Genomic DNA, 69,427 nt, shown 5'->3' with positions numbered 1-69,427 from the left:
CACGCCCCAAATACCCCCACGCACGCCCCAAATACCACCCCACGCACAGCCCCAAATACCCACCCCACGCACGCCCCAAATACCCACCCCACGCACGCCCCAAATACCCACCCCACGCCCCAATACCACCCCACGCACGCCCCAAATACCCACCCCACGCACGCCCCAAATACCCACCCCACGCACTGCCCCAAATACCCACCCCACGCACGCCCCAAATACCCACCCCACGCACGCCCCAAATACCCACCCCACCCCCCAAATACCCACCCCACGCACGCCCCAAATACCCACCCCACGCACGCCCCAAATACCCACCCCACGCCCCAAATACCCACCCCACGCACGCCCCAAATACCCACCCCACGCACGCCCCAAATACCCACCCCACGCCCCAAATACCCACCCCACGCACGCCCCAAATACCCACCCCCGCACGCACGCCCCCAAATACCCACCCCACGCACGCCCCAAATACCCACCCCACGCACGCCCCAAATAACCACCCCACGCCCCAAATACCCACCCCACGCACGCCCCAAATACCCACCCCACGCACGCCCCAAATACCCACCCCACGCACGCCCCAAATACCCACCCCACGCACGCCCCAAATACCCACCCCACGCACGCCCCAAATACCCACCCACGCACGCCCCAAATACCCACCCCACGCACGCCCCAAATACCCACCCCACGCACGCCCCAAATACCCACCCCACGCCCCCAAATACCCACCCCACGCACGCCCCAAATACCCACCCCACGCACCCCCAAATACCCACCCCACGCACGCCCCAAATACCCACCCCACGCACGCCCCAAATACCCACCCCACGCCCCAAATACCCACCCCACGCACGCCCCAAATACCCACTACCCCCACGCACGCCCCAAATACCCACCCCACGCACGCCCCAAATACCCACCCCACGCACCCCCAAATACCCACCCCACGCACGCCCCAAATACCCACCCCACGCACGCCCCAAATACCCACCCCACGCACGCCCCAAATACCCACCCCACGCACGCCCCAAATACCCACCCCACGCACGCCCCAAATACCCACCCCACGCACGCCCCAAATACCCACCCCACGCCCCCAAATACCCACCCCACGCACGCCCCAAATACCCACCCCACGCACGCCCCAAATACCCACCCCACGCACGCCCCAAATACCCACCCCACGCCGCCCCAAATACCCACCCCACGCACGCCCCCAAATACCCACCCCACGCACGCCCCAAATACCCACCCCACGCACGCCCCAAATACCCACCCCACGCACGCCCCAAATACCCACCCCACGCACGCCCCAAATACCCACCCCCACGCACGCCCCAAATACCCACCCCACGCACGCCCCAAATACCCACCCCACGCCCCAAATACCCACCCCACGCACAACACCGCCCCAAATACCCACCCAACGCACGCCCCAAATACCCACCCCACGCACGCCCCAAATACCCACCCCACGCACGCCCAAATACCCACCCCACGCACCCCAAATACCCACCCCACGCACGCCCCAAATACCCACCCCACGCACGCCCCAAATACCCACCCCACGCACGCCCCAAATACCCACCCCACGCACGCCCCAAATACCCACCCCACGCACGCCCCAAATACCCACCCCACGCACGCCCCAAATACCCACCCCACGCACGCCCCAAATACCCACCCCACGCCCCAAATACCCACCCCACGCACGCCCCAAATACCCACCCCACGCACGCCCCAAATACCCACCCCACGCACGCCCCAAATACCCACCCCACGCACGCCCCAAATACCCACCCACGCCCCAAATACCCACCCCACGCACGCCCCAAATACCCACCCCACGCACGCCCCAAATACCCACCCCACGCACGCCCCAAATACCCACCCCACGCACGCCCCAAATACCCACCCCACGCACCCCCAAATACCCCCCACGCACGCCCCAAATACCCACCCCACGCACGCCCCAAATACCCACCCCACTATGAGTACGCCCCAAATACCCACCCCACGCACGCCCCAAATACCCACCCCACGCACGCCCCAAATACCCACCCCACGCACGCCCCAAATACCCACCCCACGCCCCCCAAATACCCACCCCGCACGCCCCAAATACCCACCCCACGCACGCCCCAAATACCCACCCCACGCACCCCCCAAATACCCACCCCACGCACGCCCCAAATACCCACCCCACGCACGCCCCAAATACCCACCCACGCACGCCCCAAATACCCACCCCACGCACGCCCCAAATACCCACCCCACGCACGCCCCAAATACCCACCCCACGCACGCCCCAAATACCCACCCCACGCACGCCCCAAATACCCACCCCACGCCCCAAATACCCACCCCACGCACGCCCCAAATACCCACCCCACGCACGCCCCAAATACCCACCCCACGCACGCCCCAAATACCCACCCCACGCCCCAAATACCCACCCCACGCACGCCCCAAATACCCACCCCACGCACGCCCCAAATACCCACCCCACGCCCCAAATACCCACCCCACGCACGCCCCAAATACCCACCCCACGCACGCCCCAAATACCCACCCCACGCACGCCCCAAATACCCACCCCACGCACGCCCCAAATACCCACCCCACGCCCCAAATACCCACCCACGCACGCCCCAAATACCCACCCCACGCACGCCCCAAATACCCACCCCACGCACGCCCCAAATACCCACCCCACGCACGCCCCAAATACCCACCCCACGCCCCAAATACCCACCCCACGCACGCCCCAAATACCCACCCCACGCACGCCCCAAATACCCACCCCACGCACGCCCCAAATACCCACCCCACGCCCCAAATACCCACCCCACGCACGCCCCAAATACCCACCCCACGCACGCCCCAAATACCCACCCCACGCACGCCCCAAATACCCACCCCACGCACGCCCCAAATACCCACCCCACGCCCCAAATACCCACCCCACGCACGCCCCAAATACCCACCCCACGCACGCCCCAAATACCCACCCCACGCACGCCCCAAATACCCACCCCACGCACGCCCCAAATACCCACCCCACGCCCCAAATACCCACCCCACGCACGCCCCAAATACCCACCCCACGCACGCCCCAAATACCCACCCCACGCACGCCCCAAATACCCACCCCACGCACGCCCCAAATACCCACCCCACGCCCCCAAATACCCACCCCACGCACGCCCCAAATACCCACCCCACGCACGCCCCAAATACCCACCCCACGCACGCCCCAAATACCCACCCCACGCCCCAAATACCCACCCCACGCACGCCCCAAATACCCACCCCACGCACGCCCCAAATACCCACCCCACGCACGCCCCAAATACCCACCCCCACGCACGCCCCAAATACCCACCCCACGCCCCAAATACCCACCCCACGCACGCCCCAAATACCCACCCCACGCACGCCCCAAATACCCACCCCACGCACGCCCCAAATACCCACCCCACGCACGCCCCAAATACCCACCCCACGCCCCAAATACCCACCCCACGCACGCCCCAAATACCCACCCCACGCACGCCCCAAATACCCACCCCACGCACGCCCCAAATACCCACCCCACGCCCCAAATACCCACCCCACGCACGCCCCAAATACCCACCCCACGCACGCCCCAAATACCCACCCCACGCACGCCCCAAATACCCACCCCACGCCCCAAATACCCACCCCACGCACGCCCCAAATACCCACCCCACGCACGCCCCAAATACCCACCCCACGCACGCCCCAAATACCCACCCCACGCACGCCCCAAATACCCACCCCACGCACGCCCCAAATACCCACCCCACGCCCCAAATACCCACCCCACGCACGCCCAAATACCCACCCCACGCACGCCCCAAATACCCACCCCACGCACGCCCCAAATACCCACCCCACGCACGCCCCAAATACCCACCCCACGCACGCCCCAAATACCCACCCCGCACGCCCCAAATACCCACCCCACGCACGCCCCAAATACCCACCCCACGCACGCCCCAAATACCCACCCCACGCCCCAAATACCCACCCCACGCACGCCCCAAATACCCACCCCACGCACGCCCCAAATACCCACCCCACGCACGCCCCAAATACCCACCACGCCCCAAATACCCACCCCACGCACGCCCCAAATACCCACCCCACGCACGCCCCAAATACCCACCCCACGCACGCCCCAAATACCCACCCACGCACGCCCCAAATACCCACCCCACGCACGCCCCAAATACCCACCCCACGCACGCCCCAAATACCCACCCCACGCACGCCCCAAATACCCACCCCACGCCCCAAATACCCACCCCACGCACGCCCCAAATACCCACCCCACGCACGCCCCAAATACCCACCCCACGCACGCCCCAAATACCCACCCCCACGCCCCAAATACCCACCCCACGCACGCCCCAAATACCCACCCCACGCACGCCCCAAATACCCACCCCACGCACGCCCCAAATACCCACCCCACGCACGCCCCAAATACCCACCCCACGCACGCCCCAAATACCCACCCCACGCACGCCCCAAATACCCACCCCACGCCCCAAATACCCACCCCACGCACGCCCCAAATACCCACCCCACGCACGCCCCAAATACCCACCCCACGCACGCCCCAAATACCCACCCCACGCCCCAAATACCCACCCCACGCACGCCCCAAATACCCACCCCACGCACGCCCCAAATACCCACCCACGCACGCCCCAAATACCCACCCACGCACGCCCCAAATACCCACCCCACGGCACGCCCCAAATACCCACCCCACGCACGCCCCAAATACCCACCCCACGCACGCCCCAAATACCCACCCCACGCACGCCCAAATACCCACCCCACGCACGCCCCAAATACCCACCCCACGCACGCCCCAAATACCCACCCCACGCACGCCCCAAATACCCACCCCACGCCCCCAAATACCCACCCCACGCACGCCCCAAATACCCACCCCACGCACGCCCAAATACCCACCCCACGCACGCCCCAAATACCCACCCCACGCACGCCCCAAATACCCACCCCACGCCCCAAATACCCACCCCACGCACGCCCCAAATACCCACCCCACGCACGCCCCAAATACCCACCCCACGCACGCCCCAAATACCCACCCACGCACGCCCCAAATACCCACCCCACGCACGCCCCAAATACCCACCCCACGCACGCCCCAAATACCCACCCCACCGCACGCCCCAAATACCCACCCCACGCCCCAAATACCCACCCCACGCACGCCCCAAATACCCACCCCACGCACGCCCCAAATACCCACCCCACGCACGCCCCAAATACCCACCCCACGCACGCCCCAAATACCCACCCCACGCACCGCCCAAATACCCACCCCACGCACGCCCCAAATACCCACCCCACGCACGCCCCAAATACCCACCCCACGCCCCCAAATACCCACCCCACGCACGCCCCAAATACCCACCCCACGCACGCCCCAAATACCCACCCCACGCACGCCCCAAATACCCACCCCACGCCCCAAATACCCACCCCACGCACGCCCCAAATACCCACCCCACGCACGCCCCAAATACCCACCCCACGCACGCCCCAAATACCCACCCCACGCACGCCCCAAATACCCACCCCACGCCCCCAAATACCCACCCCACGCACGCCCCAAATACCCACCCCACGCACGCCCCAAATACCCACCCCACGCACGCCCCAAATACCCACCCCACGCACGCCCCAAATACCCACCCCACGCCCCAAATACCCACCCCACGCACGCCCCAAATACCCACCCCACGCACGCCCCAAATACCCACCCCACGCACGCCCCAAATACCCACCCCACGCCCCAAATACCCACCCCACGCACGCCCCAAATACCCACCCCACGCACGCCCCAAATACCCACCCCACGCACGCCCCAAATACCCACCCCACGCACGCCCCAAATACCCACCCCACGACGCCCCAAATACCCACCCCACGCACGCCCCAAATACCCACCCCACGCACGCCCCAAATACCCACCCCACGCACGCCCCAAATACCCACCCCACGCACGCCCCAAATACCCACCCCACGCCCCAAATACCCACCCCACGCACGCCCCAAATACCCACCCCACGCACGCCCCAAATACCCACCCCACGCACGCCCCAAATACCCACCCCACGCCCCAAATACCCACCCCACGCACGCCCCAAATACCCACCCCACGCACGCCCCAAATACCCACCCCACGCACGCCCCAAATACCCACCCCACGCACGCCCCAAATACCCACCCCCACGCCCCAAATACCCACCCCACGCACGCCCCAAATACCCACCCCACGCACGCCCCAAATACCCACCCCACGCACGCCCCAAATACCCACCCCACGCACGCCCCAAATACCCACCCCACGCACCCCAAATACCCACCCCACGCACGCCCCAAATACCCACCCCACGCACGCCCCAAATACCCACCCCACGCACGCCCCAAATACCCACCCCACGCACGCCCCAAATACCCACCCCACGCACGCCCCAAATACCCACCCCACGCCCCAAATACCCACCCCACGCACGCCCCAAATACCCACCCCACGCACGCCCCAAATACCCACCCCACGCACGCCCCAAATACCCACCCCACGCACGCCCCAAATACCCACCCCACGCACGCCCCAAATACCCACCCACGCACGCCCCAAATACCCACCCCACGCACGCCCCAAATACCACCCCCCACGCACGCCCCAAATACCCACCCCACGCCCCAAATACCCACCCCACGCACGCCCCAAATACCCACCCCACGCACGCCCCAAATACCCACCCCACGCACGCCCCAAATACCCACCCCACGCACGCCCCAAATACCCACCCCACGCCCCAAATACCCACCCCACGCACGCCCCAAATACCCACCCCACGCACGCCCCAAATACCCACCCCACGCACGCCCCAAATACCCACCCCACACAGCCCCAAATACCCACCCCACGCACGCCCCAAATACCCACCCCACGCACGCCCCAAATACCCACCCCACGCACGCCCCAAATACCCACCCCACGCACGCCCCAAATACCCACCCCACGCCCCAAATACCCACCCCACGCCCCAAATACCCACCCCACGCACGCCCCAAATACCCACCCCACGCACGCCCCAAATACCCACCCCACGCACGCCCCAAATACCCACCCCCACGCCCCAAATACCCACCCCACGCACGCCCCAAATACCCACCCCACGCACGCCCCAAATACCCACCCCACGCACGCCCCAAATACCCACCCCACGCACGCCCCAAATACCCACCCCACGCACGCCCAAATACCCACCCCACGCACGCCCCAAATACCCACCCCACGCCCCAAATACCCACCCCACGCACGCCCCAAATACCCACCCCACGCACGCCCCAAATACCCACCCCACGCACGCCCCAAATACCCACCCCACGCCCCAAATACCCACCCCACGCACGCCCCAAATACCCACCCCACGCACGCCCCAAATACCCACCCCACGCACGCCCCAAATACCCACCCCACGCACGCCCCAAAATACCCACCCCACGCACGCCCCAAATACCCACCCCACGCCCCAAATACCCACCCCACGCACGCCCCAAATACCCACCCCACGCACGCCCCAAATACCCACCCCACGCACGCCCCAAATACCCACCCCACGCCCCAAATACCCACCCCACGCACGCCCCAAATACCCACCCCACGCACGCCCCAAATACCCACCCCACGCACGCCCCAAATACCCACCCCACGCACGCCCCAAATACCCACCCCACGCACGCCCCAAATACCCACCCCACGCACGCCCCAAATACCCACCCCACGCCCCAAATACCCACCCCACGCACGCCCCAAATACCCACCCCACGCACGCCCCAAATACCCACCCCACGCACGCCCCAAATACCCACCCCACGCACGCCCCAAATACCCACCCCACACACGCCCCAAATACCCACCCCACGCCCCAAATACCCACCCCACGCACGCCCCAAATACCCACCCCACGCACGCCCCAAATACCCACCCCACGCACGCCCCAAATACCCACCCCACGCCCCAAATACCCACCCCACGCACGCCCCAAATACCCACCCCACGCACGCCCCAAATACCCACCCCACGCACGCCCCAAATACCCACCCCACGCCCCAAATACCCACCCCACGCACGCCCCAAATACCCACCCCACGCACGCCCCAAATACCCACCCCACGCACGCCCCAAATACCCACCCCACGCCCCAAATACCCACCCCACGCACGCCCCAAATACCCACCCCACGCACGCCCCAAATACCCACCCCACGCCCCAAATACCCACCCCACGCACGCCCCAAATACCCACCCCACGCACGCCCCAAATACCCACCCCAGCACGCCCCAAATACCCACCCCACGCACGCCCCAAATACCCACCCCACGCACGCCCCAAATACCCACCCCACGCACGCCCCAAATACCCACCCCACGCACGCCCCAAATACCCACCCCACGCACCCCCCAAATACCCACCCCACGCACGCCCCAAATACCCACCCCACGCACGCCCCAAATACCCACCCCACGCACGCCCCAAATACCCACCCCACGCCCCAAATACCCACCCCACGCACGCCCCAAATACCCACCCCACGCACGCCCCAAATACCCACCCCACGCACGCCCCAAATACCCACCCCACGCACGCCCCAAATACCCACCCACGCACGCCCCAAATACCCACCCCACGCACGCCCCAAATACCCACCCCACGCACGCCCCAAATACCCACCCCACGCACGCCCCAAATACCCACCCCACGCACGCCCCAAATACCCACCCCACCACGCCCCAAATACCCACCCCACGCACGCCCCAAATACCCACCCCACGCACGCCCCAAATACCCACCCCACGCACGCCCCAAATACCCACCCCACGCCCCAAATACCCACCCCACGCACGCCCCAAATACCCACCCCACGCACGCCCCAAATACCCACCCCACGCACGCCCCAAATACCCACCCCACGCACGCCCCAAATACCCACCCCACGCCCCAAATACCCACCCCACGCACGCCCCAAATACCCACCCCACGCACGCCCCAAATACCCACCCCACGCACGCCCCAAATACCCACCCCACGCACGCCCCAAATACCCACCCCACGCCCCAAATACCCACCCCACGCACGCCCCAAATACCCACCCCACGCACGCCCCAAATACCCACCCCACGCACGCCCCAAATACCCACCCCACGCACGCCCCAAATACCCACCCCACGCCCCAAATACCCACCTCACGCACGCCCCAAATACCCACCCCACGCACGCCCCAAATACCCACCCCACGCACGCCCCAAATACCCACCCCACGCCCCAAATACCCACCCCACGCACGCCCCAAATACCCACCCCACGCACGCCCCAAATACCCACCCCACGCACGCCCCAAATACCCACCCCACGCACGCCCCAAATACCCACCCCACGCACGCCCCAAATACCCACCCCACGCCCCAAATACCCACCCCACGCACGCCCCAAATACCCACCCCACGCACGCCCCAAATACCCACCCCACGCACGCCCCAAATACCCACCCCACGCACGCCCCAAATCCCCACCCCACGCACACCCCCACGCACGCCCCAAATACCCACCCCACGCACGCCCCAAATACCCACCCCACGCACGCCCCAAATACCCACCCCACGCACGCCCCAAATACCCACCCCACGCACGCCCCAAATACCCACCCCACGCACGCCCCAAATACCCACCCCACGCACGCACGCCCAAATACCCACCCCACGCACGCCCCAAATACCCACCCCACGCACGCCCCAAATACCCACCCCACGCACGCCCCAAATACCCACCCCACGCACGCCCCAAATACCCACCCCACGCACGCCCCAAATACCCACCCCACGCACGCCCCAAATACCCACCCCACGCACGCCCCAAATACCCACCCCACGCACGCCCCAAATACCCACCCCACGCACGCCCCAAATACCCACCCCACGCACGCCCCAAATACCCACCCCACGCACGCCCCAAATACCCACCCCACGCACGCCCCAAATACCCACCCCACGCACGCCCCAAATACCCACCCCACGCACGCCCCAAATACCCACCCCACGCACGCCCCAAATACCCACCCCACGCACGCCCCAAATACCCACCCCACGCACGCCCCAAATACCCACCCCACGCACGCCCCAAATACCCACCCCACGCACGCCCCAAATACCCACCCCACGCACGCCCCAAATACCCACCCCACGCACGCCCCAAATACCCACCCCACGCACGCCCCAAATACCCACCCCACGCACGCCCCAAATACCCACCCCACGCACGCCCCAAATACCCACCCCACGCACGCCCCAAATACCCACCCCACGCACGCCCCAAATACCCACCCCACGCACGCCCCAAATACCCACCCCACGCACGCCCCAAATACCCACCCCACGCACGCCCCAAATACCCACCCCACGCACGCCCCAAATACCCACCCCACGCACACCCCAAATACCCACCCCACGCACGCCCCAAATACCCACCCCACGCACGCCCCAAATACCCACCCCACGCACGCCCCAAATACCCACCCCACGCACGCCCCAAATACCCACCCCACGCACGCCCCAAATACCCACCCCACGCACGCCCCAAATACCCACCCCACGCACGCCCCAAATACCCACCCCACGCACGCCCCAAATACCCACCCCACGCACGCCCCAAATACCCACCCCACGCACGCCCCAAATACCCACCCCACGCACGCCCCAAATACCCACCCCACGCACGCCCCAAATACCCACCCCACGCACGCCCCAAATACCCACCCCACGCACGCCCCAAATACCCACCCCACGCACGCCCCAAATACCCACCCCACGCACGCCCCAAATACCCACCCCACGCACGCCCCAAATACCCACCCCACGCACGCCCCAAATACCCACCCCACGCACGCCCCAAATACCCACCCCACGCACGCCCCAAATACCCACCCCACGCACGCCCCAAATACCCACCCCACGCACGCCCCAAATACCCACCCCACGCACGCCCCAAATACCCACCCCACGCACGCCCCAAATACCCACCCCACGCACGCCCCAAATACCCACCCCACGCACGCCCCAAATACCCACCCCACGCACGCCCCAAATACCCACCCCACGCACGCCCCAAATACCCACCCCACGCACGCACGCCCCAAATACCCACCCCACGCACGCCCCAAATACCCACCCCACGCACGCCCCAAATACCCACCCCACGCACGCCCCAAATACCCACCCCACGCACGCCCCAAATACCCACCCCACGCACGCTCCAAATACCCACCCCACGCACGCCCCAAATACCCACCCCACGCACGCCCCAAATACCCACCCCACGCACGCCCCAAATACCCACCCCACGCACGCCCCAAATACCCACCCCACGCACGCCCCAAATACCCACCCCACGCACGCCCCAAATACCCACCCCACGCACGCCCCAAATACCCACCCCACGCACGCACGCCCCAAATACCCACCCCACGCACGCCCCAAATACCGCACGCCCCAAATACCCACCCCACGCACGCCCCAAATACCCACCCCACGCACGCCCCAAATACCCACCCCACGCACGCCCCAAATACCCACCCCACGCACGCCCCAAATACCCACCCCACGCACGCCCCAAATACCCACCCCACGCACGCCCCAAATACCCACCCCACGCACGCCCCAAATACCCACCCCACGCACGCCCCAAATACCCACCCCACGCACGCTCCAAATACCCACCCCACGCACGCCCCAAATACCCACCCCACGCACGCCCCAAATACCCACCCCACGCACGCCCCAAATACCCACCCCACGCACGCCCCAAATACCCACCCCACGCACGCCCCAAATACCCACCCCACGCACGCCCCAAATACCCACCCCACGCACGCCCCAAATACCCACCCCACGCACGCCCCAAATACCCACCCCACGCACGCCCCAAATACCCACCCCACGCACGCCCCAAATACCCACCCCACGCACGCCCCAAATACCCACCCACCGCACGCCCCAAATACCCACCCCACGCACGCCCCAAATACCCACCCCACGCACGCCCCAAATACCCACCCCACGCACGCCCCAAATACCCACCCCACGCACGCCCCAAATACCCACCCCACGCACGCCCCAAATACCCACCCCACGCACGCCCCAAATACCCACCCCACGCACGCCCCAAATACCCACCCCACGCACGCTCCAAATACCCACCCCACGCACGCCCCAAATACCCACCCCACGCACGCCCCAAATACCCACCCCATGCACGCCCCAAATACCCACCCCACGCACGCCCCAAATACCCACCCCACGCACGCTCCAAATACCCACCCCACGCACGCCCCAAATACCCTACCCACGCACGCCCCAAATACCCACCCCACGCACGCCCCAAATACCCACCCCACGCACGCCCCAAATACCCACCCCACGCACGCACGCCCCAAATACCCACCCCACGCACGCCCCAAATACCCACCCCTGCAAGCGAGCCTGCACGGGGCCCGTAAGGGGCCACTTAGGGCTGGCTTAAGGGCCCACCGTGGGCTGCCCACACAGGGCCCCAGGGGGCTTGCTCATTGGCAAAGTGTGGGCCCCTAAGTGCTGGCCCTGCATGGGCAGCCCTCACTTAGCCCTCACATGCCTACAGTTGCCCCGCATTGGCCCACTTGGGGCTATGAATAAGCAGCCCTCACTTAGCCCTCCGGAAGCCCTATTAAACTATAACCTCAAAATAACTATATTCTATTAATCTAAAATGTACTAAACTAAGATCTGTATTGTAAAGAAAAAATACAATAGTTGTTCATTGAATGGTTTATTTTCGGCTTTTGTTTACAACAAATCAAAACACACTTGTGTGGACTTACAAAAAGAAAAAAAAATCACAAATGTATACGTATTCAAAGTCAGCTCACACACAAAATCCAAACTCCAAATAGTCAAAGGGATTCAAATCAATGATTAAATATAATACAGAACAAATATACAACATTGGCAAATATAAAACCAGTGTAACCTTTCCTGTCTTAGTCTCCAGACTAAGGGGGAACTGAATCAAGTTCAATTCCACAGCCGAAATTAATACTTGCGTCGGTCTCCGCCTATTAACTTTGGGGTAGAACCCACTTGTATCTTTTATTACTATTTCCCTGTTGCACAATGGTGAATGAACGGTCTCTTTTCTTCAGGCACTGTTAGTTTATTATAACTCCAGCAACATCAAACACGTTTCAAGTTCACTTCACTTCCTCAACTTACTATACAATAGACAAATGCACACAACATACATACATACATAATACACAATACATACAACATACAATAACCCATCTCTCTCCCAGCATCCTTCTCTCACCCCAACCAAATTCTATTGTCACAGACTCCTCTTAAAGGAGACATTTTTTACAATTTTACAACACTACCCCCACTATGGATGGCAATGTATCACAGTTCCACTCCATCAGTGCAGTTACGATGTAGCATACTTCACCAACATCTCAGCAGATAACATGGCCCAAGGCAGACTTGGCTTTTTTTTTAGGTAAGGCTACATTGGTAGACTTAGCAAAGTGGGCATATTATGAATCAACTATAAAACAGATTACACCAGTGGTCACTGAACATATACTGGATAGGCATGCTGCACCTCTCTGTTCACCTGCTATTCATTTCAAGTAACATACAAATAATTCAATTCAATTCAATCTTTATTTCAGACTCAAGGTCCATATCACAGACAGCATGACACATACACAACGATAAAATCAAATAACTCTGTTCAGGTTCAGAATAGCAAAGTAACCATTTGTTTGTACATACTGTGCAATCCACAAGTCCTTTCCCCCCTACCTAAGGAGTTCTGGGTAGACTACCATCACTCCTGGTGAGATCAGGGCATCATTCTTGCCCCTTTTCAGCACATAACTCACCACTAACTATGTTTTTATTTTAAGTCTGTCACCCACTCCCCAACCTCCAGTCACCTGTCAACGGCGAGTCCCCTATACCACCGGCCAGCCTTGAGACTTGATTCTTGAGTAAATTCTGCAAAACTGACAGGAATTCCACAATGTTTCTTCTTGTACTCCTCACGACCTGCCCAGTCCTTTCTCATGGCTGAATTCATCTGGAAATATATAAAAATAAATATTTTATGTGTGTGTGTGTGTGTGTGTGTGTGTGTGTGTGTGTGTGTGTGTGTGTGTGTGTGTGTGTGTGTGCATACATATATACATACAGTGCCTTGAGATTCAAAAATTGATGAAATTAATTGTTTTACTCAAAATTCTCCACACTATACCCCATAATGACAAAATAAAAACATATGTTTTTGATTATTTTCCGACATTCACAGTTAACTGTGGGACCTGATAGAGACATGTGTGTGCCTTCCGTGTGTCAGATCAATTTTATTTACCATAGGCAGCTTAACTTTGAGTGTCATAGCAAAGGGTGTGAATACTTATGCACATGTGATTTTGTCTTTTTTTTTTTTAGAGGTGCAACCGCTCCTATAAGAGGGTTTAGGACCCATCCGTGGTGAAATTTGTTTTCAGTCGTGAAAATGTGTCTTTCGCTGTGACGCCATGCTGTGGAAAACGCGCCCATAGGCTGATAATCTTCACACCCAGTGTGAAGTGCTGTGATTGGCTAGCAAGATGCATGATGAAATGAATAACTCATAAATATCACCGCTCACTTCACACTGGATGTGATTATGTTTTATTCATTTGCCATAACATCTTAGACATCTATTTTATTTTGTCATTATGGGGTATAGTCTGGAGAATGTTGAGTAACATTTTTGAATAAGGCTGTAACATTGTATGTACACTGTATGTGCAAGCAGAGTGTGTGTGTGTGTGTGTGTGTATGTGTGTGTGTGTGTGTGTGTGTGTGTGTGTGTGTGTGTGTGTGTGTGTGTGTGTGTGTGTGTGTGTGTGTGTGTGTGTGTGTGTGTGTGTGTGTGTGTGTGTGCGTGCGTGCGTGTGTACACACACACACTCTAACATATTTATACTTTTACCTAAGTATTCATTGTCAAAGCTTACTCTTCCACTGGGGCCTCACTGCTAGCTGGCAGACTGTGATAGGGCTCCTTTTGTCCACCCGCTCTGTCACTTGAATTACGCAGCCACACCCTAATCTCCTTCTCAACATCGGAATCCTGAGGACTTGGATGAATGCGTTACTTTCTTACAGCCTCTGAAACATAAAAACAAATAGGCTTATATGAAACAATAATTTGTGTAGGAAGCAATTTCTTATTCGTTGCTGTCGGGCAGAAACCTTGTATCAACATCCTTTAATCTTTTTTTGTTCCGTTTTTGTAAATGAAAGCTCTACTTCGTCATACAACATGTAAACCCTCTGTTAATTTAACTAGTATAATCCAATGGACACAAATAGTCCATTTGGGTTACTTGCTAACTACAGATTTTACAATGGAAGCTGCCATTCTTAGGTTACCTGTTAAAGCGTGTTGTGTGGGAAGCTACTCCAAGTGATTCATTCAACATTATGGTAGTCCTGAAAAAATCTAACACTTTGTTTGCAGACATAAACATACATAAACCATGCTAAATCCAGATGTGACGTGTGTGGGCATTCCTGTCCATGATCTCCCTATGTATCTATTGGTGTTATCAAACATACCTGCTGCTGATAGAGAGCGTCTCACAGCAGGGGGTACGGCCACAGGTGAAGGACAGCTTGCAGGTGGAAGGTGGCTCACACTCCCTGTGGGCAAATGATGGTGTATGTCAGCGGGTGTCCAAACATATTTTTCAAAGAGGGACATATAAGAAAATATGAAAATACTTTAGGGTCGACTGCATCTCCTGTCATACTGTACCTTTGGACCATGATTAAATCACATACAAATGCATCACATTACAACTATTTAATTTAACTACAGTGCGACATCAATAGCCGTTTGTCAAATGTAAATCACTCATCTGTACTGTATGCATGCACTGCGTTGCTATTATATTTACAGTCCAATAAATTATCTTTCTTCAAATGGCTGTGTAGTCAAACGTAACCAGGTGTGAAAACGTCTTTACAATTTTGTTTAATAGAGCACCGAAGTCTGACGTCACTGCCAGTAGAGGGCCAGTAGAGGGCGCTGTTCCAGGGTTCGTGGCTTTATTTTTTATGTTGAAATCCCCATTTGGGAATCTTAGATCACGTCATATAAGAACTGTGTTCCAAACATAAACACACCACCCTGGCGTTTTTGTCAGGGGGTGGCTCTGCATCGTTTATGATATTCATTCATATTTGATACAGCCTGTTTCTGCCGAAAATGGAATTAAAGGTAGGGTAAGTGATTTTCTTTGGTTGAAATAAGTGTTAAATAGCTCTATATTCTGATAGTACTCATTGCTATAGAGTGTTTGTTCAGTTAAAGGAATCTCCTTGTCTCTCCAGCTCTTTATTAAACACAAAATACATTTTCGTCTCAGTTTTAGTTTCATTTCCATTTTTTTCCAATCAGGATAGAGAACTCAATCAGGATATAGATTAAACAAGTGAAATTTGAAGTGATGACAAGAAATGAGCAGAAAAAAATGGAACTGGAACACTATAAAAATGAAGCTTAAAAATGGGTACTTTCTCCTGATTGGCTGAGATTTTGAAACCTACCTAAAAATGTATTTTCTGTTTATTAAAGAGCTGGAGAGACGGGGAGACTCCTGTTACTGAACAAACACTCTATAGCAATGATTACTATCAGAATATAGTGATTTAACCTTTTAACAAAATACTTTTTGTTTTAACCAAAAAATATCACTTACCCTACCTTTAATTCTGCCTTAAAAGTCTTAAGAACTACTACTTCCGGGTCTGAAATCACTGTCCCCACAGCAGCCGCGTTCATGGGAAATGTAGTCTTTGGGTTGTTTGACTCGTTTCTAGTGTTTATATTGTGTGACTCTTTGGGTAAATGTGTACATTTACACCTTCAGTCAATGCTTCATATCCATATGAGTAAAAACACCAGGGTGGTGTGTTTATTTTTGGAACACAGTTCTTATATGAAGCGATCTAAGATTCCCCAATGAAGATATCAATACAAAAAGTAAAGCCATGAACCTGCGGAATCATGCGCCCTCTACTGGCAGTGACGTCAGGACTTCGGTGCTCTATAGCAGCGGTTCCCAAACTTATTTAGCTGTGCACCCCTTATTACATCCTGACCTAGATGACGCACCCCCCGGGGCGTCATCTAGGCAAACCAATTAGGTTGGTTTGCCTAGATGGCAGGTCACGCACCCCCTGGGGTGCGCGCACCACAGTTTGGGAACCCCTGCTCTATAGAAATGGCATTTCTTTCAGTTAGGAATTCTTACACATTCTGCTGAGAAATAGCCTATCTGCCCAAACTAATTTCAATACACCATCATGTCAATGTATGAATTAGGCTGCAAGCCTATGGAGTTATGGAGGGTATGGGGCTGGGCTGTGTATTTTTTTTTCAAGCGTTTGTTTTAAAAGAGCCGATCTACAAGCCCCTTTTCAAATAGCCAATGTATATGAGGTTAAAGTGCCTAGACCGAAGCTATACCAATCTTACCTGCTGACAGTTTGGACACCAGACAGACAGACAGACGGACGGGCGGACGACTCAAGGTGGTCAACAATGCAGTCTCTCACATACAGGCGGTGGTCAAATAAGACTCCCTGTGCACAAATGATGGATTTATTGAGCATTGAAGGATCTACAACAGTGGCTCTCAAATGTCAAGCATTATATCCATGCATTCAGACCATGTGCATTTTGTCAATATATCAACAACAAGCTAAGGCAGGGGTCTTCAACGTTTTTAAAATGTTTTATATACAAATATTGTATAATTATGTAGGCCTATAAAATTGTGATTCATGTGTATAAACATACCATGTTATTGTGCATTCAATACTAAGCAATTAAAATAATAGATAGATTAATATATTCATGCTTTTAATTCAAACATACATGTACAAGGTACAGTGAGTAGGGTGGCTATGTACCCAATGTGAATACTATCAACAATCTGTCAATTGCACAAATGTATACAAGCTATTCAAAATAGATAGAATCATAATTTATTTTAAACATAAATATGGAAAATATTAAAAAAAATATTTAAAGAAAAATTGACATTTTTGGGAAAAAAAAGGTCTAATTGTGTAATCAAGCAACAATTTCGCGGACCCCTGCAGTACCTCCGTGGACCCCCTTGGGGTCGCGGACCCCTGCAGTACCTCCGTGGACCCCCTAGGGGTCGCGGACCCCTGCAGTACCTCCGCGGACCCTCTAGGGGTCGCGGACCCCCTGTTGAAGACCTCTGTCTAAGTTTTCATTTTATTTGTGCTCTTTCTCACACACACAGAGAGTGTGTGTGTGTGTGTGTGTGTGTGTGTGTGTGTGTGTGTGTGTGTGTGTGTGTGTGTGTGTGTGTGTGTGTGTGTGTGTGTGTTAGACACATTAGCTAAACATTAGCCTATACTATTCTACTGAAATGATATCTGAATTTGCTAAATGTACTCAAATACAACCCCAACACAACATCACACTTAAACTATAACAAATTTGCTGTTAAACATAATTATTAATAATTAAAAACTCACCTTATAGGCAAGCAGTAGGCTAGTAGTAGCCTATATTATAAATTATATTGTATATCCCGCTATCATTTCTTGAAATTATTGTCATAAAATCCCTTTATCGAGACAAATGAAATCGCTAAACAACGTGTCGTGATCATAGAGTTGGGTGGTGACTCCAGACAACAGTTGTTATCAATAGCCTACAGTAACAGTAGTAGGCTAAAGTCTACATAAATAGTATTTCTGTGTGTCAACACTCACCTAAAATGTCTGCTTCTTCTTCTTCTTTCTTTTATCTTCTCTGAAGTCGGTTAATAATTATTTGAATGAAACCAAAGTAACGCAATTTGTCTAACTGTATTTAGAAGTGAGCGCAGCTCGAGTGGCTCGAGCGTTTCATTCTCCCCGCTCGAGTCACTGTTGCCAGATTCTGTGAGAGAAATAAGCAGCCAGGTATATGAAAATAAGCCTTAACCCTGCATTGGCTATTTGAAAATAGCCGATCTACAAGCTCACAGTGCGTCGCATTTGCAACACGTTGTGAGCTTGTAGGTCTGCTATTTTCAAAAAGAAAAAGTTAAATATATTTGTAATATTATTTGAAACAGATGGGGGTCTGCGGAAAATGCATTAATTTGGGCATCCTTGACATGCAGATGTTTGAGAACTGGTTTAAACAATAAATAAAAAATGGAAGCAAGCCCAAATAACTACAAGCAACTTCACAGAAAAACAAGCCCAAAGTCGCTTATAATAAGCAGATATGGCAACACGGTTCACAACCCAGAATGCATTGCGTGTAAAAAACAACAACAGATCTACAAGCTCACAACGCGTTGAATGGCGACCAGATGTAGATCTGTAGATCTGTTCATTTTTGTAACCATAGCACCGGTCTGTTTTGGCATTCAGGAAGTTGCCATATGAAGTAAATAAGTTATTGGATGCATGTTGTCATAATAACAATAATAATAATAATTATTATTATTATAATTAATATAAAAATAATAATAATAATAATAAGTGTAATAATAATAATTATTATTATTATTCAATATATTATTTATGTCACATCACAAGAAAAGGACAAGAAATGTAAAATTAAATTTAAAAATATATAATAATATATACTGTATATATACTGGGGGGGGGGGGGGGGCAATTGTAATGGAAGAAAATCTTCACAGTCTAATGTTGGCAGGTATGATGACTCCCCGGGATCCAAACTAGTTAAAATAGTAGATCTGAAAGCTCACCACGCGTCCCGGGCTTGTAGATCTGCTATTTTCGAGGCGTTTTTTTTTATTAATTGATGGAATTTCGTCGATTTTTTATGTATTAATGAAATTATTTTGATACATTTTTGATTTTAGTATTTTTATTGATGAAGATTTTAGATTTTTGAAATTGCTTGGAAGATTTTAGATTTTTGAAATAATAATATAATATATTTTTGTAGGAAACGGAAAAAAGGGATCTTTCCTCGTGACCCATAAAAATGGGTCCATGACCCACAAATGGGTCCCCACCCACTGTTTGGGAAACAGTGATCTAACCCAGTGGTTCTCAACCCTTTCAGGCTGCGACCCCCCAAAATAATCATATTTGAACTGGGGACCCCCCACCCTGATAACTAAGCACTTGGAATGTAGGAGTTGATGCATTACGTTTAGTTTAGACTTTATTGTGAAAATAGCAGATCTTCAAGCTTGTAGATCTGCTATTTTCAAAATGTTTGCCTCTTTCTGATATTATTTGACAATTTGGCCAATGTTTGACCATTTTCTATAGTATAACGTTTGTTGATTACTTTTGATGCAGTAATGTTCATTTTTTTAAGGTATTAAAAAGGTCTTAAAGGTCCTTAAATTGTCACTTCACTATCATCTGGGGACCACCCCAAATCATGTGGGGATCCCCCTGGGGGTCTCGACCCACATGGTGAGAATCACTGATCTAACCAAACTTGACCAGCTGCTAAGCTGGTCTGTCCAGTGTCCAGCCATCTGACCAGCTAAGTCCAGCTGCTAAGCTGGTCTTTGCTGGTCTGTCCAGTGTCCAGCCATCTGACCAGCTAAGTCCAGCTGCTAAGCTGGTCTTTGCTGGTCTGTCCAGTGTCCAGCCATCTGACCAGCTAAGTCTAGCTGGTAAGCTGGTCTTTGCTGGTCAGTCCACCCATTTGACCAGCAAAGACCAGCTACCAGCTTGGCTTTGCTGGTCAGTCCAGCCAGCCAGCTGGCTGACCAGCAAAGACCAGCAGAATCCAGCTTAGTGCCCAGCTAACCAATTACACTGACACACCAGCCTGACCAGCCTGGCCAGCTTGTCCAGCCTGGTATACCATCTAAACCAGCTTAAGACCAGCCAAGACCAGCTAATACCAGCTAAAACCAGCTAAAACCAGCAACCATCATAAGCTGGTTTGTGCTGTTTTTTTCAGCAGGGTTAGAAGACTAGGATGAGTGGCTGCATGTAGATTCAGACAGACAGGCGGAGTGATATGTGAGGCTCCAGGCTCTAGTCTACACAGTGCAATGTTGTAGAAAGTGGAGTGATATGCTGTGTTCTAGAAAAAAATCACACCCTGTGTGAAGTGAGTGGTGCCTTGCTTAGCTTGGCTAACATGTTCAATCAGCCAAGCTAACATGTCCAACGTTAGCTTGGCTGATGGCACTGATGTCACTTTGAAACATGTAAACTCTATTTCGTCATGCATCTCGCTAGCCAATCAAAGCACACCCTTTCAACATATTGTCACGTGTCACGTGATGCTTGACCAATGTTAGCTTGGTGGACACACGGACATACAGACATACATACATACATACGGACACACAGACAAAGCCAGATATAGGAGTGGTTGCCTTCGGCACCACTCAAAAAATAGTTCCAAGTTCAAGAAAAGAGCGGCAAATGATGTGGGAATGTAATATGGGCTGCCCACACTAAAAACGCATGGGGCCCAAAGGTACAAATCTGCTCTTGGCCCTGAACGGACAGACCCACACTGGCCCACTATGGGCTAGCCCCAGCTCAGCCCCAAGTGTGGGCTGCCCACAGCAAGCCCACGGTGAGACCACAGCTGTGGGCATCACCTGGGCAAACCCGCGATGGGCCTGTGCAGGCTTGGTGCGGGCTTGGCATAGCCCTCACTGCCCACACATAGCCTGCATGGGCCCCACAGGGGCTCGCTTGCAGGGCACCCCACGCACGCCCCAAATACCCACCCCACGCACGCCCCAAATACCCACCCCACGCACGCCCCAAATACCCACCCCACGCACGCACGCCCCAAATACCCACCCCACGCACGCCCCAAATACCCACCCCACGCACGCACGCCCCAAATACCCACCCCACGCACGCCCCAAATACCCACCCCACGCACGCCCCAAATACCCACCCCACGCACGCCCCAAATACCCACCCCACGCACGCCCCAAATACCCACCCCACGCACGCCCCAAATACCCACCCCACGCACGCTCCAAATACCCACCCCACGCACGCCCCAAATACCCACCCCACGCACGCCCCAAATACCCACCCCACGCACGCCCCAAATGCCCACTCCACGCACGCCCCAAATACCCACCCCACGCACGCCCCAAATACCCACCCCACGCACGCCCCAAATACCCACCCCACGCACGCCCCAAATACCCACCCCACGCACGCCCCAAATACCCACCCCACGCACGCACGCCCCAAATACCCACCCCACGCACGCCCCAAATACCCACCCCACGCACGCCCCAAATACCCACCCCACGCACGCCCCAAATACCCACCCCACGCACGCCCGAAATACCCACCCCACGCACGCCCGAAATACCCACCCCACGCACGCCCCAAATACCCACCCCACGCACGCCCCAAATACCCACCCCACGCACGCCCCAAATACCCACGCACGCCCCAAATACCCACCCCACGCACGCCCCAAATACCCACCCCACGCACGCCCCAAATACCCACCCCACGCACGCTCCAAATACCCACCCCACGCACGCTCCAAATACCCACCCCACGCACGCTCCAAATACCCACCCCACGCACGCTCCAAATACCCACCCCACGCACGCTCCAAATACCCACCCCACGCACGCTCCAAATACCCACCCCACGCACGCTCCAAATACCCACCCCACGCATGCTCCAAATACCCACCCCACGCACGCTCCAAATACCCACCCCACGTACGCTCCAAATACCCACCCCACGCACGCTCCAAATACCCACCCCACGCACGCTCCAAATACCCACCCCACGCACGCTCCAAATACCCACCCCACGCACGCTCCAAATACCCACCCCACGCACGCTCCAAATACCCACCCCACGCACGCTCCAAATACCCACGCACGCTCCAAATACCCACCCCACGCACGCTCCAAATACCCACCCCACGCACGCTCCAAATACCCACCCCACGCACGCTCCAAATACACACCCCACGCACGCTCCAAATACACACCCCACGCACGCTCCAAATACACACCCCACGCACGCTCCAAATACACACCCCACGCACGCTCCAAATACCCACCCCACGCACGCTCCAAATACCCACCCCACGCACGCTCCAAATACCCACCCCACGCACGCTCCAAATACCCACCCCACGCACGCTCCAAATACCCACCCCACGCACGCTCCAAATACCCACCCCACGCACGCTCCAAATACCCACCCCACGCACGCTCCAAATACCCACCCCACGCACGCTCCAAATACCTACCCCACGCACGCTCCAAATACCCACCCCACGCACGCTCCAAATACCCACCCCACGCACGCTCCAAATACCCACCCCACGCACGCTCCAAATACCCACCCCACGCACGCTCCAAATACCCACCCCACGCACGCTCCAAATACCCACCCCACGCACGCTCCAAATACCCACCCCACGCACGCTCCAAATACCCACCCCACGCACGCTCCAAATACCCACCCCACGCACGCTCCAAATACCCACCCCACGCACGCTCCAAATACCCACCCCACGCACGCTCCAAATACCCACCCCACGCACGCTCCAAATACCCACCCCACGCACGCTCCAAATACCCACCCCACGCACGCTCCAAATACCCACCCCACGCACGCTCCAAATACCCACCCCACGCACGCTCCAAATACCCAACCCACGCACGCTCCAAATACCCACCCCACGCACGCTCCAAATACCCACCCCACGCACGCTCCAAATACCCACCCCACGCACGCTCCAAATACCCACCCCACGCACGCTCCAAATACCCACCCCACGCACGCTCCAAATACCCACCCCACGCACGCTCCAAATACCCACCCCACGCACGCTCCAAATACCCACCCCACGCACGCTCCAAATACCCACCCCACGCACGCTCCAAATACCCACCCCACGCACGCTCCAAATACCCACCCCACGCTCGCTCCAAATACCCACCCCACCACGCACGCTCTAAATACCCACCCCACGCACGCTCCAAATACCCACCCCACGCACGCTCCAAATACCCACCCCACGCACGCTCCAAATACCCACCCCACGCACGCTCCAAATACCCACCCCACGCACGCTCCAAATACCCACCCCACGCACGCTCCAAATACCCACCCCACGCACGCTCCAAATACACACCCCACGCACGCTCCAAATACACACCCCACGCACGCTCCAAATACACACCCCACGCACGCTCCAAATACACACCCCACGCACGCTCCAATTACACACCCCACGCACGCTCCAAATACACACCCCACGCACGCTCCAAATACACACCCCACGCACGCTCCAAATACACACCCCACGCACGCTCCAAATACACACCCCACGCACGCTCCAAATACACACCCCACGCAAGCTCCAAATACACACCCCACGCACGCTCCAAATACACACCGCACGCACGCTCCAAATACACACCCCACGCACGCTCCAAATACACACCCCACGCACGCTCCAAATACACACCCCACGCACGCTCCAAATACACACCCCACGCACGCTCCAAATACACACCCCACGCACGCTCCAAATACACACCCCACGCACGCTCCAAATACACACCCCACGCACGCTCCAAATACACACCCCACGCACGCTCCAAATACACACCCCACGCACGCTCCAAATACACACCCCACGCACGCTCCAAATACACATCACACGCACGCTACAAAGACACACCACACTCACGCTACAAAGACACACCACACGCACGCTACAAAGACACACCACACGCACGCTACAAAGACACACCACACGCACGCTACAAAGACACACCAAACGCACGCTACAAAGACACACCACACGCACGCTACAAAGACACACCACACGCACGCTACAAAGACACACCACACGCACGCTACAAAGACACACCACACGCACGCTACAAAGACACACCACACGCACGCTACAAAGACACACCACACGCACGCTACAAAGACACACGACACGCACGCTACAAAGACACACCACACGCACGCTACAAAGACACACGACACGCACGCTACAAAGACACACCACACGCACGCTACAAAGACACACCACACGCACGCTACAAAGACACACGACACGCACGCTACAGAGACACACGACACGCACGCTACAAAGACACACCACACGCACGCTACAAAGACACACCACACGCACGCTACAAAGACACACCACACGCACGCTACAAAGACACACCACACGCACGCTACAAAGACACACCACACGCACGCTACAAAGACACACGACACGCACGCTACAAAGACACACCACACGCACGCTACAAAGACACACCACACGCACGCTACAAAGACACACGACACGCACGCTACAAAGACACACCACACGCACGCTACAAAGACACACGACACGCACGCTACAAAGACACACGACACGCACGCTACAAAGACACACGACAAGCACGCTACAAAGACACACCACACGCACGCTACAAAGACACACCACACGCACGCTACAAAGACACACCACACGCACGCTACAAAGACACACCACACGCACGCTACAAAGACACACCACACGCACGCTACAAAGACACACCACACGCACGCTACAAAGACACACCACACGCACGCTACAAAGACACACCACACGCACGCTACAAAGACACACCACACGCACGCTACAAAGACACACCACACGCACGCTACAAAGACACACCACACGCACGCTACAAAGACACACGACACGCACGCTACAAAGACACACCACACGCACGCTACAAAGACACACCACACGCACGCTACAAAGACACACGACACGCACGCTACAAAGACACACCACACGCATGCTACAAAGACACACGACACGCACGCTACAAAGACACACCACACGCACGCTACAAAGACACACCACACGCACGCTACAAAGACACACCACACGCACGCTACAAAGACACACGACACGCACGCTACAAAGACACACCACACGCACGCTACAAAGACACACCACACGCACGCTACAAAGACACACCACACGCACGCTACAAAGACACACGACACGCACGCTACAAAGACACACGCACGCTACAAAGACACACACGACACGCACGCTACAAAGACACACCACACGCACGCTACAAAGACACACGACACGCACGCTACAAAGACACACGACACGCACGCTACAAAGACACACACGACACGCACGCTACAAAGACACACCACACGCACGCTACAAAGACACACCACACGCACGCTACAAAGACACACCACACGCACGCTACAAAGACACACGACACGCACGCTACAAAGACACACGACACGCACGCTACAAAAACACACCACACGCACGCTACAAAGACACACCACACGCACGCTACAAAGACACACCACACGCACGCTACAAAGACACACCACACGCACGCTACAAAGACACACCACACGCACGCTACAAAGACACACCACACGCACGCTACAAAGACACACCACACGCACGCTACAAAGACACACCACACGCACGCTACAAAGACACACGACACGCACGCTACAAAGACACACCACACGCACGCTACAAAGACACACCACACGCACGCTACAAAGACACACCACACGCACGCTACAAAGACACACCACACGCACGCTACAAAGACACACCACACGCACGCTACAAAGACACACCACACGCACGCTACAAAGACACACCACACGCACGCTACAAAGACACACGACACGCACGCTACAAAGACACACCACACGCACGCTACAAAGACACACCACACGCACGCTACAAAGACACACGACACGCACGCTACAAAGACACACCCAGGGGCGTCAATTGGGTATGGCAGGCTATTGCAGCTGCCATACCCTGGCTCCAGGGGAGAAAAAAAAAGAAGTACTTTTTTGATAATAAATCGGGAAAATCAGGCAAAAATAAGAATTAAATAACATAACCCTAACCTAACCCGAATCCTAACCCTAAAACCGAAATAAAGTAACCAAAAACTGGAAAAAAACGAACCCAACCCGCCCAGAACCGCACAAAAAATTTGCGCGCGCGCCTCGCGAGGAGGTCACCCTCGGGGGTGACCTCACCCTCGGGGGTGACCTCATGGACGCGCGCTGCGCGCGCGTGCATGAGGTCGCGTGCATGCTGCCATACCCTAGCTTTTGCTGAACTGACGCCACTGGTACTTTTTTAGGTATTTTTACTTACTGGAGTATTTCCAATGTTCTATACGTTTACTTTTATAAGCTACTCCACTATATCTCAGAGGCAAATATTGTAGGCTACTGTACTTAGTTTTACTCCTCTACAATTATTTGAATACTTTAGTTACTTTGCAGATTTGTATTATTATTACAAAACATACGTTAACCTCTTCAGCCCTATACTGCGGCTATTTGAACATTGCCGATCTACAAGCTCACAATGCCGTTGTGAGCTTGTAGATAATGCTATTTTCGAAAGATTTCTAAGGGACATTTCTATGGGACATTTCTGCATAATGAGTACTTTTACTTTTGGTACTTTAAGTACATTGATGCCAATACTTTTATACCTTTATTCAAGTAAATTTTGAATATCGAATTTTTACTTGTAACAGAGTAAAACAATATTGTGTTGTATTGTGGTATTGTTACTTTATACTTAAGTAAAAAAAAAAGTTGGAGTACTTTTTCCACCACTGCTGTGCGTATAGAAGAATGCATGCATTCATTCAGTCAAATTAAAGTGACCCTGTATCAGCCAAAAGACACTGTATTGCCTATTAGGCTACTGTGTTAAATTCGTAGTCTTGTCTGATGTAGGAAAAACGAGCTAATCATGTCTGCTATTATAGCACAAGTTACAGCACAATAACTGTCACTTGAGGTCTAATCCAGGGGTCTTCAATAGGGGGTCTGGGACCCCTAGGGGGTCCTCAGAGTTACTACAGGGGTCCGCCAAATCTTTGTGTGATATGATATTTTTTTTTACCTTAACCACTTGAACCCTATTATCCCTATGCTGAGGAGAACTTTAGCCAAAAAATAGCAGATCTACAAGCTCACAATGCCTCACGCTGCGAGGCATTGTGAGCTTGTAGATCGGCTATTTTGGGCAAAGAGGTGTTTGGTGGAGAGGGAAAAAAGAGCAGACCAAATAAACAACAGTTTAATCTGAAACACAATTTGTACACCCCTAACCCCTACATAATTCAATGCAAATCTATACTATCCACCATTGTACCCCCCTAACCCTGCACCGTGATTGGCCACCATTGTGCACCCCTAACCCCTACACATTCAATGCAAGTCTATACTTTTCTTTAAGTGAGCTTCCATCACTGTGATGACCACTAGCTGTAATATGATTGGCTGACCTTATTGGCTGACTCTATTCAGGACTGTGATTGGCTAGTGAAACACATGACACATGTGCATAGCCCTATAAATAGGACTATTCACTTAAAAAAAAAACACAGTTATGTTTTTTTTTTTAAGTGAATCACCCATTGTGGACCAACCATTGTACACCTCTATTCACACCCTTAACCCAGTACTGTGATTAGCTAACAAGACGCATGATGAAATTAATAACTATAGATATCACCACACACTTCAGAAATATTACTTTTCTTTAAGTGAACTTCCATCACTGTGATGACCACTGTGACCACACCACCCACTTCACACTGGGTGTGATTTTATATTATTTTTTTTACAATATAGAGGGGGTCCCTGCTTCATCTCTCTCTCATCTAGGGGGTCCTTGGCCTGAAAACGTTGAAGACCCCTGGTCTAGTCTACAAGCCGAATTTTCGCTTGCTAAAAAAAAGGAATAAACTACCAACGCGTCACAGCGCCACAGCAAAATGATCTGATAACTGTGCCTATAGAAATAATTGACTCAAGGATGTCATGCGTCAAAGGGTATGAGTGTGTTGTGCTGATTGGGCAAAGAAACGGGTTGATTAGACCGTAATTAGCAATGTGTCAAGTGTTGTTATTAAAGTGTGACCTTGGTTGAAGCCTGGCTCGCTGAAGAGCTTGTTGGAAAGCCGAGGTCTTTTTTTTGGCGCTGGTCATAGCAGGTGCTGTGGCTTTTAGTTTGTGCAGACACACACACAGTGTTAAGTTTTTCATTTCAAGGACCAGGCTATAATAAGACTAGACTGTAAGCGCTGGTATCCTGCACTGAACACATCACAGTGGCGGAAAAAGTACTCAAATGTTTTGCTTAGGTAAAAGTATCAATACTGCTACTGATCAATAGGCTATATAGAAATACTCTGTTACAATGAAAAGTCCAGAATTCAAAATGTAGGCCTACTTGAGTAAAAGTGCAAAAATTGGTATCACAATGTACTTAAAGTACCAAAAGTTGAAAGTAGGCTACTCATCATTATGCACCTAGTAAATGTACTTAGTTACTTTCCACCACTGCCTATAGAGCGTGCCAAAATTCCTGAAAGGGGCGTCAACAAGTGTCTTTTGGTAGCGGCGGACATCTTTGAGGGGTAAAAACCAGGTTGACTTAACATTGCCCAATGCCACGCCCAATGCCAACGCTCCCCGTGGTGACGCCGCGTTGGTACGCTCTATAGAGCGTGCCAAAAATATATATGGCTGATAGCGCGAGAGGGAGTGAGTGGCCCTCATCATGGCAAGAGTTCAGGTGGTTAAGAAATGAGGCATGGCCAGTGTTGATTTTGACAGCAAATTTTGATTTAGTTTCAGTCATAGTCTTTTGAATACAATTCCATGTAGTTTTAGTCATATTTTAGTCATCTGAAATGTTTTAGTTTTTGTCTAATTTTAGTCGACTAAATATCATAAGATATAGTCGACTAAATGTACAGTTGATTTAGTCGACTAAAATGTATTTTGGCGGTGCCTTGATGGCGTCGTAATGGCTGATTTTAAACTTGGTTGCATGCTGAAAATAGCCAATCTACAAGCTCACAACGCGTCGCAGCGTGACGCGTTGTGAGCTTGTAGATTGACTATATATTTGACAATATATTTAGTCTTAGTTTTAGTCATCGTAGCTTAGTTTTTATTTAGTTTTTATTTCGTTTTCGCATCCAGCATGGATGGCGTTAGTTTACGTAGGACATGGGAGTCATAGCCTACTGTACACACCCCAGCTGTAATCAGCTGTCTGTCAGACTGCCCATTGAATAAGTGTTTCTAATCAGCCATTGAATAAGTGTTTCTAATCAGCCATGCTTTTACGTAACAATCACAGCTCAGCTCGTGCTCTCAACAGGGCCGTCCCTTTAAACATATGGCTTCCCCATTCACTTGATCACTGCTTGAGCTGACGTCATAGACGGGCCTCCAAGTGCAATGTTAATCAATGTGTTTCCCTAAGTACACTGACAACGGGTGAAACGGGTACAGTATTGCATAATAACTGACATAACTACCCGTGTATTGCGAGAACCAAACCTGGCACGTGTACCCCAAAGGAGCCAAAGAAGTGCGTTGCCTGGTGGGGAATCGGCCGGATCAGCGGTTTCCCATAAATACATAAATCCATAAATACGCATGTATGAAGATCTCTGATGTCATAAATCATTGGTTCTCAAAGTGGGGTCCGGTGACCCCCAGGGGTCCTTGAGGGAGTTCCAGGGGGTCCACAACTAAATGATGGGTAGTTATAGCCTGGTTCCAGACGAATCTGCCATAGTGCCATTGCAAAAAAAAAAATGCCCTTGGCAGATTACGTCTGGCCCCTCTCAATAGAGATTGGATTTCTCTCCCTCCGAAGTTGTGAGGGACCAATCAGGGCCCAGTATGCAAATGTGGGGCGGGTTTATCACCGGAGGCATTTTTTTATTTGCCCCTTGGAGACATTAGTCTGCCCCTTGGACTACACTAGTGATATTCTGGCCATGCCATAGTTAGGGACCAAATGATGGGCCGTTATGGGTCTGTAACTCTGAGAGTGTACAAATGGAACCAAATGGACTCTAACGGGTCCATTTGGTTCCATTTGTACACTCTTAGGGCAAAAGGTCCAAATAAACATGACAGAGTATGCGGCCAGACACGGCCCGAGGAGCGGACCGTGACATCTATGATCCTATAGTTTACTGAGACATGATTTCACTGTCTCTCTGTATTCTATGATCCTATAGTTTACTGAGACTCTACACTGTCTCTCTGTATTCTATGATCCTATAGTTTACTGAGACACTACACTGTCTCTCTAGTAGGTAAAGGTCCTCTGGCCCAATTCTGCCTATTGATTTGCCCACATTTTAGCATTTCCTTTAGTGTTAATGTTCCATAAATGTTCCTGTTATGTCACTAGCCATCTCCCTCAATGCCTCATGCGAAAATGAAACAGAAAATGGGACATTTGTCTCAGAATAATGTATAGTTAAGACCTTATGTAAATTTTACATTCTCTTTTTTGCATTTGTGGAAATTCACTATAGCATCCAATATGCCAGAATAAACATCCAACCCACAATATTTCAAGTGGGGAACAACAACATTTGTTTACTACACATCTTGAAGATTGTAAAAATGCAAATGTTAGAAAAAATATATCAATAGGGTGCATGGGGGAGGAGTTGTTGTGATCTTGTTTAGGCGAATTTTAACATTTCTTTGTGTTGATTTGGGTTTTTATGCACTAAACATGATGGAACTATGGCATCTACATATCAATCTATTTGTCATGAAAAGACGAAAATAAAATGGGGTGAATCGTTTCTGCCGGATGTATTATGTATAGTTCAGGAGGTGATTTGAAGATTTTGATTTGAAGTTTTTATTTTTCACAGCCGAAAATCCAGGATGGACACAACATATGATAAAAAAAAAAAAAACATATGGACAATAACTGTCTCTGGGAACATCAAAATTCATTAACTAGACACCTTAAGGATTCTAAAAAGGTAGGTTAGAAATATATATCTTTCGGGGGCATGTGACCCCCCCCCCCCCCCCCCCCCCCCCTTCCTACCAGACTAGTGGTTCTATAACATTTTCATGTCAAGGACACCCAAATTAATGTGTATTTTGCCGGGTTCTGGACCCCTATCTGAAGAAGATGCTTTGTCAGGGGGACCCCATAGTTGTGTTCAACAGGTTTTTCCCAAAAATTCTTCAAAATGCTTATTTGGACCTTTGGAGCGTGTAGAGAGCACATTAACACAGTGAGCTATATAGGGGGGCGGGCTCTAGGCGTGGTGAGCAGTGATTAATTGGGTATAAATAGAGCTCAGGTGTGAGACAGACTCCAGGTGTCCGTTTGGTTCAGTTCAGATGGAACTCCAGCCCTTCACACTGGCAAGCAGGTAACTAAAGATTATTATTAACCACCAACTTTTAACAGCTTTGTTTAAAATAATTCAGTTTGGAGAACTAGTCGTTAATTAGTGACATTGAAATGGACGAAGTGAGGAATTGTATTTCATAACAGAGTGAAGGAAAACTCTTTCAATCTACACTCTGTTCCAATGGTTTATAGTGTCATCTAAACCAATGGTTCTTAAACGTTTACATTTCAACTCTGCGTCAACTCAACATACTGCGTCCACAGTATGAAAAAATGCTTACGGTTCCAGTAAACCCCCAAAAAACTAGAACAGGAGGTAGAGCATTTAAGTTTCAAGCACCTCAGCTGTGGAACCTTCTCCCAGTCTCAGTCCGTAAAGCAGACACACTCTGTATATTTAAAACTAGACTAAAAACCTTTCTCTATGATAAAGCCTATAGCCGAAGTGTATAGACTCAGTCCCCCTATAGTCATCCTCTCTCCCCCACCTTCCCCTTTCTCCTCTCTCCCCTCGTCCTCTCTCTTCCCGTCCTCCCTTTGGTTGTGTGGGTTTGTGTCCCATTGGTACAATCGTAATTAACCCTGTACGGATTCACGCTCTAGTAAGGCCTGCCACTAATTCTACAACCGGGGACTCGTTCCCCGGAGTTTCTTCTACCACCCACGTCGCAGGTCCATGGACTATTACTATGGACCCCCAGCTGCGGCTCAAGACTGTGACTGCGGACCGGGCCTGGGCCTCTCCATGGAGTCTATGGACTGTTACTACGGACCCCCAGCTGCGGCTCAAGACTGTGACTGCGGACCGGACCGGGCCTCTCTCCATGGAGCACGACCTGGACACGACCGTGGACTTCTACTACACTACACTATACCGCATATTATATTATCTTAAACATTTTTATATTATTCCATTATATACTGCATACACACTATTGCTGTACTATATTATACTATCATATGCTAGTATCTTACACTATTATATTTGCTATTATTGTTATTGTTACTGCTTGCACTGTATCTCTTTCTGTCTCTCCTCTGTCTCTCCCTTTCTCTCTCTCTTCTTTCCCCCAACACGGTCGAGGCAGAAGGCCCCCGCCCTAGAGCCTAGGGTCTGCCTGACGTTTCTTCCTGTTGAATTAAGAGGGAGTTTTTCGTTGCCACTGTCGCAAAATTGCTTGCTCAGGGTGGGATGTTGGGTCTCTTCTCTACATGTAAAGTGTCTTGAGACAACTTGTTGTGATTTGACACTTTAATAAAATTGAATTGAATTGAATTGAACTCTGACAGTGTACAACTGGAACCAAATGGACCTGTTGGGGTCCATTTGATTCCTTTTAGACCAGTGAACCAATGCAAGGGTCCATTTGGTTACAATGTGTACACTATCAGAGTTAGACCAGTAAGGGTCCATTTGGTTACAATTTGGTGATACTTTTACTTAGTAACATTTTAGCTATTTTTCCACCTCTGGTAATTAGAAGTGTGGATGGGGCTGGCAAAGCTACATCCACAAGGGTGCAAACATGTTTTCCTAAATGTGACCATGGTCATGTAGGCCTACACAACTGAACACTTTTTTTTGCCTCTGTCTTTTCAGGATATAAAGTCGAAGAAGAAAATTCACCAGAAGAAGACATAAGGTAGGAACTATGCTGCTTGTTCAGTGAAGAGCTGCTTCTTTGCAGTGAAGATTGGTGTTCAAGGTAAGAACTCTTATGCTGCTGCTGCAGTGAAGAGCTGCCTCTATGCAGTGAAGATTGGTGTTCAAGGTAAGAACCATGTTTTTATTCCTTTTGCTGCTGCTAGGGGTTTTGCGTCGCGTTTCATTTGCGCCGCGTCGTTCGCGTAAAAAAAAAAAACACAAAACAAAGGCACAGGCATGGAGCTCCTGGTTTTACTGGGATGGGGTTCGATTCCCTGTTGTGCCCTACTCATTGTGTTGGCGTTTATATTTGAACTCTGACATTGAATTGTTACATGTATTATACAGGATGATTATACAGGCATCATCCTATCTCAGTATGTATCACTATATAGAGCTTCAACCTTTTAACTAATATTTAAAGATTACTTCAATCTGAATATGAATGTATATGAAGACACTGTATCCAGATGTACACTTATTCACTTAGAAATGTTCAGGTCAGGATACCAATTGTATCCAATCAGGATGGAGAACTAAGACAGGATATAGATTAAACAATTGGAAGTGGTGAGACAAAGAAATGAGCAGACAGAATTGGAACTGGAACGCTATAAAAATTAAGCTGATTAAATGGGTACTTTCTCCTGATTGGCTGAATTTGTCACCTACCTGATATTGTATTTTCTGTTTAATAAAGAGCTGGAGAGACATGGAGACTCCTGTAACTGAACAAAGCTCTATAGTAATGATTACTATCAGAATATGGTGCTTTAACCTTTTAACAAAAAACCTTTTGTTTTAACCCTACCGTACGTTAAAGCTCTATATTCTGATTTTCTGATCTTATCATTGTTATGGTCATTTATACCCATATGAGTCATAGGGCTACTGGAAACTTTAGAGGTGTTGTAGCATGTTGTTCCCACCAGAGGGCGCAATACACTTTTCTCTATATATTCAGCAACTGCTTCCTGTTCTGTAATTTTCACTTCCTTCCAGATGGTTTTGTTTTGGTTGCTGAGAACAAGCTGTGAAGAAGTACTGGGTGAAAAAGGTGATATACCTGGATACATGGGCAAGGCATACACCCACCTAACATAAATGATTGGTGGGAGTTTTTCAATGAATGCGGGAGAGGACTGTTTACCTTAAAATGCCTTTAAGATACCTGGACGTCTCTCTTTTCTCTGCTAGGGAATGTTCCTTACACATGCAAATTAGAGGTTTGTTCAAACAATGGGAGGTGTGGGGTTCAGAGAGGGGGGGGGCTCAGAGAGAGAGAGATAAGAACACAGACTATTGCACAATTACTGATTAAAAACAATGAGTGAGATGTCTGTCTGTGAGAGATGTACACACACACACACACACACACACACACACACACACACACACACACACACACACAGATCAGGTCTTGGGTCTAAATCTCAACTACTGTGCACAGTGGTTTAACTACTGATACTTTCACTTTGATCTGGCTTAACTGTACAGTTGTGGCACTGTAGACACATATGCTATTTTTTCAATTGATTGTACAGTATTGATAACAACAGTGGTCTCTCACAATCGGTCAGCACATATTTTTATAACAGAGTACTTTTACTTTGCAGTATTGATACTTTTACTTAAGCAAAACAGTTGAGTACTTGTTCCACCACTGTTGATGTTTTTTAACATGACTGCCCTGTTTAAAATGATTGAACACAATAACCAGTGTTTATTCAATAATATTCAATCATATAATCAGATAATACTACTACTGAATAATTCCAAAGATTAATTGCTCCCCAGTTGTTTTGTTTTTTTAGCTTTGTTGTTTTTATTATTCTTATTCTGTTGCTATTATATTTATTCCTTGCATTGTTAATTCTAATTTAGAGTTGATGTATTTCTTATTTAAAACAATATATATAATGTTATTATTATCAATATTCATTATTATTATTATTATTATTATTGCTGTTATATATTTCGCTAACTTCTTCTCTTTAACTTTTAAATTAGTGAAATGACGTTTGCATTGAAAACAAATGTATCTATTTTTGGTTCGTGCGCATGTGCGTGCTTGTAATAGTGTGTGTGTGTGTGTGTGCGTGTGCGTGTGTGTGTGTGTGTGTGTGTGTGTGTGTGTGTGTGTGTGTGTGTGTGTGTGTGTGTGTGTGTGTGTGTTCGTGTGTGTGGGGAAGGGGGGCGGGGCTTGTGTCGTGTTCGTGTCGTGTTTGTGTGTGCACGTCATAGAGTTGTTTGGGTGCGTGCGCATGTGCGTGCGTGTAACAGCGTGTGTGTGTGGGTGTGGGCGGGGGGGGGCTGTGCTTGCGTACACGTGAGAGGGCATTCCCGGGGATGCCCTCTTGCATGTACGCATGTCTGCTTGTCAGACCAATCACAGCCCTTGTTGGTTTGTCCCGCCCCTTAAATCCACCGTTCCCGCAGAGCTCGGCTCACTTCTCAAGGTTTCCAGCGGATGCTAGGTCGCTCGATACTAGGTCTCTCCGGTCGATGATAGATTACTATGGAAACTGTTCTACTTGATTTCGGTTCATATATCACTGATCTACTTTCATTTCGTCGTCTTTTGTCTGAGGTGAGTAATATTACTTATTTTCCCGCCTTTATTACTTTATTTGTATTTTTTTCCGCCTTTTTTGGACTACATGAACGTTCAGATTTCAAACACAGTTTTTACCCCATGGCCACGGATGTTATAATTATGTACGGGCCCTCAGAAGTAGCCGTATCTTCCGTATTGTTCAATAAAAACGCATCTTAATCCGATCGGTGGCCATTTGCTCATAGCTGGCACAGTCTATCAGAGTGCAGTACACCTACCAACCGATGGGTAATGCATTTGAAAGCATGGCGGACATGCTGAGAAAATGGCCACCGATCGGATTAAAATGCTTTTTATTGAACAATACTGAAGATACGGTTACTTCTGAGGGCTCGAACAGAATTGTCACATCCGTGGCCATGAGGTAAGAACTTTATATTTGAAATTTGAACGTTTATGTACATGTACGGGCCTTAAATGAATTAAGTGCAAACGCCAGGTTACGTTTGTTTCAGGCCCCAGGACTCTGTTGGTTTGTTTTCATAAACTTATGTCACAATCGACCTGTCCATAACAATTCATTATACAACGCAGAATGCAGCTTTTAATCAACATTGCATTTGTTATATCTTGTCTGTTAAAATTGAGCTTGTAGATCTGCTAAAACTAACTTTAAGCAGCCTCTGAAACTGGGTTAAAAACAACCTAGGCTAACCAGTGCTAACGGCTATAAAAGTATGCCTACAACTTCTGCATGGCAGTGACGTTTTAAATGATTACATTATCAACAGTATTGCTATCATGTTTATTTATTTACCAGGGACACAGTGCACATTAATCAACATGTTGGTTTTCACATCCGTGTAATGAACCAGAGTTAGCCAGAAGCTAGCTTTCATCTGTAGTCCCTGAGCAGGCTGTTAAAAGTGGTGATATAACTCATTGGTTCTCAAAGTGGGGTCCGGGGACCCCCAGGGGTACTTGAGGGGGTTCCAGGGGGTCCCCAGCTAAATGATGGATAGGAACCAAATGGACCCTTATGGGTCTGTAACTCTGAGAGTGTCCAAATGGAACCAAATGGACCCGTCCATTTGGTTCCATTTGGGGACACTCAGAGTTAAATTAACATTGATTTTACAATATAAATTGGGGTCCCAGAGATATAAATGCCATTAAATGGGGGTCAATAGCCTAATGGATGTCAAACTGGGGGTCCTTTGAAGTTAAAATGGTTGAGAATCACTGCTAGAGAGCCGTAAAAACCTTCTCTTATTGGGGTCCCTGGCTTATCTTTTCAAATGGGGGTCCGTGGGGTAATAAGCGTCTATTTGGGGGTCCTTGACATGAAAAAGTTTGAGAACCACTGGAGTAACACGAGTTTAACGCTAGAAGGAGATGCTGCTGTAATTTGACTGTTTTACTAGCAGTAAATAGACATTCATTTGACGCACTGTTTGGTTCAACAAGTGTTTATCTGCACCGAGCATTGTACTGGGTTGACTAATGTTAGAGGACGCCTTGGCTTTGCGGTTGTTTTCATTAACCTGGTTGCTTGTTTCTCTGAACCTGGCAACTGCCATGTCCGCTTATTGTAAGCGGATGGTCGCGCTTCTTTTGGGGCTTGTTTTGGGGTTGAAAAGGACCGTAGTGACAGTAGACGGTACACGGTCGGTCGTACCGTGTCGGTCGCGCATGCGCGCCACTCTCAATTGTATATTAGGATCATCATATTTATGATTATGTGCCCACATTTGTCTCTAAATTGTGGAGAAACTGTCGATGCGGAACCAAACTGTCAAGCAATTGTTTCCGCCCAGACACGTTTCACTGTCGCACACGTCGAAAATAGCAGATCTACAAGCTCACAACGCGTCGCGCTGCGACGCGTTGTGAGCTTGTAGATCGGCTATTTTCAAATAGACTATGTATAAAATAAGGCTAAAGTGGTTAAGGTATGTTTTATAATGTAATAATTTATATCTTAAAAGTAACTAGTAACTAAAGTTTTCAAATAATTGTAGTGGAGTAAAAGTACAATATTTGCCTCTGAGATGTAGTGGAGTAGAAGTAAAAGTATTGGAAATTGGAAATACTCAAGTAAAGTAGAAATACCTCAAAATTGTAGGCAAATAGGTTTTATAAAATGTTCATGAATATGAATTAATATTCACATTTATATCCATGAATACCTTTGGTTAACTAGAACACTGACCTGACTTACTTGCAAATCTATGCCCACATCAAGACTTTATTTTAGTCTAAATATTTGTCCCTTCCTGCTCCAACTTAGAAGGACAGAATTGTGGAAAGTGGGCAGGGATCACGATGTAATCTATTGGTTGCTTCATGCCAGTGTTAGACTTGATTTAAGAAGTAGTGCTTTTCCAGTCAGAAGACAGATTGAAAGAAGTTATTGGGAAACGGTGGGTTAGAGTACCTCTTTCTCAAGTGGTCTTTGAAGCCTAAAGACTGGTGGGGATCACTTTGAACCTCGCCTCCCTATTTTGGGCATGTTGTTATAGACCAAAAACAAACCTGATCTACAAGCTTGTTTGAGTACCTTGAAAAGCTGTATATCAATTCTACATTTACACTGATCAAATTAGTTTAACAAACTTTGCAGGTTTGTCCGACTTAATACATGATTAGATTTTATGCTGAAACGCCATGCTTGGCTTGCATTATACGTCCTACATTTGAAGCAAATGGTGTCTCAAATGAAGGAATAGTAACCCCCCTTCCTCTCCAACCAGACATACAAGGAGCACCTAGAGGGCCAGAAGCACAAGAAGAAGGAAGCGGCTCTCAAGGTGTCTCAGAGCAGCAGTAGCAGCAGCAGCAGCAGTGGAGGAACCAGCAGCTCTGCCCGCGGCGTCCAGAACCAGCTCCGCTGTGAGCTGTGTGACGTCTCCTGCACCGGAGCCGACGCTTACGCCGCTCATATCCGTGTGGCCAAGCATCAGAAGGTAATGTATTTATTTTATGCTACCATGTATTACCATCATGTGTCACTTGCTCGCATAGATCAGTTCTTTTTGACCAGCGACACCATTTTACCTATGGATTAGGCTTAACCACGTAAGCACTAATTTGTACTTTGGGATACAAGCTCACAGCTTGTCTTATGAAGTTTTATACATTGACTATTTTTCAAAATTTGAGAACTTTGATAAACATATTTTTTAAGTCTTTAAACCTTTGCCTATAATGGCATGCCCAAAATGGGTAAACCAGGATTAATGTGGTTAACTACATTAATCTGACTACAATCTTTCAACCTGTCGCACTGTGAGATTGTAGATATTTGTAAAGGGGTAAAAAAGGAGGGGGCCCATTATAGACCCCTGGCTGACACCGATAAACACATTATTTAGGAACATAATGGATTGTAAACGGTCTCAAAAGATATTAACCCTCATTCAATATACACACGCCCACATACAGGCAGGCTTACTGGACGTTGTGTACTTGTCTCTATACTGTGTATATTTGGCACAGATGTATGCATATATGACCGGTACGCAAGTTCTATGCTTGGTTCAGGTGTTTGGAAGGACAAAAAAAACAGAACATATTTGCATATCTGGTTTAATAAAGACATAAGCCAATCCTTTTACAGCTTCATAAGTCATAAGGGGAACTTTAGCTTTGACGTGTTTTGGCAATTAAAGCAAAGATGTCAACAGGTGTGTTCCCAAATATGAGATTTATGATATGAGAGCATTGGCCGTACTGACGCACGCTGGAATGATTACCAACGTTTGTCTGTGACTGTGTTGTGGTATTAAATCATGCTGCAGTGTTTTTAGATCTTACCACAATACTGATATTCAGCATGATGTACAATACATTTTTTTCAAATGAAAAGAAAAGGGGAAATCCTTCTTGAAGGTAAAGCCTTTATTGAATAGCTATAATTTCATTTTAGAAAAAAAACATGTGTCCACCTACAGAACTCGGCCTTTATGAATTGAATACGCAGGACCACAATGGAAACAAGCCCTCAGGGATTTTTGTGTTATCCTTTTAGCATTATTGTGTAGGCCTTACTGTGCCTCTGTACTTTTTGCAAACTGCTGATAAAGAATTCAATCAATCAAAGCCACACAGCAATTTGCATGATGCTCAAGCAATGGCTGAACATGGCTTGCTATCATGCTGCCTAGGATGGCGAATAAACAGTGATGGGGGGGCGCTCGGCAACAGTCTGTCGTCTGCCAACTCCACCGCCCCCGTCAAGAAGGCCTCCGCCCCCAAGATCAACTCTGTTGGTCAGTAGGTCCCCTTTGAATGTTGACGTCTCCTGGCGGTGTTTGACAATGACTTCATTCTTCACCTTGTTGCCATTATGCTCTGTACTGTGTTTTTGCTGTATTCCTGTTTGATTAGTATAGCTCTGCATTTAACCAGTTCAACCACATGAATCCTAGCGTCCCTATTCGGGGCTTGTCGTAATAGGCAAACATTCAGTGAAAACAAAAATCGTCTCACTACACGTCACAAGGCATTGTGTGAGCTTGTAGATCGGCAGAGATTGATGAGTGATAGAAAAGGACGGGGCCAATTACAGACCCCTTGCACACCCATCTAAGTATATAGGGTTTAAGTCATTGAACCCCTATGTACTTATCACACAATGAATAAAGAAAACGACTTCCATTTTCACTTTAAAAATTATGAAACTTTTTTTTTTTGACAATTTGCACCTATGACGTGCCCAAAATAGGGACACCAGGTTGAAAGTGGTTCAAACACTCATCACTAATAAAGAGTGAAGCTGGTTTCACAGAGCGTGCTTTGCACGCAAAGTCTCTGCCAACTTGTGTAGTGATGGACGTCGACCAGGCGTGCGTTTCCAAACCTAACATTTCTTGAAGTTCTGTGCCTTGTAGAATAACAAGTGTATAACCTAGTTTAACCATGCAGTCAAATGACCATTAGTTCACTCCTGGCCCTTGCAAATGGAAACGGTCATTGTTTTCCTTTTTTTTTTTAATTAAATTATTGTGATTTATTGCATTTGTATGCTGTCCATTAGTCAAAGCATCTGTGGACTAGTGACTCCTCAGTAAAATGTAAAATGGAATGTCACAGTTTTAAGTAAACCAATACTAAGAATCTTTGAATGGGATTGTGTGTTAATAGTGATGTTTTGTTTGTTTTTGCATGATAAAAATTTTGATTTGCAAATTCTTATCAGTTAATCAATTCATTTTTTGTGTGTATTTACGATTAGAGGTTGGGTGTTCACTAATGTCTATGGTAAGTTTACGGTAACTTTTGATTGAAAAATAAGGCCCTGCTACAAATAATAACTTCTCTAGCTGTGGTCTTTTGGAGCAGTAAGGATGAAGTCATTAGTAGACACAATTTCGGGTTTTATCGTATTTGTTGGCTGTTCACTTCATCCAATGCCATCTGCAAACTCACAACACCTTGCATCGCCTATTTTCGCCACTAAATAGGCAATTTATGAAATATTGGAAGAGTGTTTGTGCCCAATAGCAATGGTCTGAGACTAAAGATCTACATGCTAACACGTCGCATCACGACACATTGTTAGCTTGTAGATCAGTTATTTTTGTGAGTATAAATTATATTGTTAAATTGTCCTTTTTTTTTAGTAAGGCAAAAAAGTGTGCACAACTGCAGCAGCCCAAATAGGGAGACAGCTGTTTTTTGTTTAACAAACCCCACTGGCCATGAACCAGAGGGGAAGGCCAGTGCTGTGGATGTGGGGATGTAATCGTTCTATATTGCACTCCATCAAACACAAGTATAAAAGAGTTAAAATGAAGACTGGCTCTGAGTCTGCCGTACAATTGTATTTTTACGGCGTTGCTCGGCCATACCCTACCTGTCTATGAGAGGGTCTGTGTGTCACAAACCACAGTACCGATCAGTGCTAAACTTGCATGCACGCTACACAGAATTAACTCCACATTGGAGCCATGCTGTTGGATCCTATAAGAGTTCAAGTTAAAAAACACTGCTATAGAGGGAATTGAACATTTTGTGTTACCCATCTCCTTAGGTCCGCAACGATGAAGGCAAAGTCATCCGCTGCCTTCCAATGCAAGCTGTGTGAATGCAGTTTCAACGATCCCAACGCGAAGGAGATGCATCTGAAGGGAAGGAGGCATCGACTGCAGTACAAGGTTGATACATTTTCATAGGTGCAGGCACAAGTGTTATTATGCCTAATGTATTATCTTTGGCTGATGTCGCTTGCTGATAAGAACTGATCTTCAAGTCATGTTTTAGCTGGGACAACGTTATTTTTAGCATGACAGGTTTTTAGACCGAAGCGAGTAATCTACACGACCCAGGACACTAGACTGAACTATTTTGAATGGTTAAACAATAAGTCATAAGTTGATCATGCCGTCATCTGTCCTGACATTTCCTCTTCACCTGGTCTTTTAGAAAAAGGTGAACCCTGACCTTCAGGTGGAGGTGAAGCCTAGCATCCGTGCCCGTAAGATTCAGGAGGAGAAGATGAGGAAGCAGATGCAGAAAGAAGAGTTCTGGAGGAGGAGAGAGGAAGAGGAGCGCTGGAGAATGGAAATGAGGTACGATGAGGTCTTTGATGACCAGCTGATGTTTTTTTGTTTTTTTAACTTGCGTCTCCATTCTGGGGAAAACATCTGCCGAAAATAGTGCAGATGTATTTTCCACGGAGATTTGATGTAGAGGGGAAAACGGGAGGGAACCAAGTATAGACCGCTGGGTGATCCCAGTCGACTAAGTATATAGGGTTTAAGTGGTTCATCAGTGGACATTCTCCATGTCTAATCTGCTGAACTCCCAGGTCACTGTTTTTTTTTTCTTCCCCAAACTGCTGAAACTTTCCAGGCGTTATGAAGAGGACATGTACTGGAGACGCATGGAAGAAGAGCACCACTGGGCTGACAGACGCCGTATGCCCGACGGAGGCTATCCTCAGGGGCCCCCTGGGCCGCCCGGTCTCTTGGGGGTCCGGCCTGTCATGCCCATCCCTCAGCCTCAGGGACCTGTGGATTTTTGGGCGGTGTAGCCGTCCCTATATGTGAGGTTGGGACATTGACATTTGCTGAACTGTGATTGGCCACCCATTGTACCCCCCAAACCCTGCACTGTGATTGGCTACCCATTGAACACCCCTTCCACCCACAATGGGTGGCCCCTGTACACCCCCGCTGACTCTATTCAGCACTGTGATTGGCTAGCGAGACACATGATGAAATTAATAACCTATAAATAGGACTATGCACTTTAAAAAAAAACTTTTTTTTTTTAAGTGAGCTTCCATCACTGTGATGACCACTGTGATGACCACACCGCCCACTTCACACTGGGTGTGTTTTTTGGGGCGGTGTAGCCGCCCCCTATAAGTGAGTTTTGGATACCGACCAAAAAATGTGTGTACCCCCTAACCCTTCCATTGTTAATGCAAATCGATACTTTTTTCATATCAGCCAATCACATTACAGCTAGTGTCATCACCACTAACTGTAATGTGATTGGCTGACTTTGCAAATTCAGGACTGTGATTGGCTAGCGAAACACATGACACATGTGCAGCCCTATGAATAGCAGTATGGACTTTAAAAAAAGTAATTATCCTTTTTTTAAAGTGAGTCATGTTGTGATGACCACACACCGCCCACTTCACACTGGGTGTGATTTTTACTATTTGAATGCAGTTTTGCGTTGAGTTAATCAAGTAACTTGTTGCAGAACTATGTCTTTGTCATTAAAAAGTAATTGGTTACAGAATTGCCTACTGAGAATAGTAACTCTTTGGAATACTCTTACATGAACTAAATTGAAACCTCATTGCGATTCCTTTCTTGTCCTGTGAATGAATAGTTTTCTTTCCACCATTTCTCTTTTAGCCGCCTCGTCGCCCCGACTCTTCAGACGATCGCTACGTAATGACCAAGCATGCAGCCATTTATCCCTCAGAGAATGAACTCCAAGCTATCCAGAAGATTGTGTCCATCACAGAACGTGCCCTCAAGCTGGTGTCGGACATCATCACTGACCAGGACAAAGACAAGGGCAAGGAAGAGGACAAGGAGAAGGAGAAGAAAGAAGTCGCTAAAGACAGGTGAGGCATCTGAGAGAGCTCAACATCTCTTTGTCTCCTCGTGTTTCTGTGTTTAAACTTCAAACGTAAAATATACTTAAAGTACTAGAATGTTTGAAAAATAGCAGATAGTAGATCTGCTATTTTCAAGTAGCATATTTATAAAGTAGGGCTAAAATGGCTTTCAAATAATTGTAGTGGAGTAAAAGTACAATATTTGCCTCTGAGATGTAGTGGAGTAAAAGTAATTACAATAGTATATTTGAAATACTCAAGTAAAGTACAAATACCTCAAAATTGTACTTAAGTACAGTACTTAAGTAAATGTACTTTGTTACTTTACACCACTGCTAGATAGCCTGCCTGTAGATAGTGCTTTTGTAATAGTTTCTAATGTAACACTCCTCATGCTGCATGAGTTGTGTACCCTATATCGTCTTAGTAACATTATTATGTTTTCTCCATCAAAGCATGCATGCTGTACGTGTGAAACATCTTGACCGGCAGAAATACATCTGCTTTGAGGGACCACTGTCTTTTACATCATTTCTGGAGTGTGGTGAGTGAAACAGAAGAAACCAGACCTTGGTGTGTTGGAGATTTGTTCACCCCAAGACCCAAATCCTGAAGGTGAGTTCTGTTGCTTATCAACATGGAGCCTTATAGCCTCATCCATACAGTCCTGGCTAACCTAAAATGTCACACAGGTAAATTTTTGTACTTTGAAATGATCTTTGTTTCTATACGCCCAATGTAAGTAAAAGAGAGAAAGTGTCTGAGGAAGAACTTTGTTGGTGTGTGGATCCTTCCGTATCTAATGTGAGCTTTTTACATTACACTTGCCACACACATTCCTCTCTTGCTAATCACACTTATGTCAACATTATTGCGAGATTCAGTGAGCCCCTCTGCAAGCAATTCCATTCCAATTTCCTTAAATATACTTGGCCACCAAATGTAGTGGCCTGTAGGGCCAGACTGAGGAACTTGAAGGGGTCCTTGGGGGGGTTCCAGGGGGTCCCCAGCTTGATTGATTGCTAGGAACCAAATCGACCCTTAATGGGTCTTTAACTCAGAGTCTATAGCGGGAACCAAATGGACCCGTAGTGGTCCATTTGGTTCCATTTACACACTCAGACTGATGCCTTGCCATGTAGATTGGGCTCCCAGAGATGAGAATCGTATGAAATGGGGGTCCGCGACCTCATGCAAAACAAACTGGGGGTCCTCAAAATGATAAAGGTTGATAATCACTGCTCAAAAATCTATGTACACGTGTTTCTTAATGTTTTGTATCTGTCTCTCTTTCTCACCCATCCACCCCTGTCTCTCTGTCCAATGGTTCCTTGCTGTCTCTCTCATTCTTTCTCTCTCTCTGACTCCTCTCTCTACGCCACTCTCTCTATCAACCCTATCTCCCTGTGTGTATCTTTCTCTCCCACCTCTACCGGGTTCCTCTCATCACGCTGTCCCTCCAGGTACAGACGGCGCGGCCTCTAGCTACCATGTCAAACAGTTGGAGGAGCAGAACGGCAGGCTGAAGGAGGCCTTGGTCAGGTCAGTCAAAATGTGTACATCTGTTTAAAAACAACAGCAGTTGACCCAAATGGTTTCCAATCAGGAATGACTTGACAACAGCATGATAGTCATAATAACCATTATCCACAAAAGCAAGTGGTTTAAAAATAAACCACTTGACTTAAATGATATGTAGGTGTCCTCTGCTGCCTCGGACACACGCACATTGTACTTTTACAATAACAAGACATAGTCTGGTTATGGCTTTGCCTCCCTGTCAAATTGTAAGCAGAGTTGTACCGATACTTGTATCGGAAAAGCTGCCGATACTGCCTAAAATGCTGGCATCTGTATTGGCGAGGATGACATTCCGATACCACATAAATGACATGATATTTCATTCATATTTTGATTTCTTCAATTGATGTTGCACGACTGTTTTATACTTTTACTTGTACTATTTACCTGAGAGTGTACAAATTATATACTCTTGGAACCCCCTCAAGGAACTCAGATGGTCCCTGAACCCCACTTTGAGAACCACTGTCCTAGATTTGTTTAAATGAGATGCGCAAGTTATGGGGATCGGTAAGGGAAAAAATGGTATCGGTTACATCTCTAATTGTAAGTTGTTAACCCCCCTGTTATGTTCACAGGACGCGTGACCTGTCCTCGTCAGAGAAGCAGGAGCACGTGAAGCTGCAGAAGCAGACGGAGAAGAAGAACGTGGAGCTGGACACTGTGAGGAGCCAGAAGGAGAAACTCCAAAAGGACATGACACTAGCCGAGGCAACTATCGATGAGCTGAAAGAACAGGTACGGACAGTTAGAGCGAATCACTATCATTTTGAAGAGGGGGTACTGTCTTCCCCTGTATAGGATATGAACCACATGCTTAAAATGAAGATCATTTCATCTTTTTCTTTAAAAAGATGACTGCTAATGCTCTTTATCATTAAGACCTGAGGCCGATTCTGCAAATGCCTTCTAAACCAGTAGTTTTTCCAAGATCTTTCAAAAATGTAAAAAAATGGCAGATAAAATCTAAAATGACACAGATCCTTTCCCGTTTTTAAGGGGTAACATGTTCTAGTTTACTATTTCACCATATCTAAACTACTTTAACAATACATTTTACACACTTTAATTATACAATGAACAATCAAACAGCTAAGTATGCAATACACATGAACTTAATTTTATTTAACCACTTAAGCCCTAAAATTCTCACTTACATGCCCAAAATTGGGACGGGACGTTGAATGAAAGTGGTTAAATATTGTATTTGCTGATGCTGATATTGTCAAAAAAATAGAATGTTTAAAAGAACAAAAGCACAGCAAAAGAAACACAATACAAAGTGATGAAAAAATGTAAGAGGCAATCCATTTGGGTTAAACAGGTTTCCTTTGCAGATATGAATGTCATTCTGTCAAATTTGCAGATATTAGTGAATGGGATTGGGTGAAGTGACATTTAAATGGATATGGATAATTGTACGTGACTTTCAAACCATGTGCCTCTTGTAATGATTGTGTGTGTGTGTCACAGGTGGATGCTGCGCTGGGGTCAGAGGAGATGGTGGAGACCCTGACAGAGAGGAACCTGGACCTGGAGGAGAAAGTCCGGGAGCTGAGAGAGACTGACCTGGTCAGTGCACCTGTGTTCTTCACCCCGACTTGCATGCAATCAGTGTTTCATAGCCCATTAAGACCTGAGGCCCATTTTACAAACACCCTCTCAGTGGTTCTCAAACCTTTTCATGTCAAGGAATTGTACACAAATTGTTGTACAAGCTTGCAGCGTGGCACGAAGTGACACGTTGTGAGCTTGTAGATCTGCTATTTTCAAAAGATTTGTACCGGTATACATTTTGAAAACCTAAAATGGGACATTCTGCATAAGGAATACTTTTACTTTTGGTATTTTAAAGGAATAGTTTACCCCGAAAATAACTTTCCGTCGCATTCCTAAGCCAATAATTTGATGACCGGCAGCGGTTCCGTATGGAGACACACAGGAGATTCTTTGTATCTCCATACAGAACCGCTGCCGGTGAGTAATCGATAGAAAACGTAATTTTGGGCGTGACCCCTTACTATCCTTAAGTACATTTTGATGCCACTACTTTTGTAGTTTTACCCAAGTAAATTTTGAATACCAGACCTTAGCTTGTAACAGTTTTCCTACATTGTAGTATTGATAATTTTACTTAAGTAAAAAGATTTGAGTACTCCTTCCACCACTGCATTTGGCTTTGTTCTATGCCTTACAATGTATATACTACCACACATGACGGTCGGTCCCCTCTTCTGTCCTCCCAACAGGAGGCCATTAATGACATGAACGACGAGCTCCAGGAGAACGGCAGGGAGACTGAGATGGAGCTGAGAGAGCAGCTGGACATGAGCGGGGGTGAAAGGTCTGCGAGGCCCACAAGAGAGTTGATGCTGCCCAGGAGACCATGGCCGATTACCAGCAGACCATCAACAAGTACAGAGAGCTCACTGCCAGCCTGCAGGTGCATAGATCACTACACACATACACGTTGTACTACTATACTTACTTACCGCAACATTTTAGGATGGATTTTCGTTTTAAATGCATTTTTTCCCCCATGAGTTTTTTTGCCGTTTGTAACCCTCACACACACACACACACACACACACACACACACACACACACACACACACACACACACACACACACACACACACACAGGAATGAGAAGTGCGCTGCTATGATTATCAGTAGGTCGTCAGTAAATGCACATTGCTCACTGCTGTCTGTGTGTGCTTTTCCCTGTGCACCAGGAGACCAACAGAGAGCTGAGCAGGTCCTGCTGCATCCTCCTGCAGAGATGTTTGATTTCAAGATAAAGTTTGCAGAGACCAAAGCTTATGCCAAGGTACGGCTGAGACGAATGTCAGAATGATAGGAATCTGATTGGGAGTTGATGGGGATTTTAATCAATCCAATGACAATAAAATGTCTAAAGTGACACTTTGGTACCACTACCACAAAACTCAAGCCAAGCCATACTGGAAAGAAATGGATTGGAAAAGGTTGTATCCAGTTTAACTGAGCACTAGGCTTACGTGATCATAATTCTTGTTAATGGCATCAATGGACATTTAGTTTAAAAGTTTTACATTAATAAAAGTTTAAGAAGAGTAATGAATATCATATCATAAAATTAGGATAATCATTTCTGGATCCTAACATTATTACGATATTTATCAATTCCGATTCCTTCATTTTCATGGGTACCTGGCAGTTTGGATATGGTTCCTAATTTCTATACCCAACCGTGACTGTGTGTCTTCCAGGCCATCGAGATGGAACTGAGGAAGATGGAGGTGGGCCAGGCTAACCGCCAGGTGTCCCTCCTCACCGCCTTCATGCCTGAGTCCTTCCTCCGCCATGGAGGAGACCACGACTGTATCCTGGTGCTGCTGCTCATTCCAAGGCTCATCTGCAAGGTGTGTGTGATCTGCAAAAAAACGAAAAAAATAGTCTGACCAATGCCACATGGGTTCGATCCTGATTTTGGAGAGTCCTAGACCACTAATGTTTGACCGATCTTTTGTAAAAAAAAAATTATTTTAATGTATTTAACAACATAAGCCCTGTTCATACATTTTCAGAAGTAGCCTATCTACAAGCTCACAATGTGTCGTGAGCTTGTAGATCGACTATTTTTGTTATTGTTTTGAAAACGTTTGTTAATGTTCACTTAAAATGACATGCCCAAATAGGGACACTCTGTTGAAAGTGGTAAAACATTGGGACACATCGGCAGCCAACCGATGTATCGCTCAGGCTCTGCTTACCACCTGTTCCCAACATGTCCGTGTGTCATTTCCCCTGCAGGCGGAGTTGACCCCCTGCAGGGAACCGCGATGAGGGGATCCCGTGGAGAGCAGCTCAGCTTCGCCTCAGGACTGGTCTACTCCCTGGGCCTGCTGCAGGCCACTCTGCACAAATATGAACCGTGAGTGACTATCGCACATGAGAGACTAAATTGGGAATGTTGTCATTGGAGAATACCCACCATGCTAAAACTTTATAACAAGATTCTAAATAAATTAAAAGATTCTGGTAATGCTCCATGTTGCTATTCAGAACTGAACACCTTTATTCCCAATGTATTGAATATCTTCAATAAAAATTCAGTCCAATGAGAGACAACTTTTCTCGCTCGTATTTCGTTTATAAGTTTTGTCCTCTGTTAACTACTTAAGCCCTACATACTTACCGTCATACCGTATGACGAATAGTGAAACTAGCAATTCTACAAGCTCACAACAATCTGCTATTTTTGCTGCAAGGGAAAGTGCAACATTGTATCATATTGGTTCTGAATCTGAACAAAGCAAACGCACTACTGGTTTGAAAACACACTTAATGCATTACTTTTGAGCGTCCTGTGTATCACAAAAACCTTAACGTTATCGGTCTCTCCACTCTCGCCACTTCTAACATTATCTGTCCTTCCATTGTCATGTCCTCCTCTCATCCAGGGCTATGAGTGGCTGCAGTGTGGAGGTGTTTAAGAGGATGGGCACGCTGTACTCTGAAATGAGCGTCCACAAGCGCTCTCTGGACTACTTCATCGACCTGCTGCACAAAGACCAGCTGGATGAGACCATTCAAGTGGAGCCACTCACCAAGGCCATCAAATACTACCAGGTAACAACAATACAGGACCTCTAGGCTGCCATCTAGCATTTAAAACATGCACACATTTGTGTGTGTGTGTGTGTGTGTGTGTGTGTGTCTCTCTCAATGTGTACATTGGGAATAAAGGTGTTCAGTTCTGAATAGCAACATGGAGCATTACCAGAATCCGCTCTGCTCCGCTCCGCTCTGAGACGCTCTGCTCTGAGACGCTCTGAGACGCTCTGCTCTGCTCTGAGACGCTCTGCTCTGAGACGCTCTGAGACGCTCTGCTCTGCTCTGAGACGCTCTGCTCCGCTCTGAGACGCTCTGCTCTGAGACGCTCTGAGACGCTCTGCTCTGCTCTGAGACGCTCTGCTCTGAGACGCTCTGAGACGCTCTGCTCCGCTCTGAGACGCTCTTCTCCGCTCTGAGACGCTCTGCTCTGCTCTGAGACGCTCTGCTCCGCTTCGCTCTGAGACGCTCCGCTCCGCTCTGAGACTGCTTTGCTCTGAGACTGCTCTGCTCTGAGACGCTCTGCTCCGCTCCGCTCTGAGACGCTCCGCTCTGCTCCGCTCCGCTCTGAGACGCTCCGCTCTGAGACGCTCTGAGACGCTCCGCTCTGAGACGCTCCGCTCTGAGACGCTCCGCTCTGAGACGCTCTGCTCTGAGACTGCTCTGCTCTGAGACGCTCTGCTCTGAGACGCTCTGCTCTGAGACTGCTCTGCTCTGAGACGCTCTGCTCCGCTCCGCTCTGAGACGCTCTGCTCTGCTCCGCTCCGCTCCGCTCCGAGACGCTCTGCTCCGAGACGCTCTGCTCTGAGACGCTCCGCTCTGAGACGCTCTGAGACGCTCTGCTCCGCTCCGAGACGCTCTGCTCCGCTCCGCTCTGCTCTGCTCTGAGACGCTCCGCTCCGCTCTGAGATGATCCGCTCTGCTCTGCTCCGCTCTGCTCCGCTCTGCTCTGAGACGCTCTACTCCGCTCCGCTCTGAGACGCTCTGCTCCGCTCTGCTCTGAGACGCTCCGCTCTGAGACGCTCCGCTCTGAGACGCTCCGCTCTGAGACTGCTCTGCTCCGCTCTGCTCCGCTCTGAGACTGCTCTGAGACGCTCTGCTCTGAGACGCTCTGCTCTGAGACTGCTCTGCTCTGAGACGCTCTGCTCCGCTCCGCTCTGAGACGCTCTGCTCCGCTCCGCTCTGAGATGCTCCGCTCTGAGACGCTCTGCTCTGCTCCGCTCTGAGACGCTCTGCTCTGAGACGCTCTGAGATGCTGAGATGCTGAGACGCTCCGCTCTGAGACGCTCCGCTCTGAGACGCTCTGCTCTGAGACTGCTCTGCGTTTCCCACCACTGCTTATATACTTCCGTTTTAGTTGACACCCTCGGTGGCCTTGACATTGCCCTTGTTCACTGTGTTTACATCAAAACAGTGACCTTGATTTCAAAACAATCTGGATCAGTTGGATGTAATGGCAGCCAGACTGCATGGCCATGCCAGGCCCATGCTTGCCACTGATAGTAATGTGTGCTGATGCAGCACAGACTATGCAGCAAACTGGAAAGACATGGGAAGAACACAACATTAGTGCTGGTAGGGGAATGGGGCAGTTAACAGAGGTTTTTAAGCCTTTCAAACCGGGGAAAGAATCTGTGTCATTTTAATAGGTTTCTTTGGGCTATTCAAAAATAGCAGATATACAAGCTCATAGCGCGGCACCGAGTGCCGCGCTATGAGCTTGTGGATCTGCTATTTTAGAAAAATCGTGAACATTTTGAGCAAATCCTTGAATACATATTTTTCAAAGCAAACATTTGTAACTCAAATCTTTGCTTCTGGGGGGATTCTACAAATGTCTTCTAATCAGTGGTTTTCAAACTTTTTCATGTCAAGGACCCCCGAAATTATATGAATTTTGGCCGCGGACCCCCATCTCAAAACGTTTTGTTCCAGAGAGGTTGTAACAGAGTTAAAAATGTTGGCTATGGAAAAATAGATATTCAAAGATTTGCACACATTTTCACAATCTTTCAAAAAAAATTTGCAGATCTACAAGCTCATAGCGCGGCACTCGGTGCCGCGCTATGAGCTTGTAGATCTGCTATTTTTTAATTGCCAAAGACATCTTAAAATGACACAGATGCGTTCTCGGTCTGAAAGGGTTAAGAATAATCTGTAACAAATTATTGCACTTTACAGTGGGGACTTTGTTCAACATAGCCAAAAAGCACAAAATAGAGGCATGGCAGTGAATCTGTTCCTGGCTACCTCTCATTCGTTAATTCACACTCGGAGTGTGAGTGATCCTGCTTTTAAATAATCGATGCGGCCCTATCGTTGACAATTCAAGTCAGGCCAGGGATTTTCACAGGCACTCATGAGGGCCGTGATCGCCGTGCCCCCTCAGCTTGGCCTCTATGCCTCCTCCAAAAAAAAAAACGATATGCCCTGCGGCCACGGTGGCCTTGAGTGGCCCGCCTACACTCCACAAAACTGCTTTCATAGTTTCCTCCTCCTCTGCCTCTTTGCCGTCAAGTGAAGTATTGCCAAGATAGCCAGTGGTGTACCAGTTCATACCGGAGTGGCAGAATAATGTGCAGCATGGCATAACCAGAAACATTCATTAATATGGCCCAAGGAACCCCTGACTCCCCATCTCTAAACCAGTCCCAGTGTCTCTTAACACATTCACTGCCAGGTATCCTACTATAATTCTAGTAACCTCTGTGCGTCTGTAGTGGTGAGTGAGTGAGTGAGTAGGTGAAGCTACCCGGTTCTCCTCACTGGCTGGACCAATTGCTCTGATTTTGCACACAGCCATTGACCATTACCATCTGAACTTAACTGTGAAGCCCGTTTTTCAATTTCATCAAATCTCAGCTTCTTATTAGCGTTTATGTGTAAAACACTGTCGCCATGGTTACGGGGCTGCCCAGCTATGGGACGAACTGCCTCCCGGGTTGCCAGATCATGTGCGCATATCCCCCCACGGATGCGTCGACCGGGTATGGTCTAGTATTCATTAATTAATTCATCCGCTGGTGCCAGCGTTTTTTTTACCTTATATTGACGATCTTTGGAGAGCCGCGGAGGCCACCATATGCACGCGGATGTAAACAAAGGGTGTCTGGGGGGTGGGGGAGGGTCTCGTCTATCCACCGGAACAAAAATGTGTTTTACCGCGATCGGCCATTTTGTTGCTACCGGCCGTTGAATAAGGCCTGTTTTCACCAACAACAAAAAAAAATGTATCCGAGCTAGATGTGTTTTTTCTACAACTCATAACATAGCAGTGGACGGAAGTGACGTTTTCTGGTGTTTTTCGAGGTGTATTAGGCACCGCATCGGTGCCTAATCACCCTGTCGGGATTTATTTATCAATAACGACCGACTGCCCGTCAATTATCCCTTGCTTAAAAGGCTCATAAGGCTTATTAGCCAGGGATCCTTTCAAGAAGTATTTTCTATGAAGCAGGATAGACAGTTGGTGGAGATACTGAGTGGAAAATAGTTCTCAATTATGTTGTTCACAACAACCAATGATGACCAATGACCAAGTTACAACGATGAGACAATATACAATTTAGGCATTTAACGTATGCTCTTATCCATTGTGACTTACAAATACAACATCAGAGTAAATGGCATGAACCCTAGTCCAAACGACAGAGTTGAACCTGATTTATACTTGGTTGCTTATTTTGATTTGATTTGATTTGATTTATTTGAAAAGCCATCACCACATGGTCACCGCAGTTCGAGGATAACACAAGAAAGTCCTGAGACTTATTTCCGTTGAGGTCCTCTTACAATTAACAATCAATACGTTAAAAATACTTTACAATACAACACATGTAACTAACGTAACGCTACATAGACACAAGTGACATACACAGTACAGACACAGTACACATTACACAACAATACAAAACACAAGTAACATTCACTGTACTTACATACAAACAATACAGGAACACAAGTAACATACACAGTACACAAACAAGTGCTACCTTATCTTTCCTAGTCTAATGATTGAGTTTTGTATTTAAAAGTCCTCAGATTTGTTGTCAGTTTGACACTGTTTTCGAGGTCATTCCACTGTGTGGCTCCTATGTAAGTAAATGATTCCCTGCCTACTTTACTTTTAAAAGCCGGAAGGCTCACGTCTGCTACACTGGCTCTGGTGAAAAAATGGTGTACTTCACTTCTCTGAGTAAAACATGTCTTTAAAAATATGGGGACCTCTCCATATATTATCTTATGAACCATGGTCAATCTGGCCATGATTACCCTTTATTGTGTCTTACCCGGGGAAATAGCCGATCTACAAGCTCACAACACGTGGGCAATGCATAGCAGTGGCTCAGGAGGTAGAGCGGCCGCTTGGGAAACGAAAGGTTTTGTCCTTGAGCAAGAGGTTGGGGGGTTTCCTCCGCCATCAGTGTGTGAATGCATGTTTGAATGGGTGAATGTAATTTGCACATTTTAACTCTTTGACTGCCAGATCAATAGTGTAATAGTGTGCCACTGTTGCCAGCAAAAACAGCGATTTTACTGTACCTTTGAGAAACCGGCGTCCTCACGGAGAAGGGCTCATTACACGCACAGGGTTGTCGTAGTAGAGGGAAAAAAATGTGTCCGATCACGATCCTCCATTCAAGAGCTATGGCCGTTTCAATGAGGCTTGTTTTGCCGTAATGCAGGAGGAACGGAGATCTACAGTAGCAGAGATATGACCGTTTTATTGCAGGAAATAAACAGGAAGTAAACAAGCTTTTACTTTTTTTTAAAACAACGTCATTTCGTAATGTGAGCTCTATTGTACTTGATGGCGAACACCAAATCTCCAAACCTTGGAAAACCACAGTAAAACTATCTGGATGGATAGAAGCTGGGTCAAATATGTTGGGTGTTTTTACATTTTGGGTGAACTGCCCCTTAAAGAGATCAGGAAGTCAGCCGGAGAAAACGTACTGTGCAAAAAACATTTTTATTATTCGTTTTTTGGTCAGATTTGTTATTTAGATGTGACAGTCAAGCGGCAGGAAACCAAGGGGCCAACAGAGGACATGCAGACACAGGTCTCCAGCCAGAAACTGAACCGAGACGTTGCAATTAATGTGGTCGACACACTATCCGGACAGCTACCGGGGCCCCCCCGGCTGTTGATGTACTGTTTATGGTTTACATCCCGATACAGAATGACACGACAGGATATAGATGGTAAAAATAGTACAAAATGCTTACCTACCTATTGGAAATAACTGCGTATATGAAATGCGTTGCCCTCTATACTCTCTGCCCTGGTCAGTTTTTTTTTTATGAATGAAAATACATGATGTATGAGGCTAATGTTGCAGCTTTTCCTGCATGCAATTAACTAAGGGTCTCAAATTGAAAATATTCGCCTGCCATCAGGAATCTAGAGTACTCATCACCAGGCCCTGACATCTTCCTCTTTTTTTTTTCTTTCATTTGAATGGTTATTACATAGTAGTTCATGTAACTCAATCAATAATTGCAACTTCATTACTCCTGTTGCTCTTATGCCTGACATATATGTCAAAGTGAATGATTGTGAGCGATTTCTTATGTAAATGAAAGCAACCTGCGGCGAGCTACTCTCCGTAGATCACTTCTCAAGGGCAAACTGTGAGCCGCAGTCGCTCACATAGATATTCCAGGCTGCCAGTCTTGCCATCCATAATATCTCTAGCAGTAGTATCTTAACCCATTAAGACCTGGAACTGTGTCATTTTTAGATTTGAGCTAAACAGCATTATTTTACACTTTGGGCTATTCAAAAATAGCAGATATACAAGCTCATAGCGCGGCACCGAGTGCCGAGCTATGAGCTTGTAGATCTGCTATTTTTGAAAATTTGTGAAAATGTGTGCAAATCTTTGAATATATATATTTTTAAAGCAAACTCAAATCTTTGCTTCTGGGGGTCCCTGGAACAAAATATTTTGATGGGGGTCCGCGGCCGAATACATATAATTTTGGGGGTTCTTGACATGAAAAAGATTGAGCACCACTGATATAGAAACATACGTTTTTCAGAAAAATGTTGAGATTTAGGAGACATGTAGAATCGGCTTCAGGTCTCAATGGGTTAACTGCCAACATGGTTTAATATGAATATGTCTCCATGTGGGGCCAAACATATACCTCCCACCTAGTAAGTATACGCAGTATATCTCCATCCCCATGTATCCTAGACATGGATCTGTTTAACGTTAGCACGGTTAATGACGCCAATGACCTGAAAATTCATTCTGAATTTATGGAAATGCTAGGTCAAATCTACACAGTTAGGGTATATATATTAGGATGCATGTCAATGATGCGTGCCAGTGGGGGGGATCAATAAACTACAGTCTGACCTGTTATGAAAGCAGCCTAGACTAACAGTTATTACTTACTTTCGAGGAGAAAACACAGAAAATCCATCATGCTGAAATGAATGAATGCTATCCAAAGTATTGTTAAATAACGATGAAAATATGATGATGATGAAGTAAAACAGCCGGGAAAGAATGGTAAATACCGAAGTGGGTGCTTTGCTGCAAAAATGAAAGCATTTTGTTGCATTATAAACTGTTGAATTACAAATACAAAATATAGCTGCAAGCAGCAATGAGCGGTTTCGAGAATAATGGCAGACTGGCAGACTGTGACAGAGTGGCAGACTGGCAGACTGGCAGACTTTGACAGAGTGGCAGACTGGCAGACTGTGACAGAGTGGCAGACTGGCAGACTGGCAGACTGTGACAGACTGTGGCAGACTGGCAGACTGGCAGACAGACAGACTGTGGCAGACTGGCAGACAGACAGACAGTGACAGAGTGGCAGACTGGCAGACTGTGACAGACTGGCAGACTGGCAGACTGTGACAGAGTGGCAGACAGACAAACAGACAGACTGTGACAGAGTGGCAGAGTGGCAGACAGACAGACAGTGACAGAGTGGCAGACTGGCAGACAGACAGACTGTGGCAGACTGGCAGACTGGCAGACAGACAGACAGTGACAGAGTGGCAGACTGGCAGACAGACAGACAGTGACAGAGTGGCAGACTGGCAGACAGACAGACAGTGACAGAGTGGCAGACTGGCAGACAGACAGACAGTGACAGAGTGGCAGACTGGCAGACAGACAGACTGTGACAGAGTGACAGAGTGGCAGACTGGCAGACTGGCAGACAGACAGACAGACAGACAGTGACAGAGTGGCAGACTGGCAGACAGACAGACAGTGACAGAGTGGCAGACTGGCAGACAGACAGACAGTGACAGAGAGAGAGAGAGAGAGAGAGAGGGAGAGGGAGAGGGAGAGGGAGAGAGAGAGAGAAGGGGAGAGAGAGAGAGAGAGAGAGAGAGAGAGAGAGAGAGAGAGAGAGAGAGAGAGAGAGAGAGAAAGAAAGAGAGAGAGAGAGAGAGAGAGAGAGAGGGAGAGAGAGAGAGAGAAAGTGAGAAAGAGAGGCAGTAAGAGAGAGAGCGAGAGAGAAGAAGTGAACATGCATTAATTAACAAAGTCATGATTTTTGTTCAGTAAATTATATTTGGACCGGTTAAATTGAGGTTTGAACCAGGGACCTATAGACTTGTGGGTAGACAGTGTAAAGGATAAGGATAATTCCAGGTCCGTTCATGAAAGTCCTTGCGGTCTTGTTTCCAATGAGGGCCTGTGAGCAATTAGGGGTTAAGAGTCTTGCTCAGGGACAAATTTCATTTCATCGACACATTTGCTGGCCTGGCCTGGAATCGTACCTGGGGCAACCAGGGCCTCTGGCTCCCTAGGTGGGCTCACTAACCACTCAGCTATGGCCACAGTACAGACTGAGCCATTGGATAGACAGAATTGGATTTCATATGTGGTAAGTTATCATACAGCATGGGTTGCTTATTATATACATACAAGCTCATAACGCGTCACATTGTAGATCGGCTGTATGTGGTTACTGTAGGTGTTGTATTAATAATTACATCTGCAAAGTAACAAGTAACTAAAGCTGTCATCTGCTGTAATTGCAGTAGAGTAGAGTAGTAAAGTAAAAGTACCTAAAAATTGTACTGTGCATGTGGCAGGTGTGATTGGTGATGAGTGAGAGGGGTGGATCCAATCCATGGGAATAGGGGGAATTCCAAATGATGATCACCTCAACGCATTGTTGGGGACAGGGATCGAACCAGCGACCTATGGATTCACAGGCTGCCTCTCTTCTCATTGAGCTAGAGATATGGCCTCCCTGATGGTGTCTGTTGACACTCTCACACTCTACTGGTGGAGCTATTGAATCGACAGCATCAGATAGTGAGAAAGGAGAATCCAACAACACAAAACAAAAGGGCAAATGAATTACGTCATACATTGAAAATAACTACTTTCAAGTATGCATTTCTCGTTATCTTTAACAATTGCACATGCATTGATACAGTCATGTTGTGTGCAATGCAATTGAGTTGAGGTCTGCATGAGGTGAGATTTGAACCAGCGACCCTGTGGTATCAAGGCAGATGATTAAGCCATTGGGCCAACAGACCCGAACTGATGAAAAAGGAGTTCACACACATGACACACTTTCACGCAAATTGCTCAGAAATGCTGGATTTAAATGTTTTTCAAACTGCTCAAAATTGCAGACAATCTAAGGGCGGAGCTTACTGGTCAAAGTGATAGATATGTTCCTCATTGATACAGTCATGTTGTGTGCAATGCAATTATAATGAAGTCTACCTGAGGTGGGATTTGAACCAGCAACCCTGTGGTTTCAAGGCAGATGATTAAGCTATCAAGCTATTGAACCTACACACCTGAACTAGTGAAAAGGGAGTTCAAACACATGACACACTTTCACGCAAATTGCTCAGAAATCCTGGATTTAAATGTTTTTCAAACTGCTCAAAATTGCAGACAATCTAAGGGCAGAGCTTACTGGTCAAAGTGATACATGTGTTCCTCATGAGTCAAGGCACATGTGTAAGCAGGTTTAACGGCTGTCGGCCAAACGAGGCATGACTTTTGCCTGTTTAAAGTTTGCATTTTCAAAAAATTGCTATAGCGCCCCCCTTTGACCAATTGGAGTAAGATTGGTTTCAGTGATACTTGGAATGACCTTCTACAATATTGCAAAGTGTCAAACAAATGCGAGTCTGCATGTATGTTTTAGGGGCAGATGAATAATTGTCATAAAACTGCAATTTTCATTGGCTTATAAAAAGCTTAACGTTTTCACTTATGGAAAATCTGCTTGCTCACGTCTGTCGGCATTGGTCATTCATTGATACAGTCATGTTGTGTGCAATGCAATTGAGTTGAGGTCTGCATGAGGTGAGATTTGAACCGGCGACCCTCTGGTATCAAGGCAGATGATTAAGCCATTGGGCCAACAGACCCAAACTGATGAAAAGGGAGTTCACACACATGACACACTTTCACGCAAATTGCTCAGAAATAGTGGATTTAAATGTTTTTCAAACTGCTCAAAATTGCAGACAATCTAAGGGCGGAGTTTACTGGTTAACAATTGCACATGTATTCATTGATACAGTCATGTTGTGTGCAATGCAATTATAATGAATTCTACATGACGTGGGATTCGAACCAGGAACCCTGTGGTTTCAAGGCAGATGATTAAGCCATTGGGCCAACAGACCTGTACTAGTGAAAAGGGAGTTTACACACATGACACACTTTCACGCAAATTGCTCAGAAATCCTTGGTTTAAATGTTTTTCAAACTGCTCAATATATTTCGGAATGGAAACTAGTGGAAAATAGTCGATCTACAAGCTCACAACGCGTTGCTATCTAAAAAGGTGTGAGATTGTAGATCGTCTATTTTCACAAGAAAGTATGTCATACATAAAAAACAACTACTCTCAAAAGCATTTCGTGTTATTGTCTAAACATTGCACATGTCTGAATTAACAGGGTCATGTTTTGTACAATGCAATTTAAATGTGAACTGTAATAAGTGGGATTCGAACCAGGGACCTTTGGCACATGAGACTCACACATACTGGTGGAGCTATCCAATACACAGCCTTAGACAGTGAAAAGGGAGAATCCAACAAAACAAAACAAAAGCGCGAATGAAGTACGTCATACATTGAAAATAACTACTTTCAAGTATTCATTTCTCGTCATCTTTAACAATTGCACATGTATTCATTGATATAGTCATGTTGTGTGCAATGCAATTATAATTAAGACTACCTGAGGTGGGATTCGAACGGGCTACCCTATGGTTTCAAGGCAGATGATTAAGCGATCAAGCTATTGAACCAACACACCTGAACCTGTGAAAAAGGGCTTCAAACATGTATTTGACACAGTTTCATGCAAATTGCTCAGAAATCCTGGATTTAAATGTTTTTCAAACTGCTCAAAATTGCAGACAATCTAAGGGCAGAGCTTACTGGTCAAAGTGATACATGTGTTCCTCATGAGTCAAGGCACATGTGTAAGCAGGTTTAACGGCTGTCGGCCAAACGAGGCATGACTTTTGCCTGTTTAAAGTTTGCATTTTCAAAAAATTGCTATAGCGCCCCCCTTTGACCAATTGGAGTAAGATTGGTTTCAGTGATACTTGGAAGGACCCTCTACAATATTGCAAAGTGTCAAACAAATGTGAGTCTGCATGTATGTGTTAGGGGCAGATGAATAATTTTTAAAAAGCTGCAATTTTCATTGGCTTATAAAAGCTTAACGTTTTCACTTATGGAAAATCCGCTAAGTTACGTTTGTCGGCATTGGTCCAAAGTTCATGTGTATACAGTTTCGTACAGATTGCTCATAAATCCCAGGAGGAGTAGGCTTTTTACTGCTTTTTACTGCTTTTCATAGAATTCGAAATGGTGGGAGATCTAAAGGTCAGAGGTCAAAAGTCAAACAGCGAAAGTTGTTAGGCATGAGGAGACGCATGTGTGTATCGAAGTTTCATGGCTGTAGGTCGAACAGGGCATGAGCTGTACCTGTTCAAAGTTGGCATGTTCAATTGAGTGCTACAGCGCCACCCTTTGGCCAATGGTTGTGAGTTTCGGGTTTTCGCCGTTTGGCATAGCCCTCTACCATATTGCCGAATTTCATAAGAAGTGACCAGGCGGTTAGGCCAGAACTGGCAAAAACGGCGGAAGAATAATAATAATAAATATAGCTGCAAGCAGCAATGAGCGGTTTCGAGAATAATGGCAGACTGGCAGACTGTGACAGAGTGGCAGACTGGCAGACTGGCAGACTGTGACAGAGTGGCACACTGGCAGACTGTGACAGACTGTGGCAGACTGGCAGACAGACAGACTGTGGCAGACTGGCAGACAGACAGACAGTGACAGAGTGGCAGACTGGCAGACTGTGACAGAGTGGCAGACTGGCAGACTGGCAGACAGACAGACAGACAGTGACAGAGTGGCAGACTGGCAGACAGACAGACTGTGACAGAGTGGCAGACTGGCAGACAGACAGACAGTGACAGACTGGCAGACTGGCAGACAGACAGACAGTGACAGAGTGGCAGACTGGCAGACAGACAGACTGTGACAGAGTGGCAGACTGGCAGACAGACAGACAGTGACAGACTGGCAGACTGGCAGACAGACAGACAGTGACAGAGTGGCAGACTGGCAGACAGACAGACAGACAGACAGACAGACAGACAGACAGACAGACAGACAGACAGACAGACAGACAGACAGACAGACAGACAGAGAGAGAGAGAGAGAGAAAGAGAGAGAGGCAGTAAGAGAGAGAGAGAGGCAGTAAGAGAGAGAGAGAGAGAGAGAGAGAGAGAGAAGAAGTGAACATGCATTAATTAACAAAGTCATGATTTTTGTTCAGTAAATTATATTTGGACCGGTTAAATTGGGGTTTGAACCAGGGACCGGTAGACAGTGTAAAGGATAAGGATAATTCCAGGTCCGTTCATGAAAGTCCTTGCGGTCTTGTTTCCAATGAGGGCCTGTGAGCAATTAGGGGTTAAGAGTCTTGCTCAGGGACAAATTTCATTTCATCGACACATTTGCTGGCCTGGCCTGGAATCGTACCTGGGGCAACCAGGGCCTCTGGCTCCCTAGGTGGGCTCACTAACCACTCAGCTATGGCCACAGTACAGACTGAGCCATTGGATAGACAGAATTGGATTTCATATGTGGTAAGTTATCATACAGCATGGGTTGCTTATTATATACATACAAGCTCATAACGCGTCACATTGTAGATCGGCTGTATGTGGTTACTGTAGGTGTTGTATTAATAATTACATCTGCAAAGTAACAAGTAACTAAAGCTGTCATCTGCTGTAATTGTAGTAGAGTAGAGTAGTAAAGTAAAAGTACCTAAAAATTGTACTGTGCATGTGGCAGGTGTGATTGGTGATGAGTGAGAGCAGGTGAGAGGGGTGGATCCAATCCATGGGAATAGGGGGAATTCCAAATGATGATCACCTCAACGCATTGTTGGGGACAGGAATCGAACCAGCGACCTATGGATTCACAGGCTGCCTCTCTTCTCATTGAGCTAAAGATATGGCCTCCCTGATGGTGTCTGTTGATATCTATAGGTTTTTCCGTCCTATAGGTTCTTCCGGTGTGAGATTGTAGATCAGCTATTTTCACAAGAAAGTATGTCATACATAAAAAACAAGTACTCTCAAAAGCATTTCATGTTATTGTTTAAAAAATGCACATGTCTGAATTAACAGGGTCATGTTTTGTACAATGCAATTTAAATGTAAACTGTGACGAGTGGGGTTTGAACCATGGACCTCTGGCACATGAGACTAACAGTGTATTGATCAAGCTATTCAATGCACAGCCTTAGTCAGTGAAAAAGGAGAATCCAACAAAACAAAAAAAAAGAGGGAATGAAGTACGTCATACATTGAAAATAACTCCTCTCAATAAGCATTTCATTTATCAATTGCATGTTTATTCATTGATACAATCATGTTGTGTGCAATGCAATTGAGTTGAAGTCTGCATGACGTGGGATTTGAACCGGCGACTCTGCGGTATCAAAGCAGATGATTAAGCCATTGGGCCAACAGACCTGTACTAGTGAAAAGGGAGTTCACAGACATGACACATTTTCACGCAAATTGCTCAGAAATCCTTGGTTTAAATGTTTTTCAAACTGCTCAAAATTGCAGACAATCTAAGGGCGGAGTTTACTGGTTAACAATTGCACATGTATTCATTGATACAGTCATGTTGTGTGCAATGCAATTATAATGAATTCTACATGACTTGGGATTCGAACCAGGAACCCTGTGGTTTCAAGGCAGATGATTAAGCCATTGGGCCAACAGACCTGTACTAGTGAAAAGGGAGTTTACACACATGACACACTTTCACGCAAATTGCTCAGAAATCCTTGGTTTAAATGTTTTTCAAACTGCTCAATATATTTCGGAATGGAAACTAGTGGAAAATAGTCGATCTACAAGCTCACAACGCGTTGCTATCTAAAAAGGTGTGAGATTGTAGATCGGCTATTTTCACAAGAAAGTATGTCATACATTAAAAAAAACTACTCTCAAAAGCATTTCGTGTTATTGTCTAAACATTGCACTTGTCTGAATTAACAGGGTCATGTTTTGTACAATGCAATTTAAATGTGAACTGTAATAAGTGGGATTCGAACCAGGGACCTTCGGCACATGAGACTCACACTCTACTGGTGGAGCTATCCAATACACAGCCTTAGACAGTGAAAAGGGAGAATCCAACCAAACAAAACAAAAGCGCGAATGAAGTACGTCATACATTGAAAAGAACTACTTTCAAGTATGCATTTCTCGTCATCTTTAACAATTGCACATGTATTCATTGGTATAGTCATGTTGTGTGCAATGCAATTATAATTAAGTCTACCTGAGGTGGGATTCGAACCGGCTACCCTATGGTTTCAAGGCAGATGATTAAGCGATCAAGCTATTGAACCAACACACCTGAACCTGTGAAAAAGGGCCTCAAACATGTATTTGACACAGTTTCATGCAAATTGCTCAGAAATCCTGGATTTAAATGTTTTTCAAACTGCTCAAAATTGCAGACAATCTAAGGGCAGAGCTTACTGGTCAAAGTGATACATGTGTTCCTCATGAGTCAAGGCACATGTGTAAGCAGGTTTAACGGCTGTCGGCCAAACGAGGCATGACTTTTGCCTGTTTAAAGTTTGCATTTTCAAAAAATTGCTATAGCGCCCCCCTTTGACCAATTGGAGTAAGATTGGTTTCAGTGATACTTGGAAGGACCCTCTACAATATTGCAAAGTGTCAAACAAATGTGAGTCTGCATGTATGTGTTAGGGGCAGATGAATAATTTAAAAAAAGCTGCAATTTTCATTGGCTTATAAAAGCTTAACGTTTTCACTTATGGAAAATCCGCTAAGTTACGTTTGTCGGCATTGGTCCAAAGTTCATGTGTATACAGTTTCGTACAGATTGCTCATAAATCCCAGGAGAAGTGATTTTTTTACTGCTTTTTACTGCTTTTCATAGAATTCGAAATGGTGGGAGATCTAAAGGTCAGAGGTCAAAAGTCAAACAGCGAAAGTTGTTAGGCATGAGGAGACGCATGTGTGTATCGAAGTTTCATGGCTGTAGGTCGAACAGGGCATGAGCTGTACCTGTTCAAAGTTGGCATGTTCAATTGAGTGCTACAGCGCCACCCTTTGGCCAATGGTTGTGAGTTTCGGGTTTTCGCCGTTTGGCATAGCCCTCTACCATATTGCCGAATTTCATAAGAAGTGACCAGGGGGTTAGGCCAGAACTGGCAAAAACGGCGGAAGAATAATAATAATAAATATAGCTGCAAGCAGCAATTAGCGGTTTCGAGAATAATGGCAGACTGGCAGACTGTGACAAGAGTGGCAGACTGGCAGACTTTGACAGAGTGGCAGACTGGCAGACTGGCAGACTGGCAGACTTTGACAGAGTGGCAGACTGGCAGACTGTGACAGAGTGGCAGACTGGCAGACTGGCAGACTGTGACAGACTGTGGCAGACTGGCAGACTGGCAGACAGACAGACTGTGGCAGACTGGCAGACAGACAGACAGACAGTGACAGAGTGGCAGACTGGCAGACTGTGACAGAGTGGCAGACAGACAAACAGACAGACTTTGACAGAGTGGCAGAGTGGCAGACTGGCAGACAGACAGACAGTGACAGAGTGGCAGACTGGCAGACTGGCAGACAAACAGACTGTGGCAGACTGGCAGACTGGCAGACAGACAGACAGTGACAGAGTGGCAGACTGGCAGACAGACAGACAGACTGTGACAGAGTGGCAGACTGGCAGACAGACAGACAGACAGTGACAGAGTGGCAGACTGGCAGACAGACAGACAGTGACAGAGTGGCAGACAGGCAGACAGACAGACAGACTGTGACAGAGTGACAGAGTGACAGAGTGGCAGACTGGCAGACAGACAGACAGACAGACAGACAGACAGTGACAGAGTGGCAGACTGGCAGACAGACAGACAGTGACAGAGTGGCAGACAGGCAGACAGACAGACTGTGACAGAGAGAGAGAGAGAGAGAGAGAGAGAGAGAGAGAGAGAGAGAGAGAGAGAGAGAGAGAGAGAGAGAGAGAGAGAGAGAGAGCAAAGTGCACATGTCTGAATTAACAGGGTCATGTTTTGCATAATGCAATTTAAATGTAAACTGTGACAAGTGGGGTTTGAGCCGTGGACCTTTGGCACATGAGACTAACACTGTATTGATCAAGCTATTCAATCCACAGCCTTGGTCAGTGAGAAGGGAGAATCCAACAAAACAAAACAAAACAAAAGAGGGAATGAAGTACATCATACATTGAAAACAACTACTCTCAATAAGCGTTTCATTTAACAATTGCATGTTTATTCATTGATACAGTCATGTTGTGTGTAATGCAATTGAGTTGAGGTCTGCATGAGGTGAGATTTGAACCAGCGACGCTCTGGTATCAAGGCAGATGATTAAGCCATTGGGCCAACAGACCCGAACTGATGAAAAGGGAGTTCACACACATGACACACTTTCACGCAAATTGCTCAGAAATACTGGATTTAAATGTTTTTCAAACTGCTCAAAATTGCAGACAATCTAAGGGCGGAGTTTACTGGTTAACAATTGCACATGCATTCATTGATACAGTCATGTTGTGTGCAATGCAATTATAATGAATTCTACATGACGTGGGATTCGAACCAGGAACCCTGTGGTTTCAAGGCAGATGATTAAGCCATTGGGCCAACAGACCTGTACTAGTGAAAAGGGAGTTCAAACACATGACACAATTTCACGCAAATTGCTCAGAAATCCTTGGTTTAAATGTTTTTCAAACTGCTCAATATATTTCGGAATGGAAACTAGTGGAAAATAGTCGATCTACAAGCTCACAACGCGTTGCTATCTAAAAAGGTGTGAGATTGTAGATCGGCTATTTTCACAAGAAAGTATGTCATACATAAAAAAAAACTACTCTCAAAAGCATTTCGTGTTATTGTCTAAACATTGCACTTGTCTGAATTAACAGGGTCATGTTTTGTACAATGCAATTTAAATGTGAACTGTAATAAGTGGGATTCGAACCAGGGACCTTCGGCACATGAGACTCACACTCTACTGGTGGAGCTATCCAATACACAGCCTTAGACAGTGAAAAGGGAGAATCCAACAAAACAAAACAAAAGCGCGAATGAAGTACGTCATACATTGAAAATAACTACTTTCAAGTATGCATTTCTCGTCATCTTTAACAATTGCACATGTATTCATTGATATAGTCATGTTGTGTGCAATGCAATTATAATTAAGTCTACCTGAGGTGGGATTCGAACCGGCTACCCTATGGTTTCAAGGCAGATGATTAAGCGATCAAGCTATTGAACCAACACACCTGAACCTGTGAAAAAGGGCCTCAAACATGTATTTGACACAGTTTCATGCAAATTGCTCAGAAATCCTGGATTTAAATGTTTTTCAAACTGCTCAAAATTGCAGACAATCTAAGGGCAGAGCTTACTGGTCAAAGTGATACATGTGTTCCTCATGAGTCAAGGCACATGTGTAAGCAGGTTTAACGGCTGTTGGCCAAACGAGGCATGACTTTTGCCTGTTTAAAGTTTGCATTTTCAAAAAATTGCTATAGCGCCCCCCTTTGACCAATTGGAGTAAGATTGGTTTCAGTGATACTTGGAAGGACCCTCTACAATATTGCAAAGTGTCAAACAAATGTGAGTCTGCATGTATGTGTTAGGGGCAGATGAATAATTTAAAAAAAGCTGCAATTTTCATTGGCTTATAAAAGCTTAACGTTTTCACTTATGGAAAATCCGCTAAGTTACGTCTGTCGGCATTGGTCCAAAGTTCATGTGTATACAGTTTCGTACAGATTGCTCATAAATCCCAGGAGGAGTAGGCTTTTTACTGCTTTTTACTGCTTTTCATAGAATTCGAAATGGTGGGAGATCTAAAGGTCAGAGGTCAAAAGTCAAACAGTGAAAGTTGTTAGGCATGAGGAGACGCATGTGTGTATCGAAGTTTCATGGCTGTAGGTCGAACAGGGCATGAGCTGTACCTGTTCAAAGTTGGCATGTTCAATTGAGTGCTACAGCGCCACCCTTTGGCCAATGGTTGTGAGTTTCGGGTTTTCGCCGTTTGGCATAGCCCTCTACCATATTGCCGAATTTCATAAGAAGTGACCAGGCGGTTAGGCCAGAACTGGCAAAAACGGCGGAAGAATAATAATAATAATAGTGAAAGTGTAGAGATGTAATAGGGTTCGAAGCCTTACAGGCTCTCGAAACCTAAATATAGCTGCAAGCAGCAATTAGCGGTTTCGAGAATAATGGCAGACTGGCAGACTGTGACAAGAGTGGCAGACTGGCAGACTGGCAGACTTTGACAGAGTGGCAGACTGGCAGACTGGCAGACTGGCAGACTGGCAGACTTTGACAGAGTGGCAGACTGTGACAGAGTGGCAGACTGGCAGACTGGCAGACTGTGACAGACTGTGGCAGACTGGCAGACAGACAGACTGTGGCAGACTGGCAGACTGGCAGACAGACAGACAGACAGTGACAGAGTGGCAGACTGTGACAGAGTGAGAGAGAGAGAGAGAGAGAGAGAGAGAGAGAGAGAGAGAGAGAGAGAGAGAGAGAGAGAGAGAGAGAGAGAGAGAGAGAGAGAGAGAGCAAAGTGCACATGTCTGAATTAACAGGGTCATGTTTTGCATAATGCAATTTAAATGTAAACTGTGACAAGTGGGGTTTGAGCCGTGGACCTTTGGCACATGAGACTAACACTGTATTGATCAAGCTATTCAATCCACAGCCTTGGTCAGTGAGAAGGGAGAATCCAACAAAACAAAACAAAACAAAAGAGGGAATGAAGTACATCATACATTGAAAACAAGTACTCTCAATAAGCGTTTCATTTAACAATTGCATGTTTATTCATTGATACAGTCATGTTGTGTGTAATGCAATTGAGTTGAGGTCTGCATGAGGTGAGATTTGAACCGGCGACGCTC

At 47.9% G+C, this 69,427-nt stretch overlaps 2 long non-coding RNA genes across 2 annotated transcripts; one reads left to right on the top strand and one right to left on the bottom strand.

Annotated features, from left to right (window-relative positions):
• Positions 1-15,188: 15,188 nt before the first annotated feature.
• On the bottom strand, positions 15,189-19,102 carry LOC311064127. The gene is made up of 4 exons (XR_014602680.1): positions 18,988-19,102; positions 17,711-17,817; positions 15,787-15,870; positions 15,189-15,336 (listed from the first exon to the last, which is right to left on the bottom strand). It is a non-coding gene; the product is annotated as an uncharacterized lncRNA (long non-coding RNA).
• Positions 19,103-42,771: 23,669 nt separating this feature from the next.
• Positions 42,772-43,565, top strand: LOC311064126. Its single transcript, XR_014602679.1, has 3 exons — positions 42,772-42,815; positions 43,084-43,229; positions 43,513-43,565. It is a non-coding gene; the product is annotated as an uncharacterized lncRNA (long non-coding RNA).
• Positions 43,566-69,427: the final 25,862 nt, after the last annotated feature.

Source organism: Gymnoscopelus microlampas (assembly GCF_963454915.1).
Source record: "Gymnoscopelus microlampas genome assembly, chromosome: 17".
NCBI classification, from domain to species: domain Eukaryota; kingdom Metazoa; phylum Chordata; class Actinopteri; order Myctophiformes; family Myctophidae; genus Gymnoscopelus; species Gymnoscopelus microlampas.
Note: the sequence above shows the minus strand (reverse complement) of the source record. Positions and strands in the feature narration are given on the sequence as shown.